The sequence below is a fragment of the Haemaphysalis longicornis genome, unplaced genomic scaffold, assembly GCF_048455015.1.
Source record: "Haemaphysalis longicornis isolate Haplotype H1 unplaced genomic scaffold, Haemaphysalis longicornis Haplotype H1 scaffold_5, whole genome shotgun sequence".
Lineage (NCBI taxonomy): Eukaryota > Metazoa > Arthropoda > Arachnida > Ixodida > Ixodidae > Haemaphysalis > Haemaphysalis longicornis.
In genome coordinates this window covers 192071893-192132840 of record NW_027526385.1, presented here as the reverse complement: position 1 = coordinate 192132840, position 60948 = coordinate 192071893, and the positions used below count along the sequence as shown (strand labels likewise).

General features: G+C 46.9%; 1 long non-coding RNA gene and 1 pseudogene across 3 annotated transcripts; both read right to left on the bottom strand.

Moving 5' to 3' along the window:
- Positions 1–1661: 1661 nt before the first annotated feature.
- On the bottom strand, positions 1662–38536 carry LOC144139575 (uncharacterized). Of its 3 annotated transcripts, none has more exons than XR_013316277.1 (5): positions 38428–38536; positions 37998–38039; positions 10823–10878; positions 7533–7604; positions 1662–2066 (listed from the first exon to the last, which is right to left on the bottom strand). It is a non-coding gene; the product is annotated as an uncharacterized LOC144139575 (long non-coding RNA). The 3 variants fall into 3 exon arrangements; XR_013316276.1 differs by having other exon boundaries at positions 7533–7587; XR_013316278.1 differs by lacking the exon at positions 7533–7604.
- Positions 38537–45134: 6598 nt separating this feature from the next.
- Positions 45135–50495, bottom strand: LOC144139574 (uncharacterized; annotated as a pseudogene).
- Positions 50496–60948: the final 10453 nt, after the last annotated feature.

Here is a 60948-nt window from a genome sequence, read left to right as displayed (position 1 = left end):
CACTCTGTGGAAAAACACAACAATGCGCTTCAAACGACAACTGATTTTCAGAAACCAACTATTTACGCTACCTCCGTGTGTTATTCAACAAATCAACTATTTGGCAACATTTTTGTATGTTCAAAATACTTGCATTCCTTGAGTGAAGACGGATGACATCGAATCAGGGGTTTCCCCAGGCATCGAATCAAGGGGGGGTGTCTCAATGGCTCGGGGGGGGGGGGGTTCATAAACTAGAAAAGCTGTTTTTTTATCCCACTAGTTAAATAATAGACGTCTGTTAACCAAACGCTCATCTCCGTGATGTACGTTTTTTATTTTCTATATATATATATATATTGTCACGAAGCCAAGGACGACGCAGTTGTCTTGAAGGAGAAACAAGTTTATTGGAGCGAACTTGTGCTCCCCTAACAACTCAAAAGAATACAGAGGCGGCGAAGCAGCGGTCAACAAAGTGACTTGCGTCGGCGAGCGTCGCAGAAATCGAATACCCCGGCATCTGCTCTGCCAGCTTTTTATCTTTCGGCGCGCGTGGTTCTCGAACCGTCGATTCGCATCGAGAACATTGTAGGTCCAAGAAGATTATTCCGGGCCGTTCACGTTAGATCGGAATGCTCTCCCTATCAGAACAGATAACACATGTGGCACAGAAAGAAAGAATGGAACACGCGCTTTCCTTGGCACAGAGATAACACAGACCGGCGCAGCCGGGCGGTAAAAGCAAAACACAAATAAACAAACCCGATGCATAGTTCGCGGCAATATACACCTGAGAGGCGGTGCTTTCTATTCAATCTAAGAAAAAAACAAATGTAGAGAAATTCATTTTTTACCATGAAAGGTCCGTATTCAGTTTTTTTTAATTTCTCGCCATTTATCAGGCTACTGTCATGAATAGCAGACGGGCAGCCCGCGCTTGCGCAGATTGATACTGAAAAAGGTCCATACAAGGACTGACAAGAGTGAAATTTGGGGATTCAAGGGAAGGGGGGGTGTCCAGAAAAACTAGGGGGGGTCAACACACCCCCTGGGGGGGTGTAGGGAGATCACTGCATCGAATGGCCAAAGAGGAACGCTGATCGTTGGTATAAACCGGAGGAACGGCACTATCCAGCACTTTATGGAATAGACGGTAGTTGGCACCACTTGTTCCATATTCTGCCAGCCATGTGTAGATTCCGTCTAAGTCTCGGCGTAGCAGCTACCAATTTTTTGTTCTGCTTGCGCGGCTTATAATCGGTTTCATGCTAAATCGCGACAACCGGTCATATGAACTGATATGCTCAAGTAAATATTTGGGTCCACAATTTAGTCGACATTTCTGATAGGCATGAAGTGGGTGTCTGCGCTTTTCTAGTGTTTTCGCCTTTCCGTCCATTACTACAAAAAAGTAAATTCGTAAATGAGTCACGCCATTCACGTTCTGGTTATGTGGCATATTTTATTAACTTAATCATCATAGTTTGAAGACGAAGGACATATGTTCTGCAGTTTTAAAGTTTATTCAACATTAGGCTTGCGCAAAGACCATCGTATATGTTGATTGAAATATAACAGTAGAGAACCTCTGCACGACCGTGTATGACAAAATGATTCCTGCACATGATCCAAAGTCCCTGAGAAAAAATTCAGCGTGGGTAAAGAAAAAGCAATGTGCATTTGTTTTTACGCATTCATGTTTATTTCATTAGGACGTGCTACAAAATGTACGCACGATGCGTATCGTTTCACTTTTCCCCACTTATTACATTTTTTATATTTTCAGAGTAAGAATCTACCCTCTAGACGAGCGGAATCTTTACGTCTTGCGTTTGATTTGCTTCAGTACCCAGGGGTTTAACATTTTCTGCGAGTTTGCATCCTTTATTGTCGGTGGTGTCAATTATTTCTGTGGTGTTGGTCTCCTCTGATTCATCTACATCATTCCTGCTGTGTTCATTAGGCCTTTCTGGAAGCCAACATTTCACAAAGCGGTGCGTGGGTACGCATCTCCTTCTTTTGCAGAATCCAACCAAGCATTTATACTTCTCGTATATTTTCATCCTCCGAACTCTAGTCAATGGCTATAAATAAAGAAAACAATTGCAGCCGTTCATAATATGTAGTTGAAAATACATCAGCAAAAAGACATGGCTACTGGTGATACAAAGGTGTACGCCACTTGGTTTTTACTAGAAATTTCGGAATGATATATTTTGGAGTTACAACAAAATATATTTCGATCAGTCATTTCCGCACTGTGAGGAGTACGTTTTGGAACGGTGGAATCAAAAATAAATTCATTGGCCTGCCAGAAGATGGCTGATAAAAATGTCCAATAGAAATAATATCAAGGATATTTTTTCGATCAGCCATTTTCATCAGCCGTTCTCTTGCAGGCCTATAAATTTGTTCGTGATGCCGTTAAATACTTCGGAGATAAAACAAAATAAATGCCGATCGGTGATTTCCATCCTGTAAAGACTGCGTTTGAAAAGGTGGCATCGAGGACAAATTTAGAGCCCTGCAGGTCGAAGGCTTATGAAAAGATTATCTAAAAATGGCCGTATGTCTCCAGCTTTCGTTTCGAATGTAGACGAAATACGACAGCCGACTGGAGTGCCTGCTATGTAACGCCTCCCTTCTCTTTCCCGCTCAACAATAATGCAGTTCGTCGCCCGTTTAGTAACTCTCAAAATAACACCCGAGAGGTTTTCTCAAGTACACCTAAATTTACCGCTTTCTACTGCTCCATGGCCGGTGCCTCGATGCCACAGCTGCCTTACGCGGAAACGCGTGTGGTTTGAGGCACCAGACTACAATGCTTATACAACCACGCAGCCCGTTATTAGAGAGTTTTAGCATAGTGTGCTCCGTCCGCTAACGCTACGGCGGTGGGTAGCCATGCGCGACTGGGGAGAGCAAATTCGTCACGTTGGGGTGGATTACTTCGGTGCGGCCTGCCTTCGCCATGACCGCTCTTTCCCTCCGCTGAGGGGCAACCTCCTCGCACTCCTCGCGCGCGCATGCGCAGTCCGGTCCCGCTACCCGCTAACCTTAGCGTAGCGTACGGGAGCCGCTATGCTAAAACTCTCTAATAGAGAGTTTTAGCATAGCGGCTCCCGTACGCTACGGTAAGATTAGCGGGTAGCGGGACCGGACTGCGCATGCGCGCGCGGGGAGTGCGAGGAGGTTGCCCCTCAGCGGAGGGAAAGAGCGGGCATGGCGAAGGCAGGCCGCGCGGAACTAATCCACCCCACCGTGACGAATTTGCTCTCCCCAGTCGCGCCCCGCTACCCGCCGCCGTAGCGTTAGCGGACGGAGCACGCTATGCTAAAACTCTCTAATATTAGAGAGTTTTAGCATAGCGGCTCCCGTACGCTACGCTAAGGTTAGCGGGTAGCGGGACCGGACTGCGCATGCGCGCACGGGGAGTGCGAGGAGGTTGCCCCTCAGCGGAGGGAAAGAGCGGGCATGGCGAAGGCAGGCCGCGCGGAACTAATCCACCCCACCGTGACGAATTTGCTCTCCCCAGTCGCGCCCCGCTACCCGCCGCCGTAGCGTTAGCGGACGGAGCACGCTATGCTAAAACTCTCTATTAGAGAGTTAGCGTTAGCGGACGGAGCACGCTATCGTCCGCTAACGCTACGGCGGCGGGTAGCGGGGCGCGACTGGGGAGAGCAAATTCGTCACGGTGGGGTGGATTACTTCGGTGCGGCCTGCCTTGGCCATGCCCGCTCTTTCCCTCCGCTGAGGGGCAACCTCCTCGCACTCCCCGCGCGCGCATACGCAGTCCGGTCCCGCTACCCGCTAACCTTAGCGTAGCGTACGGGAGCCGCTATGCTAAAACTCTCTATTGAATCGTGCATTTCAGCGGCGATCTTTCACGCGGAGGGGGTGGTTCGGCCACCTCGGGACACAACCCGTCAACTGGCCACAAAATTTTGGTCCTTTTTCTGAGCTGGCAAAACCGAGTCGGTTGCGCGTGCTCTGCTGTGTCTGCCCCACAGCATGGGGGGCTTTAACTTACCATGCCTCAAATCGATGTAAAGTGTTCTAAGGTTGCGCGGTGTGTGAGAGCTCGTAGATGATGGTGAGTACCCGGGGCAGGCTCTGCTACGTTACTTCTTGGGTAGTGCCTGCTCGTTGTGTTATGATGAGCCGCTTACTACATCCGTGCAGCCACCGGCTTTCCACAGGTACGTTACTAAACGACTTAAGGGCTTTCAGCTGAGCAACCCAGATTTGGACATCTGGCCTTATCTGCAACTGACGTGGGCGAGAATTTGGCTATTGGGCAGTTGGCTGACCGGCAAAAAGAGAAGTCCCGCGGGGCGCGCTGGCAACAGTTAACGTCAGCATCGCTATTTGCCGACATTTGATATTTGGGGTGGCTGCGGGGCTGAAGAGCCTTGCCGACGTGTACCGCCTTGCCGTATTTGGTGTGGTTCGCTCTGTCCGGTGCCCGCAGTGCGAACGCACTGATACTGTAGGGCATGCTCTTTTTGTGTGTCGGGTGGCGGCAACTTCTTGGGTTCTACTCAGCAAGATGTTTGAGCATAGGTTGGGAGCCGACACCAAATCGAGAGATCCGTTAATTGCCTTTCTGCTGTGTGTGGGTGCTTTTGTTGTTTGGCACCAGCGAGGTGCAACCGCCTTGCAGGCACGACCTGAGCGTGCCATGTACCCGCTGTTGCGCGTTCGTAGAATGACCATAGAGCACCTGCAGCATGAGCTGGTGGCGTTGCGGAAAGAATCTTTCATCCTGCTTTGGTCGACTCGCTTCATCATGGTCGCCAATAACATCATTTATTGGCGTATAGTGCCTTATTAGTAAGGTGTAACACTTTTGTGTTGTCTGGGAAGGGAGTTGGACGTTCGAAGGCCAAGGCGCTGTTTAGGCTGATTGGCTGAGCATGCTTCTATATACGGATATAGAAAAAAGTACAGAGTATAACTGATGTGTGTAAACGTTTCCGGTTTTTATGTTGATTCCCACGCGTGAACTCTGGTGTGTGGACGTTGTGCCGTGGTCATTTATCTAAAGAGCCTTCGGTGCTCCGGACCTTGTATTTTTGTGAACTTGTGTGATGTTCACTTGGTTTTCTCTGTAGCACATTGCGTATATCCTGTGCCCTGTCGATACGTGTGGTGGCTAACTACAGCGGGTCCTAGGTGTAACTAGTTCTAATGAATTATCTTTTCAACAGTGAGACCAAAAAACATGCAGACAAACCCAAATGCCTGCGTTTAGGTAGCCTTAGAAAGACTACCATCTTTAAAAATAGCCTTCATATTTTTTGTGTGTCAAGATTCATCAGAAAGTAGTGAGCGTGCTTTAAATATGATTCATGTATTCTGCTGTATCTGTCTCCTCATCACTGATTCCGAGGATTTTTATTACCTGTCTTTTTTGTTTAAAGAGCAAAACACAACACAGAGGGTAAATGCCGATATAATCAGTGCAGGTCAGCGTGCCAGGCTGTCTCACGACTACGTTTTAGTAATGTAAACACAAATACACCGGAGTAGAGTGGTATGAACCAAGGGAGTGCGGAAAGAAGCAATTCCGAGTAGCAAAGTAGCCAGGTCAGATATATATGTGAAATTATAGCTTTTACGGGAATAAATTGGTTGCTGTTAGCACAGAACCGGGTCGATTGGAAATCAATGGGAGAGGCCTTTGGTCTGCTGCAGGCGTAGACAGCCTGGTGATGACAGCGTTAGGAAAGAATAGTAACATGCGGGACATGAAGGTTTTGGTTACGGCAGTTTATCACTTTCGTATCATTTTTGCCGAAGATTGACTAGCTTTGTATTCTTTGGTGGCGAAGAAAAGGGGCAAGCGCTGCTGGAAGGCCTCACAAATAACGAATGCGGAATATCTTTGAGTACATTTAAGATAAGGAAGGGTATGGTCGCCCTTCGAGAGTAGCGTGAACTTGCACGTTGAATTGGTGTCATAACTACCCCCCCCCCCCCTGCTCAACACTGGATCAAAAATGTTGCCCGGTAGCACACGAAAATGTGCTTGATAATTTTAATGAACATTGTTAGTACGACCTCGTAGGAGCTTTCACCCAATGACTCAGGCCAGAGGACATTTTGTGAGTTACTATATCTCTGATTACTAGGTGCGATTTGTAACAACCGGGACCGATTACTAGAACTGAGTCCAGGCAAGCTTCTTAAATATTTTGTTATCGCGAATGCACGATCGACACAGCGGACTTAGTTACGGTGAATAAAATAATCTTGAATTAATATGGTGCGTAAAGAGTTAGCTTAAAAATGGAGTGAAAGTATGCTCAGACACAAACATTCAGTTGAGAAAGTTGCGCAATAATAAAAGTGTGGGCTGCTTATTGGTCGATGATACGAGTGCTAAAAAGGAATAAAACAATAAAAATGATTTCGGGTCTACGTAAAGTTCGAGCAAAAATACGCCATTAACATCTTAGAACGTAGCAAATACAGCTGAGCTCGTTGGCAAGGTTGTAATTGTGGACATTGCTATATGTACAGCGACAGAACACGCATGATACGTGCATGGACGATGCTTTAATGCTTATTCAGAAAAAACAACAAAAATAAATACAAATATACCTAGCCATGCGGTGTTCCTCTAAACATCAATAAATAACCTTGTTCGTTTTGCCATTCTTACAGGCTCACAGCTTCCAAACCAGCCATCTGCCCCTTTTTTAGGCGACATGTGTGAAAATATTTGTCGTGTGTAATTATCACCACAGTTTTTTCTGAGCAAACCTTGACTACATTTTTGTTTTTTCACCCATTGTTATCACGTCCGTTTTACAGAACAATGGGGCGCTTTTCTACTCCGAGAAAACCAGGAAGAAGCAACTTAGCGCCCTGCTTTTCAATACGTATGATGTTAGAAAATACATCATTCAGCCAGTCGACACTCCACAGCGGAGAATTTAAATGTTTCTTTTTTGAGTTAAAGAACAGTTTTATACCGACACGGTCATCAGTCAACCAGATACGTCGTCGAACTATGCCGCAATGCAACGCGGTAATGGGCAAAGGCCACCCATTTTATGTGTGTTGGACCACGAATTAAAATTGTGTGTTTAAGCTGTCAGTGGAAAAGGCCAGCGCGAAAAGGTAGTCGGTTGTAGATGTGCGAGGTCATTTGGCTTCGGCACGTGCAAGCCTCTATATCGTTTTTTTTAAATTTACTTGATAGTCGCCACCTAGACCATCCATTATCCGATGTCCTCGAATTTTAAGGTATATCGAAACCGCAACTGAGGTTGTCACACGCAAACGAATCCCAAATAATATATAAAGGGCTCGTGGCATTTACGAATATCTAAAGAGGACCTGTTATTTTTTTTCCAGAAGTTTTGAAATCAGAACTTTTAATTATGCTGGCGGATGGTTTCTTTGGCAGTGACTTTGTTTTTAGTGAAAAAAAATTTCGGAAAAAATTTTCACAAATTGAAATGGTTTTAAACACAAACCCCTAGAGGGGTACCGAACAATAACATAGAGAGAAAAAGAAAGAACAAATAAATTTTGCTTACCCTTACGCAGAATACAGAATTTTCCATATGATACTTTTCCTTTCCACATCTCATTCTGCATTTATACACAGCCTGAATAAAAACACATCATCGTAGTCGTCATCATCAATGCAGTTATTTCCTGTGCACGAGAACCGCCTCTCTAAATCACGCGTAAACCCTCCTATCTATCATTCCTCGTCCATTCCTTGGACCCAAAATGTCTTCACTCATCCTACCAGTACATTTGCGGCCACCCCGTTCTCCTTATCCCGTCTCTCGGTAGCCAGTCGGTTACCCAAGGGGGCACTGCACTCGTGGTGACTGCCTCGTATTACACGGCCGCACTTGCTGGTCGCGTAATGCACGCTACCTGTCACACCCCTTTTATTACGCGCTACATAGCTCGCCCGTCGTTACTGCATTTCTTACACAGCGAGCCCTATAGCTTCTTCTCAACATTTCAAATAGCGTATAAACCCTCCGGGCTCTCACCGTGATCGAGGACGAACGTTTTTTGTCCCTAAATTTTACCCTTAACATGATTTGTTTTATGGCCCCGCGAGCGCAAATAATATTGCTTGCAGTTTATTAAGGTGTGAAGTGCCATCCTTTAAGAAATCGCCAGCAGCACGCATTGGTAGCAGGCAAGTATTTTTAGTAACGTGGGCGGCCAACTGGTTTTTCAATGGGGCTTGGCAAGTTAAACCCAGCCAGTACAATTCTACGTTAGATTTCTTGCTCCTAATGGCCTCATGCTGAATGCAGATTTATTCTTCGAGATGTTTTAGCATTTTGCCCCTTAAAAAGAAAAGTGTGAAGTTAACAAGTGTATGTATATTATATTTATTCTTGTTATTTAGATTTCTGACTACTGGCATAGAAGCATTTTGGCAGGTTTTGTCCGCATTCACTAAGAAAAGCTGTGATACTGCAAACGTAAATTGACTTAGGTATCCAACAGGTATTCCAACTCTTGCCGACATGGAGTATTTCTTATTGATGGGTAGCTCCTCTGCATTAGTATCATTGCCAGACATCCCTTATATACGTCCTTCAGACGTGGTACAACGCTCATTTTTCTAGGTTTTCATTGATATCACTACTACGCTCTTCTAAATTCACTTGAACACTACTTCGTAGGGTCAACATGCGACGTAACTTTACTGCTTTGCATATTCCGCGTGCTTTTTACGCCTTGATTGATGACACGTGTGATGAATGGCCGGCCGCCCAACAATGAAATACGAAATCTGGCAGACATTGCTTTCTCCAAATTCACAATGAAGGCTGGCTGTTTAAAATGTAACACCACTGGATGCAACGAAAGCATGCTGTTTTGGTGCTATGGGGACCTTTTTTTAAACGTAACAAATGAGAACAAACCATGTGATCTAGATTTTAGAAAAGAACGATTTGTTAATATTTGCTCAAGTATTATGACCCCGTCTGTTCTGCATTGCAGTATAAAAAAGGAATTGCCCGGGTACAAAATGCATCTTTGTGACTTTTTGTAAAGATATACCTTTTGTGAAAACACGCAACCGCTAAACATAAATATTTTAAGAAACATTAGGAATGCTGTATGGTAATAAACGTTTGTACAAATTCTTCGCTGTTTCGATCCTTGTTTATTTATTCGGAGTTCGGCGAAAGATACACGAACTCCTAATACAAATACTGTGAAGTATTGCCTTACAGCACACCCTAAACAAAATGCGCACACACCTTTTTAAATGCGCTCTGCCTGATCGTCATGCTTATGTAGCGTATATAGGCCCTGTTAAATTTGGTTAATTTTCTAAGGCTTGTATAAATTTTAGCCAACCCTATATTTGGTAGCGTTTGATTGCAGCATAGATTTTTAAAAGTCGGTAAGTCACGATTTTGCAAATACTAGAAAACAGGATTATAGCCTACATGTTTCCCAAAGGGCTAAAAGAGAATCTTGAAAGGTCATCAAGGGGGGTATATTTTATTTGTCTAAATCTACGTAACTCTGGTATAATTACTACAATGGTGCCTTGGTAGTACCATCCGAAAGTTTAGGCATGGGTATTACAAACCTACCCCAGTAGAAGTGGCGAAAACGATGTTTTTCTAATGACACAGACACTGTTTAAATAGACAACTACGTCCTAAATGGGATGTTTCATAAAGGTACAAATAATAGCGCTGGTACTTTTCTTCTCCCGATATTTTCCACGTTTGAATAGAGTAAACATTGCGCAGCTGCTGGTGCTTAAACTTAACATTACTTAGTACTCTAGTGTAACTTAACCTCAGTATGTACCGTGAGGCTGTTGCTGAAAGCAAATTCGGACACGTATTCTGCAAAACGAGTGCAGAAAAACAGGGATTCCCCCTCTGGTTGGATGTAGTTCTTGCAGCGTGGTCGACCTACCTGTAATTCTCTTCGTTTCTCACTATTTTTTACCTGGCGGACATGCACTGCAATATCCACAGCTTTGCATTCTTACAAAAGTGTGTTTTTGTAAAACATTCAGAAAATATTATCTGACGTGTAGTTCTTGCGGATTCATAATATCCATAAAGTGTCGTGGCGTGCTTTGGTCATAGCTTCTGCGTTTAATAATACGCACCGGCCATCGTCTGTGTCAACAAAAATCTTTGTGTGCGTTAGCAAGGGGCAAAGAAAAAGATCAGGTAATGTTATTTTGGTTAGCTAGACACACAATATTTTACCGTGAAAATGACATTTAAGAAAATAAGTTCTCTGAATGTCAACAAATCTTGCAACATTTTACCACAAGAATTCTTTAACAAGTGAATTGATGCTTGAAATATTGAATGCAGTACACAATTTACGGCGTCTGTAGTGTTTCTGGTCCCCGTCCCGGAAAGAGTGCTTGTGTGTGCCAAAACTTCCCCAAACGCATACTTTCTACGTAAAATAAATGAAAGAAACGACTGATGGATTTCCTAATACTAACATTCTCAAGGCTTGCGCGACAAATTCTGCTCATTTTGCTTTATCGCATATTTCTCGCCTCTAGAAGCACACACTCGCAATGCTTCTTCTTACTGTTATTCAGACGATTTGGAATAAAATAGTGCATAGGGAGGATTTATCTGAAGTAAAGTTTTCAGTACCGTTAGTCTCGACAGCTTGACCTACATTGCCCCCCAAAAAAACTGGTGCTCTCCAATATAATACGCAGCTTACTTGAGACCACAACTTCTCTGCTACCCATACTTTAAAAGCTGAAAAAATAAGGCTTCGCCGGCCTTGCTTCCCATAAAAATACCTCCTCTAAACAAGCGCTACCCTTGCAGAATTTTATACGCACCGGACCCTCTTCAGTCATCAGTACATCGAAGCATGTCTTCCTGCGAAGGATAATATCTGAAATTTAGAGGCAATGCACGTTATGAATGTATGGCCAGTACATGTCATAGCATATTTTGGGCAAAGTGTTTGCTCGAGCACTAAAAGAAACGTAGAGTGCGGTAACCATGGCAATGAAGAAAGCGCACAAGGGCAGCCAGGACTGGCCATGAACTCGTGTAATTGCGCTGACACACACAAGCAGGCAAAAAACACTGCAACCACGAAGAAGGCTAAAGTAACAGATTAAGGCGGCATTCCGAAATGAACATGGCTCATTCAGACAACGCACAGGCCGGCGTCACAGTGCCCCTTCACATCACATTTCGAGCGTCGGTAACCGCCGCCGGAAAACTAGCTGGTGCGGCTAATGAAGGTGAGGCCGCAGCACAATCATAGCGTAGTATGCCTCTTAGCGGACAGTCTCAATCGGAACTACCTTCGCCTGTATATATAGTAAAAAACATAGTTGAAGTATTGGTAGATGACACCGGAACAATGGCTTTGATTGATACCGGAGCAACAGTGTGTGTCATGAGTTTAGCTTTCAAAGCCCACATTGGCAGTAAAGTGATGCTTAGCTGGAACCGAATGATGACTTTTCGGGGTGTTGGTTTTGAGTGCCTGTGCCCTCTTGGGGATTGCTCAGTGAATGCTTAGTTTGGCGGCCACACTTTCGGAGCGCAATATGCAGTGCTTCTGCGATCTACGCATGATGTCATTTTTGGTCTGTAATTCTTGAAGCAGTGCGGGGCAATCGTTGACTGTCGCAACGGAGAAATGCACGTGGACGGCACCATGCTACCTTCCCTTGTGAAATGCTCTTCTTGCATTAAACATGCCTTCTGCGTATAGGGTGATACCAATCATACCAGCGAGGTCGGCCGCATTTGTTTCTGTTCTTTGCCCTGGAGTTGGCGTAGGTGGCTTTGAATGATTGGTCGAACCAGTTGCTCTGAATTGTGCCAAGAAAGACATTCTGATGCCACGGTCAGTTGTTTCGGTTGTGCACGAACATACCGTGTTGTGGACAGTTCCCTACTCTGTTGAGCTCGCCGTGATTCCCCGGGGCCTGAAGCTTGCCAAATTCTCCGAAAACGCGTCTTCTTCAGGGGTGGTTTTGACAGAAACCTTAGATTCTCCTTCTAATAATATCCCGATGAACCCTGCCAAGTTAGCGATTATGGTTAAATGAATCCCTTGACCCAGAAAAACGTCGCGCATTAGTAGAAGTGCTTAGCGGTAGTCAAGAGTGTTTGATTTCTCCCGCCAACATCAACGCTCGCCTGTACCGAAAGCATGAACCCACCATTTAATTAACACTGGAACAGCCCTGCCCATGCGGCAAAATCTTATCGCGTATCTTCTTCCGAGCGACGAGTCATTAACGAACAAGTCCACGAGATGTTGCAGATTGGCGTGGTTAGAGAATGCTCAAGTCCTTGGGCCGTGCCGGAGGTTTTGGTCAAAAAGAAAGATGGCTAATGGCGCTTCTGCGTTGACTACCGGTGCCATAACAAAATTAACAGGAAGGATGTATATCCACTGCCCCGGATAGATGATGCAATAGACTGTCTTCATTCGGCTTCATAGTTCTCCACATTTGATTTACGATCAGGCAACTGGCGAATTCCAGTGCACCCCGACGATAAAGAAAAGACCGCCTTTGTCACACCCTATTGACTTTTCGAAATAAATGTAATGCCTTTGGGACTTTGTAACGCCCCTGCCACGTTTGATTGCTTTATGGACACTGTCTTTCGTGGACTTAAATGGGAAGTGTGTATGTCTACCTTGATGATATCGTGATTTTTGGTAGCACATTTCAAGAGTACAACGCTCGCTTGGCCACTATTTTCGACTGTTTGGACAAGGCTTATTTCATCCTAAACTCGAAGAAATGCCGATTTGGCGAAAGGCGAACACTTGTACTCGGGCTCGTTGTCGATAAAGAGGTCGTCCAACCAGATCCGCAAAAATTCCAGCCGTCAGCCGCTTTAAAAATCGTGCTCTGTTAAGGAACTTTGCAGCTTTTTGGGACTATGCTCCCAGTTTCGCCATTTTAATCCCGGATTTGCCGACATCCCCTACGCTTTCACATGCCTTCTACAGAAGAACGTCCCATTCAAATGAAGCTCCGACTGTGACATCACTTTTCGCCACCTGAAGCATATCCTAAAGTCGGAGCCGGTGATTCGTCACTTGAATCCCGAAGCACCAACGGAAGTGCACACCGATGCCAGTGATTTTGAACTGGGGGCAGCCATTGTTCAACGTCACAGTGACGGCGAGCATGCTATTGCTTATGCGAGCCGAACACCCAGTAAGCCAGAGCGGAACTACACAGTCACGGAACAAGAGTGTCCTGCGGTCGTTTTCGCCACGCAACGATTTCGCTCTTACCTCTATGGACATTCCTTCACAAGCTTCACAGACCACCATTCTCTTTGCCGGCTCATCAGCCTTTGAGATCTGTGTGGGCGACTGGCGCGCTGGGCTCTCCAACTACAGGAATAGGCTTTCACGGTGTCGTACAAGAGGGGCCACAAGCATGCCGATGCCGGCTGACGTTTTCGGCTGCCATTACAATCAACGGGCTCAGATGCTGACAAATTTGATGAGTGCCTCGCTTTGGTGTCGACGGCGTTCCCCGATATAGCTGTGTTCAAATGAGAACAACGCAAGAACAGGAGTTTGGACCGCCTTGTCGAGCCCTACTAGCCGTTTCTGCCTCCACAATGACTTGCTTTTCAAAGGGAACTATTTCGCCGTCGGTTATCGCATTCTTCTTGTGGTACCACAAAGCCTTGGCAACGCTGTTCTGAACACTATGCACGATGACGTAATTTAAGGCCACATGGGGCTCACGACAACTCTTCACCGCAGCCAACAGCGCTTTTCTTGGCCGAACATGCGCAAAACTAGTGCGCGCAATGTGGGTTCTTGCACCAAATGTCAACGCTACAAACCTCCTACCACTGTCCCTGCAGGCCGACTTTAGTCTGTGGACCAGGCATATCGTCCTTCTTAAAAAGTGTGCATAGACTTGTTGGGTCTTTTCCCGCGCTCATCACAGGGAAACCGCTGGAATATTGTATCCGTGGATTACTTATCGCGCTACGCTGAGACGGCCTCTCTACACTCTGCAACTGCGACATAAATCTCGCTCTTCTTGCTAGGGCACATATTGCTACGCCAGGGGCCCCCGAAAGTCCTAATCAGTGCCCGTGGGTGCCAATTCACTGCGACGGTAGTTGAAGAGCTTCTTCGCCTTTGTGCCATGCAATTTCCCCACTCTGCACCATAATACCTGCGACCAACGGTCTGACAAAACGAACCAACCGAACATTCACGACCATGCTATCGATGTACGTCGCTTCGGACCACATAAACGTGAACGAGCTGTTGCCATTCATTAAATACGGATACGACATTGCGAAGCATGACATCACTGGTTAGACCACATTTTTCATTCTTTACCCCCGTCAACCTAGTCGCTGCCTAGACATCATGCTTCCTTTCTCTCTGCTTGACGAACCCTCGTTGGTGAGGACGCTCTGCCTAGCTGAAGATGCCCGTCGACTTGTTTTCCTGCGAACTCTCGCGTCGCAACAGCGCTACAAGAAGCCATTTGACAGTCGCCGACATGATGTTACCTTTGTGTGGCTATGGACGCCCTTTCAAAAGCGTGGGCTATCTGAGAAGCTTCTTTCGTATTACGTCGCCCCGCTTGTTGTGCTGGAGCGTCTCGGTTATGTTGCGCATGTTATTTCACGCTTAACTTCAAGTAGCCGACAATCCAAAATGACACGTGTTGCGTGTTGCCCGCCTAAAAGGTTGCCAAGAACGCAGTGTAAGTTGACTTGCCCAGGGGGCTTCGTCTGGGACCGGGGAAATGTTACGCCAATATTACACGCCAGGCGTTAATACCATGCCTGCATTAGCACCGTAGTTGGAGAAGGAAGTGAACGAGGTTGAGGCTCGGCTAGACATCGATTCCCTGGGAACCGCTTTACCATTTCTGTGTCGCTGGAAAATACCCTGTGGCCCCATAGCAAATAAATCCCTCTCATTACAATAGAACTCTTTAGATGCGAAGCATTTCATGGTCGGGGCTATGTCCCTCCCTTGTTTTTGTTGTTGGGCAATCTACAGTCCCCCCCCCCCCGCCCCCATGCGCATGCTCGGCTTGCTGAACGCCCGGTGGTGTCTTACCATTTAATTGCTCCTGAATCGACAGTATTGCCACGAGAAGAGCAGGTTTCCTTGTCCTCCTCACAGGCGTATAAACCAGGTGTGCAGACGCGCCGCGCGCTTCTCCACTGCGCATGCGCGTCTCTCCTCAATTCCCCTGGTGTGACCACGCGCTGCGCGCTACTCCACTGCGCATGCTCGTCTCTACTCCATCTCCTCCTCACAGCCGTATCAACAGCAGTATAAACCAGGTGTGCACACGCCGAACGCGCTACTTCACTGCGCATGCGCGTCTCTCCTCCATACTCCTGCGGTGCACACGCGCTGCGCGCTACTCCACTGCGCATGCTCGTCTCTACTCCATCTCCTCCTCACAGCCGTATCAACAGCAGTATAAACCAGGTGTGCACACGCCGAACGCGCTACTTCACTGCGCATGCGCGTCTCTCCTCCATACTCCTGCGGTGCACACGCGCTGCGCGCTACTCCACTGCGCATGCGCGTCTCTCCATTATCCTCCTACCAGCCGTATAAACCAGGTGTGCACACGCGCTACGCGCCGTTTGGTCAGCTTCCGACCCCTGTCTTCGCCGGTTCTGCAACGCTGCTGCTAGGATGAGTGCAGGTGTCAACGCCAGTGCCAACATCCCCGTTACGTGAGTGCTGACGCAAGTTCAGCCAACAGCATCAGCCCCAACATCTGGAACCGCTACTGAAACATCGACTGACGTTATACTTCATGGACCACAAGGAGGTCATCATCATCATCATCATCATCATCATCATCATCACCAGCCTGTCTACGCCCACTGCAGGGCAAAGGCCTCTCCCATTATTCTCCAATTACCTCGGTCCTGTGCCAACTGTGACCAATTTATCCCCGCAAACTTCTTGATCTCATCTGCCCATCTAACTTTCTGCCGCCCCCTGAAGTCATACTCAAGGCGAAACGAAACACCACAACTAGACGTTATCTACATTCCCTAATTAAAGACATTCATACCACCCTTCCCATGCGTATCCTTATTGTAATACGACATACCAACTATACTCACACTACATACTTCAACTCTACTTTCACAACAACCAACCCCCACTGCTGCTTCGCATCCTCCTCAGGGTTTCCCCCACGGTAACATGGCCAATTTTTTTAAATGCAGAGCATTTCAGTAACTCACGATGTCACCCGCATTGGCGTCCGTAGTCCGCGTCCGCATCGCTCCCCCTACACTATATAAAAAAATAATACTTGCCGCCGCCAGGTTTCGATCCTACGACTCTGCGGGCGGAACGCAAGGTGCACGGTACTCTACCAACTGAGCCACAAAGCATACACAGAACGGAAGGTTACGAACGTGCCGTATATCCTTGACACATTCAACCGTCGGCCAGAGGTGCGCCCTCTCCCCCGCGTCCTCCTCGCCTTCTCTCCGCTCGCAACGCCCTCTCTCGCCGCGTTCGGTTCGGGCGCACAACAGGTGGGGACGTGCGCAACACCCTCTCTCGCCGCGTTAGGTTCGCGCGCAAGAACAGGTGGTGCGCTCGCATCGCGCTCTCTCGCCGCGGTCGGTTCGCGCTTAAACCACATATGTCGTTCGCGCGCGCTGCGGTCGCTAACATCTGTGGCGTGATCGTGACGTCAGCATCACGCGTTCGCGTGGTGGCGATTTCGGCGCTATAACACTGTCTCGCGAGGGGCATTGGATTGGATTCGATTGAATTGGCTTAGATTGGCTTGGATTTGGATTGGATTGGATTAAAGTGGATTGTGTTGGATTGTGTTGCGTCATAGCCGCGCCACGTTGCGTCATAGCCGCTCCATGTTGCGTCATAGCCGCGGCAGGGGGTTCACGGCACGTTTCACCATCGACTTCATCGACAATGTCTACGCTGGAAGACAACCATTACAACAACAACAACCAATACGTAATCCATACGACTTGCAGGTGCGCCCCCCCCCCCCCCCCCCGCAGAAATGCTCTGCATTTGATCGTGCCCCTCGCGAGGGGGATGTTTTTTTTCAAGTACTGTATGTCTTACAGCCTGAAGAAAATATCCACACGAACTTTGTGAGCCTCCCAAACATCCCCAAGCCTCCTAATAAGGCGTTCGTGACGCTTCAGAATAATTAACGCGTTGGGCAGAGAAAAAACATTCATCCGATACAAGTCAACTACAATGAAAGAAATAGAAGACAGGCGTTTTAACCCAGCGCTTTCCATTGGGCGAACAGGAGCACTTCTAACTGCACTCAAAGTACTCTCGCGAGCTCTGGCGTCTTCCAGTGGTCGGGCAGGAGCAGGGGTGTTGTGTTTTCATTGGTTGATGAGGAGCATTTTTTTCACAGGGTAATGTTTGCCGTGCTCCGAGAGATATTGTTTGATAAATATATTTCAATAAATAAATTAGCCATACACCAACCACGCTTCGGAGTTACATTTCTCGTCGATGTAAAAGCTTACACAAAAAGGTGGCGCCATTGCTACACAACACCTAATCTGGGTCTTACAAACAATGGGGCAAACGTGTTAGCGCAACGGTTTCAGTTTGCGTTCCCTTTCCCATTGCAGGATAATAGTGCCTGCTTTTGTGAAGGGACGCAAGCCATGCATATAGAAATTCTGCGCAAACATTTTGGTGCGAAAACTTCTGCGCATACAGAACATCCACAGGCTCTCTTGGTGTTTGGTATATCACAACTGCCGCCGTTCCCCTGACTCAAGAGGCTATCCGATTCCGAAGCTAATATATCCTTAGGAAAGCCAGCATGAAACAAACGCGCAACTGACAGCTCAAATCTTTGGGAGATTTTGTCCAGTGAAGACTTCTTTGGGGCTACCGTGAGCACAACTAACGCCAATGCAACTTTACATTGTCTTCCAATAAATGAAACAATAAACCAAATTCCTGGTTCATATGCCGCGCACTTCGGTGGTAATTCCTAGTAACAAATTGTCTTTCCGCGTTTTGTCTTTCTACGCTTTCGTGCTTATTTCAGAATATCATTAAATGTCTGAGATTAAAGGAGTAGTGACACACAATTTCAAAGCTGAGATAACTATGTAAAATGCTTCCTTTTTACCAGGAGGTATCTCCTGGCAAATTGCAACTGTAGCCGTTCAGTATACCATACTTTAAATCCTTTTTAATCTCTGCCCGCACGATAAAGCACAGAGCGGGCGAGCATGGCATGATCTGATACTTGCCCCAAACGGCCGACAACGGCCGGCGCGTTGGCTGCGTTACGCGCATGCTGCTACACCGTGTGCACATGTCATGGTTTTGGGCATGGCATCATGATTTTCGGGCACGCGGCGATGGTGAAGACCTCGGCCGGTCTGGGCGAGCGCGTGCGCTCGCGCGCACGTCGAAACCGCAGTGGTGCAACAAGAATAGTGACGTCAGGTGCTACTTCCTGCCATGGCGGCCGCTCGGCGTTTGTTTTGTCGAAACCAAAACTGATATAAAAATAATGACGCGATAAATCATTTTTTACGCTACGACCGACCGCCTAATATGCCATTCTAGGATTAGTAGGCTAATAGGCACCCATCAACGAGAAAAAAACGTAACACAAAAATTTCATGTCAGTAGTCCTTTAAAGGAATCAAAGGAAATATTTGGCCTGCATAACAGCACAGATGTTGGCTATAAAGGTGATTTACTTTCGATTACGCCTTAAATGTTGTGCCAAAATACTAACGTCCAAAGCCTGTCGCAAACAACACAAGGGAAGCCTATATTCGGCCATAAGAAAGCCCTTTGAAGCTTTGTTGACAAACATTCTCAAAGACTCGCTCATTGCTATAAACAATACACCAAAACTACAAACAAACTCTATAAATGGCAGATGTCCGCTTGACGTGATTTCGCACTACAATATAACACTGGAACGGTGACAGCTAGGAGACTGCGTTATTTCTTCATTACAAGCAATATGCACGAGTGGAGGTTATAATGAACTCCATGTGGGCCCAGACACATGGATACACAATCCGTCACTTCATCTTTTACTTTTGTTGGTCTTTCTGCATGTGCTGTGTGCTACATTCGAGAAACAATTAAGGGTTGAGAATTTAACAGGGGCTGCTGAGGGGTTCGTAATGCTCCCTGCGTGGGTGTATTGTGTAATGGCGGGAATTCCAGCAAATTACAACGTGAAATTTTTTTTTTTGGTTTGCACCCCGGAAATTGGGGCTGACATTTTTCTCTAATAATAAGCGCGGTTCAGCTATTTGCATTGTGGTAACCCAAAATGAGAAGTAGCGGTTGATACATATTTTATAGGCAGTTTGAACACTCACTGTGAATTGTCCATCTATAAAGCAAAACCTTCCCACAATATTGATATGGGCGAGATTGTAAACAATTGGATTGGCGTCTCTGAATGAACGCGGACTGAGCGCTGATGTTAACAGCAAATCGGCCTGGCGTTCCCTAATCGAAAGAATAAGTGTCGTAGAACTTCTCCAATCCAGCAGACCGAATCCTGTTCCCGCTTACTTAATTTTGCAGTGTTCCAGTGCTGTCATCATCTACTGGAATATTTTGTAACTTCTTTGCGTTTGAAATATTGGGATGAGGCCATGAGCACTTTTTGAATTTTATGCCAAAATAATTTTTAAAAAGCGTATTATTTGCTTTTCAAAAAACCAAGCAGCTATGTATTTTAGTTAAGAGCCGTGAGCATATCACTCATGTATTGATGTTTTGCCTCAAGAACGTCTAAAGTTTTCTCTTTGCACGACAAGATTGACAAGTATGAACAATCTCCAGAATAAATGGTTCAGAAGTGTTTTGCCTGTAAAAACGTCTAGTTCAAGAATTCTTTACTTGCTAGTTCCTTTACGTGCGCGTGGTCCTTTCCCCCCATCTCCACATCACTGTGCCCGCGCTAACACTCCCCATCAGATGATAGCATCGACCGAGAGCAGCTTGACTGTTGATATATGGGACTACCAAGTGAGAAAGTACGCGGTAAAAACTTTGCTTGGGTTCTGGGAATATCCGAGTGAAACGCTTGTTGGTATTTCAGTAATAAATAACCGTGGAATAATGACTTTATGTCTTAGTAAAGGAAGAAAAGAAAAAGGACAGGAAAGGCTCAATTGGTGAAACAAATAAATGAAATTAAGTTGATTAAACAGAAACTCGACGCGAGGTGCCTGATGTAGAGTTAATTCGCAAGGTGAAACCATGTGATCATGGGATGTTGAGTAGCCTCATCTTTCTAGATGATGAGGAATAAACTTAATTCGAGTAGAGGTGCTGATCTGTCTAGAAATAAAACAACTTTTATACGGTCCCGAATGAACCTACTCGTCCACTATGCATGAGGTTATGGTTGCTCCATGGCTTCCCTTATCAGCGGTCGGGGCACTGCGCGACGCGTTAGCACCTGATCGCGGAAGTCGTGGCCACAGCTTGTTTTGTTAATTTTCTTTGTGTTTTTTTGCTAATGCAGGCACTGCATTTGTATTATAACGCTGCCCTTCACTAAGACAGCGCGTTCGGAATTTCAAGCCGTCAGAGTGGGAAAGGGGAAATTATATTCTCGCCAATGTTTGACCATCTTATTAGTTTTTGATATAAAAGTGGTATTCGTTCGCGCACATAGCCGTCAGAAAGGTGTAAAAAGTTCTTTCACCAATTCGCCTTGACAAACCCTTTACGGCGGAAATCTCCAATGTAGATTAATAAATGTGACGCATCTCTTGCTCTGAGGCATGTCCCTCCTGCGTCGGCGTAATCCGGCGTCCGCACGCCTGCTGCGCATGCGCGACTCTCCTCCCGTCTTCTCTCCGACAGCTCTGCGCGCAACGCTCTCACTCCGTCTCATTATCATAAACAACAGCTGTGTGCGCGCGCTTCGCTCGCTTTGCTCCGCTCCCGTCGGGCAAGTGGCGCATGCGCGACTCTCCTCCATTGTCTCCTCTCCTTGAGGCGCTGTGAATATAAAGCGGGAATCGCGCTGAGGCGGTTCAGTCAGCGCTCGCTGTCGTTCGACTTCGCGTCACTTTACTTGACGACTACATGCTTGACTTGATTCTTCCGATGAAGACGTGATGGAAGCGACGTTCCCTTCAGCGAGTGGTGTGGCACAATCCAATACCAGCGTCACTCCAAACGAACCCCCCGGATGCGTCGCATCACACCAGGGTTCCCTCGCAGGAAGATGGTTGTAATTTTATGGCATGTTTAAAGCTTAGCCAATATAGGTGAGACAAGTTTATATATCATATCCTCAACATAAAAACCACTTTGAAATGATCATTTTAAGGCGCATTGGAAAGCCACCTTTTTATGGTGAAATATTCTTAAAATATTTCACCGCAATGTAGGTTAAGCATGTACAGGTTTTTGAATGGCCTCCTGAAGTGTTAGATTCTAGAGGATGAAATTTTGGGAGTACATTTCGAACACGTCTTACATCAGCAGTATGGCTGTATTTTTAAATTCCAACATAGGTAGGTCAATGGCACCTTGATATTTTTCATACAATACTGTTTATACCTCAGAGCAATTCACACACTTCAGTTGTTTTTGCTGGTATGGGTGCCCCGTTTCAATACTCTGAAGCTTCTTAACGCAGTTTTTCTAAACAAAGCTAAAATGGTTTCTGTATTGGGAGTGAAATACTTGTTCCTACGTATTCTACAAGTGATCTAGCATTTGTATACGCAGATTTTATAAATGTTTCTCATGAGAATGCCCTGAGTTTCCTTAATTTGTTCAATGAAAGAAAGAAAATGTTATGGGGGATTTTTGAAAATACAGCCCTCGCAAAGGGAAGATGTCTAACAATATATATCTCAAACTCGAAAGGAATGCTGCACCTAGAGAACTAGCATTTCCGTTCTACAGTGTTGATGTGGAGAATGAGCTCAAATAGGCATTTTTATTCAGTGCAAAAGTAAAGAAGTGAAATCAGTAGGTCTTATATTTTCTTTGCCTGAAATATTGTAAAAAGGGTCAGCTGACCTGCGTATGAACTGACGCACCTGTTCGTGTTTTGATGAATATAGTACCATGAATATAATGGAACGTTATAAATTGTACTTTTCTGGCACCTTCTGTTGGGAGACGGTGTGATTACCTCACGCTGTTCCTGAATCTGTTGCTGTGTTTTTTTTTTACTATCGCGAAAGCAACCCAACTCACATTATTCAGAGTCATCTTGGTACTTCTTTGCTCTCGAGTAATCTAACAAACACTATGGTCTTCAAAGCTACCGCTAAGGTATGAGCGTGGCTGCGCTTTGAAGCCACTGACGAACGACGCCAAATATGATTTACAGGGGCGGCGCTCAAACGTGCGCAACAAAACTAAACACGAGGCCGTGTGATTTGGTCAGTTAGCATTGCTTTCTAGTTATTAGCCTCCTTTTCTGTCTCGCTCATACCTTTGCGCTTTTTTTCTTCACCTAAACAGTGGTGTGATGATTAAGGGTGTAGCGTAAATGTCTCTAAGAAACAAAACAGGATATCTTGTAATCACAATCTAAACATGTCCAAAAAACAAAACAGCGTAGTTTGTGATCTGAGATTGGGTAATATTTTGAAATTGGTGCTTCAGCCACGTCCCACTCCCGCACCTCCAGCTTTTCTGTCCCCTCAATGCTGACTTGAAACTAACACGTTCGGTCTAAATGGGAAGAAGAATCAGAGCGCTAGTTTGTACTTTGGGATTTAAAATATTTTAAAAATATTATGTACATCTCCTTTTGATTCACACCCTACCCCTCCAGCTTGGCACTTACATGGCAAGAATGGACCCAGAAGGAACCGGGGGAGGAAACGCAATACAATAAATAATAAATTGGTCTTGAGAACTTCATTGAAAGAGCAACAAACCCATACTTCTGTTCGTCAATAATCTCACACCCGCCCTTCCATCCTCGCAACTCAAAGAATAAATAAGTGTGGGTTCGTTAAATTTTATCGACAACTTCCCTTGTTTACAAAACTCACTTGCCATATGTTAGGACCGTGCGTGATGTTTTCTGTTAGCACCACAACAATACAACCACGCTAGTTGTGATTTAATTCTGAGTAATATTTATCCCCGACCCCTAGATAACACGCTTTATTCGTATCAAGTGGGGTCAGCGTATAAGGGGCCCGCATTTGCTCAAAGATACTTCCCACAAATCACAGGGGTTAGGGATTTTATATAACTACTCTCTTCAGGGAAGCCCATTAATTGAAAGCAGGCAGGAATTCTGAGTTGGCTATTATCCTGTGTTGGAGTAAATATATATCCAAACTCAGAAATAAATCAATTTGGTACCTCGGCATAAGCATTTGGTACCTCGGCATCGCCGGCTACTACCTACCATTTAATCTTCGCATGTCCGAAGTTGTTCACAATGTTGTTCACAAATCGTTGTTCACAAGTTGTTCAGAAGTTGTTCACAAATCGCGGTCCTTGCAGAGGGACCGCGATTTGGGCGAGCTGGTATTGGTTGAACATCGTCGTACAATGGCGTAAAAACAGACATTAGGGAAAGAAAATGTATCCCTCTCGGGTTCTTTCAATGGTGTCCGTTTTTACGCTGTTCGAAAATTTTCACTGCCTTGTACGTCTAAGAACATCAGTGCGCCAATCCATCAAGTCCTAGTAACACAGAGAAGAAAATGACGCGAAGGAAACAGGTTCGGCTATACTAACTAGAGGATACAATGGCCATCTAGCAGATATACAGAAGGTGGTGGCACTGAAGCCAAGCGTCGTGACACTACATAAAATAAGAGAGAGCCGTATACTATCTCGGAACACTTACTTGAATTTCATTGGCTGTGATGTATGCTGCAATTAAATGTGACCCATCTATTTCAACAGCAGCCGTAAAATCTCTTTGCCTACGGCATTTTTCTAAAGATACCGGGGAAGAGACCCAATCCGTACTGTCTTTTCGTACTATTGCATTGCTATTCTTTCCTTTAACAAGAAGGCAATTAGCTGGCCCATTCCAATCAGTTCTCTGTGTTTTCTCGGCAGTTATATTGAACGCTCTCAGCTTTACTTTTCAATAAGAATGTTTTTCAGAGACATAACTCCTCGCAAGTATTTAAAGTGTGAGTTATATGTAAATCACACTTAGAAGCTGTATTTCAGATGTGATTCCGTCGTAAACATAACGATATTACAGACAGAATATTGTTATTTTCACAATCATGCATTCTTGTAGTGTCGCTTTCGCTACTGTCCCTTAACATGGAGTAAAACTAAGATATTTGCAACAATTCAAAATTGTACCCGCAATATTGGCTCAGTGGCTCAGTTGCTCAGTGGCTCAGTTGCACTGCTCAGCACGAGGTCACGGGTTTGACTCCCGGCCACGGTGGCCGCTTTTTTGATCGAGGCGAAAAGCAAAAGCGGCCGTGTGTGCGACATTTCGGCGCACGTTAAAGATCCCCAAGTGGTCAAAATAATTCAGGAGCCCTCCACTACGGCGAGCCTCATCGCCTGCGTTGCGTCGGTGCGTTAAAAACAACAACCAGTTAAATCAAACTTTTAAAATCCTGAAGCCTGGCTAAAAGTGTGGGCCACATCTATTATACAGTCACCCTTTGTTTTTCCTTTTAATTCAACATTCGTGCTAACTTCTTGAGGAAAAATTACTTCTCTGATTTTTGAACACACAATCTTTGCATCTCTGGAGAGTTCGTCGCTTTGCGAATATTCAAAGAATAGGCGGAGTTTTTTGTACAGTAAAAGATTTTTACCCACAATAATACCAATCTGGGGACTTCATTTGTCATTGATTTTATCACATAGTTTTATCTCTATAAAACTGTTGCAACTCAGTCTTCTTAAACAAGCAATACCTCCTGCAGTTTGCAAAAAAAAGTGTTTAGGTGTTTTATTTATTTGCGCCCGCGACTTTTTATACATAATCATTAGAGAAACAATATTTCCTACTCCCTTGGGACAAGGGTGTAGGTCCTCATGGCAATTGTATATATTCTTTAAAATTGCTTAGGTTTTCCCGATTTTATTTTGTATTGAATTAAATTTTTATGCGGGGTAACGATGGCATTACGTAAATTCAGAATGCGGTGCTGTACTGGTATTTCTCAGTAAGCGATCAGCAGTCCATGAGATTCCGTCAATAAGATGAGGTCATAATCATTCAGGGATACCCCAGAAATTAGCCATTTTTTTAGAACAACTATATTAAATATTATTTGAGGACATTGAGGCCAATAGTAGACTCAAGGGAAATTCATGTGAATAGACAGCAAATAATGAGTGATGCAATCGTAACTGCTCAGCGAATCTGAAAATTCACACGTGTTCTTAATGAATTCTGCAAAGCTTGGTTAGGTCAAATTTTTTCACATTTGGCTGAAGGTACCGAAAGCTTTGGGCGAGTCGTGCGCTTGAATACAGTTGGATATTCTCTGTAACAAATCTGGGTAACGACTCTTCGGAGCCGCCAAAGGTATTTATGTGTGCAAAGAAGCGTATCAAGCACACCTGTACGGCGAGAGGAAACATGAGTAGTTTGTTTATAACTCACTTTCTTATGTCCCACAGGAGAGGGCTGGTGCAATTTTTGTTTAAATTTTATAGCATTTTAGTGGTATCCTGAGATTTTGGATTGTCTGCATGTTTATTCATTATTAGGCATTCTGCAATTTATTGCATTTTGCGTGATCAGACGATAACTGTCTTAAGTACTTCACGCAACTCTACCGTACAAGGCGTACGTCCTGTCCGGGGACTTGTCTAAGCTATCTCGCGGATAAAACCGTAGACACTACGACCAAACCTTACGCTTTATAACGTTAAAAGCGCTGTTACGTAGACTGGAATATACTCCTTATATATGTTGGAAAGGTATTTTAGTATCCTTTTGTCACTAGCATAATGTGGAAAGAAGGCTTTGCCCATAACGTGCAGTACACGTGTTTCGTCAATAAAGCATCATTGATATTAGCGTGCAAACCGGTGCGCCCAATAAGCCCCGTCGGTCAGACGCCAATAAACGTAGGACGCGACCTGACAGGCATCCGCAGTTTCCTCACTAAATCAGGGTGGATAGTGCTTCAGTGTAGGTCACCTCGGGCTCTGGGAAAGGGGTAAAGGACGGGGAGTATGTATGAAATAACCACTCGCCAAAGGTGAGTGTAAGTTCGGAAGAGTCAGTAGCAGTTGCAACGGTGCGGCAACGCTGCAGTTGCTTCGGACTTGGATGCCTGCACATCTTGGCAAGCGGCCCGCATGGTACTCCCTGTAAACTGGTCTACCTGGTCTTCTAACGAAGAGCTACTTCGCAAACCTACAGCCACTCCACTAACCGTCAACGCCACAGGCTCCCCGCTAACAATGCTGGATCATCTACGCGTAGTTTCCGTCGCTTCGCAGTTGAACAAGCGGACGGAGAATGCTTTACCGCTGCTCTGCACCCAATTCCTCCGCGTAACGTGTATGCTTTCCTGAGTGCTAAAGCAACCATGCAGACTGAGTGTGTTTGACATAGTTCGATTGCTCCCCGCCTTTCATATGTTTACGTTCTACCAAAGGATGTGCATTCTAACGGATCTATCATAAAGGTGAAAGGGAGGCCTAATTAGTTTGGTATATCCATTATTTAGTTATATCAACTATATAGTTTACGGCACTGTAGTCTCAGTTGGGTGCACAACGTTTCAGGCTCCAAAGATGGAAACCGCCTGGTGGCGCACTGTGAGCACGCATGCGACGGGAATTGAATAGAAGACTAATTTGCTAGCATCAAACGAACACTGCCTATTTTATTGTCTCCTAGACATATCTGGAGAAGAGTCTATGATGCTGCTTCGTTTTGCAGTGAAATCAAGACTTTCTTTTCAACGTGGCCACCTCGTGGATACCGTTTTCGCTGTCGCTGTAGGCGTCGAAGAAACTATGTATAAGGTCAACCGCATCCAGTGCCTGCGACGACGTTGCCATGTCGGACGTGTTTGCATGTAAGACACGGCACGGCACGGCGTCTTCGCCGTCGCTTGCATCGGGCTGTGCGGTGACCTGTGCGGCATCTGCGAGAATAGCAGCGTCGGCCGAGTCTTCCCAAGTGAGCGCCTAGTCACCCACTTTGAGGGGAACTACCTTCCGTCACTTCTCACTGACCTCGCGAGGCCCGCACGCTGGCTGAGCGAGGCGGATGGCTTGCGTGGCGTGATTGTGCATGGCCAGGAGGTAGATGCGAGAGTTGTAAAACTGCTGCGCTGAACGAGTGTTGAACGCCGTGTTATACTTCACGCACCATGGTATGGTAATTGTTTGGAAGGGGATGAGAATGGTTTAGTTCAATGTATCCATTGACAGGTCCATTTTTCTTTGTTACAACTATGTTTCAAATGCGCGGTTTTCAATGAATATTTTCAAAGAATTTCATTCACTTCGTTCTATACATTATTTCGTTAAATATCGGTACTATATAACGAGCTTTCAGTGTATTTCAAAAAGAACCACAACATAAGCGAATTGATCCGTATAAACACCAATGCCGTGGAAGCAGAGCAATCTTCGGTGACCGAAAAGCACCGCGCGCCGAACCATCACCGAGCGTTCGGTTCTTGCTCCTCCTGCGTCCGTTAGGCTAGTTACCGTTCGACGTTTGTGGCGCGTACCCACAAAACAGGGGTTGCCCATAACCACATAACCGGCTATCTCCAATCGGTCGGTGAGGTGTAACGTGAAGGAAGAAGAACCCGTGAAAACATCTTCGCTTCCGCTTGTTACAGCACATTCGAAACTCCAGCTGCCGTTTCATTTTCCCAGCCATTTCTGCGCAAAACCTAGAAAATAGCATGTACCCTTTAGGCTTCGGTGTTGGGTCACAAATAAACTACCAAAAATGATGGTGCTGCGCCCTGTAACCAAGGCATGTCCCCTTGTCCGACGACATTTAGGGAAAATCCCCAGGGTGGCGCAAGTTGTAGCCGCACGGCTGCATTGAGGTGGATGTCAAACGTTCCTTCTCATCTCTCCCTATGCGGACCCCAGGTTTTTCCTTTTCTACAGACACTGGGATACTTGGTACTCTTGTTACTACAGTCCTTCGCGCAGACATCTGTAGTGTTACCATGACATTGCTTGCAGTCTTTCTTTTTCGTATCATGTGCACCCCAGAAAGAAAGCTGACCGCCAGATGCCCACACTTGCCATATTTCTGCTCGTTCACCCGCATCTCTAATTGTAAGCAATCCCCCGCACGGGGCACCTTGAGTAATCTTGGTGACGGTGAGTGGCGACACCACGTACCCCGAGCCCCCCATACTTAAGGTGTCACCTACCGTGGCTAGAAGTTGAAAGGTGAAGGGTTAGAAGCCGTGAACGGTGGCCCTCGGAGCCTTGGTCAAGCTCCGGCCGATGGGCTCCCTGCCTGTCTACCAGGCAGGGAGCTCCGGGACCTCTTTGACTACCAGGGTGTGGTCAAAGGAGAAAGTACCCCCGTCTTCCTGCTTTCCAGTGTATCATATGGCATTTTCCAACCCCCCCTCCCCCCCCCCAGACGTGATCGGCCCCCGAAAAGGGGCCGCACCGATGTTTCCTTTCCACTACTTCCTGACTTGAGTCCTCCGAAACCGAACAACTATCCTCGCTTCATCGTGATGGAATCTGTTAACAAATCAAAACCTCTTGTTTCACAGTCGGTATTTCTCATTTCAAAGTTTCTGGACGGTATTGTTGCAGGGTCGTATAAGGCCAAAAAACATCGAACCGGTGAAATTCTTGTCGAGGTCAGTAGCCAGGATCAGGCCAAAAAACTTCTTGCTCAAACCAGCATCGCCGATCAGCCAATCCGACTCACGCCTCACCGCAGCCTAAACAGCTCCCAGGGCATGAGTTCCGACTATGACGTAATGAATGATACTGAAGCCGACTTGCTGGAGGGCCTTCGTGGCCAGGGCGTAACAGCGGTCAGGCGAATCACTATACGAAGAGATGATAAACACATACCAACAAAGCACCTCATCCTAACCTTTGACAGGTCGAGCCTTCCGGAATATATCAATGCAGGTTTCGTGCGATGTCCAGTCCGGCCTTACATCCCGAATCCGCGGCGCTGTTTCAAGTGCCAACGGTTCGGACACGGCCCGAACTCCGGTCGCGGCCGACATACCTGCGCGAAATGCGCCCAGCACGACCACGCGTCCGAAAATTGTAACGTGCAACAGTCTCTTTGCATAAACTGCCAGGGTCCACACGCGGCCTACTCCAGGAAATGTGAAAAATTTCAACTTGAAAAGAAAATCATAAACATCAGGGTAACCGAAAACATCACCTTCTCAGAGCGCGGAACAGGATCGCCTCCTTCCCTCTGGGCAGGTACGCCGACGCAGCTCGCCGGGGTGGTGGAGCGGCGTCTTGTTTCGGCGGGGACCCAGTACCGAGAGTCAGACTTGGTCCCGCTCCCGCCCTCCCCCCCCCCCCTGGGTTGCCTCTTGCAGCCCAACCCGCCTCCGCACCGCTCGCTGGGCCAGCAGCGGCTGTGGTGGCATCCACGTCCGGTGGGAGTGATGCTGCATCCTCCCCTTCCGCTCCACCGTCCCAAACCACACGCGACGGCACGGAGATGGAGACGGAGGCAGTCGCAGCGAGCCCCTCCCCCTCCTTACTGCCTGTGCCATCTATGGTGCTCCCCACGCCTTCGGCACTGGCAGCGCAGGCAAAGAACACCCGAAAGGGTACCACTTCAAGGGGCCCAGTCCGCTGGGCACCCCCTTGCCATCAGATGATGACACGGACGTCCACCCCTTCCGGCTTTCATCGCAGCGGAAGGAACGGGCTGCGACGTCCAGGTCAGTAGAGAAGGCCAGAAAGCCCCTCCCAAGAGTCCAAGCCCCGAAAGACCCTACATAAATAATCACACTCCAGTAGCTCTAACACATCATAATGGGAAGAGAAAACATAGTTCAATGGACCTGCAGAGGCGTTCTGAATAATCTTGAGGACGTGCATGAGATTCTGTATGCCAACCAGCCATGTTTAATGTGTGTCCAGGAAACACATCTGAATTCCAAACATACAAATTTCTTGAATAGTTACCTGGTATACAGGAAAGACAGGGCTGGCAGCACACACTCTTTTGGCGGTGTGGCCATAATCGCCCGCAAATCCTTAGCATGCCACCCTGTCACCTTGAACACCGTCCTTGAGGCTCTAGCCGTCCGCACGATTATTTTTAATAGGTTGATAACGGTATGCTCCATCTACATCGCTCCTGATCTTGCATTTCTGAGCTCTGACTTTGAGGCGCTGGTCGACCAGCTTCCTAAACCGTACATCTTAACAGGCGACTTCAATGCACACAATTCTCTTTGGGGCTCTTCTCGAACGGATGCCCGAGGTCGCCTGATAGAGAAGTTTTTAACATCCTCTGGAGCATGCCTTTTCAACAAGAAACAGCCTACATACCATAACACAGGACACAATACATACTCAAATCTTGACTTGGCTATTGGTTCGGCAATTCTCTTTCCATGTCTAGAGTAGGGAGTGGGCACTCACCCATACGGCAGTGACCACTTCCCCACTTCACTAACACATATAGGTAAAGGCCCAAGCTGTTCATCTTCCCATAATAGGTTCAATGAAGCACGAGCTAACTGGAACACATTTACAGAGACATCGAAACTACACCACACATCGATAGGACACCTACACGTTGAAGAAGCAACCCAACTCCTAACGGCGCACATCCTTGACGCCGCCGAAAAGTCCATTCCCCACGCCTCTGGTGTTCCGCGCAACCAGAGGAGGCCGTGGTGGAATCAGGACTGTAGGTGGGCGCGAGAGGCCCTGAACAAGGCGTGGGGTATCCTTCGACGGTACCCCACGTCGGGCAACCTTGTTTTGTTCAAACGGGCCAAGGCGTTTGGAAAACGTGTGCGCCGTGAGGCAAAACGAGAGAGTTGGCGCACCTTCCTTACATCTATTAACTCACACACAGACACACACAAAGTCTGGACACGAATACGAAAACTAAAAGGACAACAGACACACAGCCTGTCCCTGGTTAGTACAACAGGGGACACACTGGAAGACCAGGCTAACACACTTGCACAACACTTTGAACACGTTTCCAGCTCTGCACAGTACACAAACACTTTCCTGAGACATAAAACCGCTTGTGAAAAGAAGTCCTTACATGATAATAACAGGTCAAAATCTGGTTACAACTCTGAATTTACTCTCTCTGAGCTGAAGGCTGCCCTGAGCACATGTAAACCTGCAGCTCCAGGCGCAGATCAGATTACATACACAATGATACAACACCTACACCGAGATACTCTTGAAACACTCCTGAACTTATACAACAACATATGGCTTTCGGGGCACATTCCGAAATCTTGGAGGGAGGCTATTGTAGTGGCGTTCCTGAAGGAGGGTAAGGACCCGTCTTCTCCCGCCAGTTACCGACCCATCGCCCTCACAAGCTGCCTGTGCAAGCTCCTCGAGAAGATGATTAACATGATACTCGTGTACTTCCTAGAATACAATGGTCTTCTCGAGAGCTGCCAGGCCGGCTTCAGGGTGGGGCGATCCACAAACGACCAACTCGTCGCCCTTGAGTCGTATATAAATGGTGCCTTTAGCCACAAACAGTTTTGTGCTACGGTCTTTTTTGATCTTGAAAAAGCCTACGACACTGCTTGGCGATACGGGATACTTAGCGACCTTAAATTATTCGGTGTTTCGGGCAATCTGTTCAGCACTCTTTATAGCTACCTGTCAGTACGAACCTTTCGTGTAATAGTTGGTACTGCGCTTTCAAATGTTTTTGTGCAGGAAAATGGTGTGCCTCAAGCTGGCGTTTTGAGTTGTACGTTGTTCATAGTCAAGATGAACTCACTTCGAAAGGTGTTGCCAGGAACCATTTCCTGTACAGTGTATGTAGATGATGTCCAAATATCTTTTAAGTCGTGTAATATGTCAATTTGCGAACGCCAAGTCCAGCTTGGTGTTAATAAGCTAGCTGGCTGGGCTGATCAGAACGGTTTTAAGCTAAACCCAGTTAAGAGCACTTGTGTTGTGTTCTCCAAAAGGCGTGGGATCAGGCCAGATCCAGACATCAAACTGAATGGTGTCTCGATTCCGCTCAAAAAAGAACACAAGTTCCTAGGTATAATCCTTGATAAAAAACTTTCATTTATCCTTCATATCAAACAACTAAACAAAAATGTATTAAAACACTGAATATTCTAAAGGTCTTGTCGCATCACTCGTACTGTGCTGGCAAACAACTTCTGCCGCGAGTGTTTACCAGCCTGGTAGGCTCGAGGTTAGACTATGGGAGTGTTTTGTATGGTTCAGGAAGGGAAACTGCTTTGAAAATGCTCGACCCAGTGCAGCACTTGGGCCTTCGACTTGCGTCTGGTGCTTTCCGGACTAGCCCCGTGCAAAGTCTGTACGTCGAGTGTGACAGATGGCGCCTAGGGTACCAACGCGAGTATGTCGATTTGCTCTATGCTTTTAAAGTTTCATCAATGTCTCACCATCCCATTAAGTCTATAATGAGCGATACATCTACATCCCAACTGTTTTTAAATCGTCCATCTATTTCTGCGCCTTTCTCTCTCAGGGCGAGGGAGAAAGCCTCTGAACTTTCTGTCTCGTTTTTAGACACTTTTACAACATCTCTCATTGATTCTATAGCCCCATGGCATCTTCGCCCTGTATTGTGTGATTTGTCGTTTATGCAATTTAAGAAAAACACGGTGCCCACAACTGCCGTTTTGCAGCATTTCATGTATCTCCAGGCGAAATATGGGGCAACAGAATTTTTTACTGATGCTTCAAAAACATCCATTGCGGTGTCATGTGCTGAACACGGACCCAATTTCAGTGCTTGTAAAACCATAAATTTGAATTAAGCATTTTTACAGTGGAGGCATATGGTATACTCCTTGTTTTAAATCACATCAATGAACATAATATCGCAAACTCCATCATTTTCACGGATTCACTAAGCGTCGTGCGTACATTATCATCCCAAAGGTCTTCCAAAAAATACATTGACAATCTAGTTTTTATATCTTTGATGTCGGCGTATGCGTCAGGTCTGAATGTTACCATCTGCTGGGTTCCAGGCCACACTGGCATCGCGGGCAATAAGTTTGCTGATGAAACGGCCGCTGCTGCTGCACTGAGAAACACTCTAGACATAGCAACAGTACCGTACACTGACATGAAGCCAGTCATCAGTCAACACATACGTAAAACATGGCAAACACACTGGAGTGAACAGTCAGACAACAAGCTACATGTAATAAAGCCACACTTGGGACGATACACAACTGATTCACACAACAGACACACCGAAGTGACCCTAGCAAGGTTACGGATAGGCCATACACAAGCAACACACTCGCACTTGCTCACTGGATGTCCAAGACCCATGTGCAGCAGGTGTGGAGAGGGCCTATCCGTAATCCACGTACTCATCCAATGCAAGGCACTTGACACAACACGACGCAAACACTTCCCACAACTATACAGACAACACGTTCAGTTTCACCCATTGTACTTTCTAGGAGACGAGCCCATGTTTTCCACCAAGCTTGTTTTTAAGTTTCTCACCGATGTCAATTTTTTACATCTCATCTCTTATCATGCATCATGACAAACTGACCCTTTACACCAGTCATCTTTATTAGCTTGTTTTAGTTTGTGTATGTTTACTGAAACCCTCTACTTTTACTTTCACATCGCTGTCATGAAATCACTTTTGTTTGGCGCTCTTTGCCCTTAGCTGGCCTTGCGCCATTAAAATCCAGATATCATCAATTGTAAGCAATCGCCTTCACTGAGGTATCACCGGCCACTGTGAGGGCGTCCCTGGTCTGATCGCACACTCCCTAGCACGTTGCACTGAGCCCTCCGTCGACCATGAGTGGAACATTGCACGGGCTATTTCCTTTCTCCCCGGCATATTTTCCCCTTCGAAGTCGATTGCTTTTCGAATACCTGAGAACAGAATCGACGTCTGTAGGGACATACGGCGGCCTGTCACCGATTTCTTTTCAAATACCTTACTGATTGCAGCTCCTTCTTCTTCCACTACTCTTACCAGCTTTAGGTGAGACGCGGCTGTTGTGTAGATTCTTAGCCGCACTGCTAATATTTCTGGTAATAAAGGCACGCACATGTGGCCAGGAGAACTTCTATAGCGGAACACTTCTGATGATGCCAAACATCCCGGATCTTGAAAACCTTGTTATAGGAATTTTCTCTACTACCGACTTTCCCGATGGTTCTGCTATACATCCTACTCCGATCCAGCGCTAAAGGAGTAGGTTGTGTACAAGAAACTACGAGTATATGTATGTCTTACTCTGAATAAGTAGCCCCTACACAATCAATCTTCCTACACGCAGAGTGTGTTTCTCTGGACGCACTCCCACAAATCCTCCCTGTGTATCACTGGCTCTAGATAACTCCCTCTTCCCCTATCTGCGAAAGAACACTCCCAAACTTGGCGCGGCGGGTAACCTGCGCATCCGTGCACAATTAGTTGCAACTATCAGACCTGCTAAACTGGCACCAGTGCCAAATAATTGCTGGACTGAACGCCGAACGCTCACTTGGGATCCTTCTATATTACCTAATAAAGAAACGTGCATAGCACCGTCATTGGGCAAAAGTCAATTGTTATTGCAAGACGTAAGTACATTTGGATACTTAAAGTTTTGCATTGGCAGATCCATAAACGTATGACAAGTATTGCGATCCGAAGGGTAGCGTAGGTATAAATTTTTGGAGTTCCAGTTTTTGTTAATAAAGGGACAAAACCGGACGACGTGCATTTACTTTTGGTTTAGAATGCAATCCTATATAACTCCCTCCTTGTATGCCGCATCTACTACCTGAGTACAGACATTTTTGCTGTAGTTTACTCAAACTCACGAATGAGCAGAGATGAGTGAGTACGGACCCAGGCAAAAACAAGTGCGATGGCGAGTGAGTGCAGACCCAGAAAAAAGGTGAGCCCGATGTCAACTGAGTACAGTAGGTGAGTAATGTGTTCATAAATATACACTCACAAGCGGGTAAAAGCTTGTGAATTTTATTAGGCACTCAAGTAGCGACGAGCGTGCACGCGTCCTGCCATTTGCAAACGCCCATTGAAGGAAAGTAAATCTTGGCGTTAAGGACGAAAGCTGCGCCTGTCTCTATTCGTTCTTCCGCGGGGTTCCTGCATTGTGAAACCACTCGTCACAAGTTGCCATGTTGTAAGCCCGGGCAAACATGGGTCGTTTCGCTCCAGTTTATTATTCAAATTGCCCAAAAGAATTTGCCTGCGAGGCCGCCAGCATGCACAGAGCACGCTAAAGCCACTCGATCTCGGACTTCAGGAAGGGAAATCAGAAAAACTTAGGCTCTTTCAGTTAAGCAAAACGGCGAAACGCTAACCAGGAGAAACATGGGTTAAAGGGTAGACGCGCTCACTGGTTCTCTTGATCTGGCTTAATCGATTCCACTGAACCAGTGCACCTGGTGAATGCGAGCGGTTGAGAGAACAAATAAGTAGAATCAGCTTGGAATAGATGTAAATGCAAACACAGCTTGAGCATAATAGAGTACAAGCGAGTACGAGATGACGTAAAATTGAGGACAGATTAAGTACGAGCACTAGTGAGTACAGGTTGAGTACAACTACGAGTGAGAATTGATTGAGTACAAGTGCTAATGAGTACATAACTAGTATGAGTGCAAAAAAGCACAGGTACGTTGAGTATGAGTCAGTAAAGACTGCGTACGAAGGAGTGGAGGTAAAGTACGAGCACACTGGAGGACAAATAAGATTGAGCACAGTGAGTGCGATAACATGTGAGTGCGTCATGAATGAGCACCACTGATTTTGAGTAGAGACGAGCTTTTTGAGTACGAGTTTGAGTGAGTGCTGCACGAAATAAAAAAAGTGTGATTGAGTTTGAGTTAGCTGTTTGTGTTTTTCCAACCTACGGTCCCAATTCACATGAAGTACATGACTGCTATGAATGTTTCTGTACTTTTACTCTTACGATCTTTGTTCTTTAAAAATAAATCTGTTCCATTACGCGAGCAATAGGGTACTAGTATCGAGGTGTATAAATAATTTTATCATGCTTAAAGGGGCACTGACACAAAAATTTTGCATCTTGTTTTTTTTTTTTGTTGCGATAAGTAGCTAGTGACCTACTTATAACCTGTAGAAACCTCATTTGCTTCAGCGTGCGACGGTTGTTTAATTAGAGGCATTTTCAATGCGGCCAGTCGCAGTTTCGGTTTCAGCGAGTGCCGCGAAACGATAGATTTTGTGGATTTTGTGTGAACAAAGCTGACCACGTGACCGTCGGAGGGATGTCACAGAGCAGAGCCGCCGTAGCACTGTCGAATCCGCATCGACGGCAGTTTTTGCGAATGCCCCCACGTACTCATCTCGTGAGGCGCTTAATTAAAAAGTGACTGTGGATGTGACGCAGGCGCTGCGAGTGCAAATGCTACCGCGGCTAAAGAACGACGCGCGACGCTCGAGACGGTGGGTGGCAAGACGCGCGCTTGGAGCAGCCGGCCGGTCTGCCTACAGGTCCACCTACAGATGTGTTCGGCTCAGCACTGCGGCGGATATTCGAGTGCCGCTCTCGTAAGCGGTGCAGATGACAATTTTTAATGCACCCCGCCATCGCATCATTAACTCCTTTCTCACGGAAGCCACCATGGTCGGGACTTGGGGACAATTTCGTGCAGCGGTAACAAGCTATCACTCGAGCTACCTGCGCCGGCCTGGGCCACTTCGCTGCCGTGGCCGCCGCCTGCACAGCGACCGTGCGGCTAGCTCAGTGAGCTTTTCGTGCCTCCGGCGCGTTTTCGCATCCAATGGTAATAAACAGCAATAGAAACAGAGTGCCTGGAATCGCTGTAGAACTTTGGTCGCGGCCAGCTGCCCGATTAGCTGACGAAATCGCGGCGCCTCCGCCGCCAACGATCGGGTTGTTCGTTCTCGAGAGCAGAAGCTCCGCCCTCCGGCCCTCCGATTGGAGCGGCGAGCCGCGCGAGCCGGCGCAAAACGCCGGTAGTGCGGAAGCGGCAAACACAAACTCGTGACGTGTTTGGATGTTGTTTATTTACAATTGCGCGTGGCCCTCTGCTGGCTGCTCGGTTGCGTTTCGCACACTTCAAAACTGATTTTAAATATGTTCTAGGCTGTATTCGCCGCTGATATTTTGCAGATGATGTATGTGTGTTCCCACTAATCTATCTCCGAAGTTATCTCGCCTTGAAAATTTTGTGTCAGTGCCCCTTTAAGTCTGCGTTAAGACGATGCAGAACAAGCAGAGAATTTTTTCTATATCAATGACGCAAACCAGAAAATTCAACACACCAAAAGTTGACAAGTTTCAGAACATTAGAGTAGGAGAGCTTCTGTAGAATAAATAATAATTTATACCGGAGAAGCTCTCCTACTTTGTGGAAATAGGGGCTTTTCTTGTAATTTTACTGCGGTTGCCTATGCCCATTGTGCGATTTATAATGCAGTTTTTTTTTTCTGACAAATATGAACGTTTACCCAGCGTACAGCTGTGCGTATCCCTCGAGTAGAAAGTGTTTTTTAACGCATCAAGGCACACGCGCTTTTTACTAATGTCACTGTAATATTTTTTTCTGTTTTCTGATTTTAGTGTGAGTTTTGAGTATTTTTTTTCTGCTCCTGTGTGGGGCGAAAAAGTGTTCTTGGGAGTATGGTTGTAGCATATAGAATTCTGGAACCACCCCAAAAGCGCATTAGATAATTCAACCTCTGTTAGAATCCCCAGAGAAAACAGTTTTACGAAACCTCTCATAGAAATAAGAATTGCAGTGCATTTATTGGGTTAGTTTTAAAGCGCAAATTTTATTAAAAGTTTGAATATATGCTTTAACCTTGCACAGCTCACCTGATACATATTGAAGACAAAAACACTTACCTGTAAGTTTTATTGCTTTATCTATAATCAAAGAGTTCGCAGCTGAAACGAAGATAAAAATCTTTTCAACGGCGCTCATCTAACAATTGCATTAAACACTGCCCAGAAAAAACGTTTTCTGGTTAAACGATTTAGAAACCTAATTCATGCGTAGCTTAGTGCAAGCATAGTCGTTCAAGTTGCGACAAAAGTTTGGTGTGCTCCATAAGTAATTTAAACTTTTCAGTATGCCGTCCCAAACATGTCACATCGTTTATCACTGCAGTACCACCAGGTGATTTGATCACGTCAAATCATATAGAATGCATTTTAATTGTTTTTGTTTCGTTCTGTAATAAAAAGGCCGCTTGGTGATTGGCTCTGTATATTGAGCAGTTGGCTGCATAACCTTAGAAAGTTTCAAAGACAACTATAATATGCAATAACTTACCAATTACTAGCACAGTCGCGAGCACAACCCAGTAAGAACCCATATTTTATGTTCTGCATTTTAGGAGTGCAGACGAACGAAGAAGGCATTGCCGCAGCTTTTACTTGTTCGAAGCCTTTGTTCCAGCTTCCAAAAGCACGGCTTTTATTTTTTTGTTTTCAGAGAAGAAACAATGGACGTGAGCAAATGCTTTTCTACTGTAGCTCTCGATGAACAGGTGTTTCTAAGAAACTTCCACAACTCCCACAATATTTGGTTGCCGTATTCTTGTTAGAATGTCCTCTTTTCCTATGTTCTTCCGTTCTTGATAGCAATATAGAATCCCAACATGTGTAAGAACCATTACAATTTTTGTTCTGTCTGTACTTTTGTTTTCATTATATCTACTCCAATTTTTTTGCTGTTTGAAATGACATTAGGCTAGCGTGGCTTTGGAACACATTAGTTTTGACACCCTCGTTGTAGGTACAATGTCGCACACAGGTTGCAGCATATTATAGAAAAGAATGTCTAGAGACAATTTTATGCTAATAATGGGAGTCCCAGAGAGATGTTACCAAAAGAAGCGTTTCACAAGTACCTACTGCTGTGAAATATATTGCCGCGAACCATGTATGGGTTTGTTTATTTCTTGTTTTTATATACTGCCGGGCCACGCCCGGCTGTGTAATCTGCGTCCCAAACGAAGCGCGTCTTCTATTCTTTAATTTTATGCCACACGGGCTATCATATTCACATTAGCAGACTATTCCGCACTAACGTCACTAGCCCAGAATAATAATCTGTGATCTACAGTGTTCTGAATGTGAATCGATGGTTCCAGAAACACTTGCGCCGAAAGATGAAAAAGCCTGCAGAGCACACGCCGCGCCATTCAATCACCGACGCTCGCTTGCGTACGTCACTTTGCTGACTGCTGCTTCACGGCCCGTGTATTATTTGAGTTGTTAGGGGAGCACAAGTTTTCTCCAATAAACTTGTTTTTCTTGAAGACAACTGCGCTGTCTTTGGCAACGTGACTTCTGGTGAGGTGCGGGGTGCATGCACCCTCAACACTCTTCAAGTCGCCAAGCAAGCCCAACTCGTTCCAGCCGCCGACAGCAAGGCTTAGAGCCGGAGTTTGGACTACTGCCAGATAAATTGAAGGCGGAAGACGTCACGACCGTTTTCATGAACAACCAATTCACGATGACCGAGGCTTCAAGCCATCCTGTAGTCTGCAGCAACCCCGGGAACCACCATCATTTCATGGATCACCCACGGAAGATCCTGATGATGGTTGCAGAAAGTGGAACATGTTCGGATCTGTAACAGGTGGGATGACGAAGAAATGTTTCGGCATGTCTTCTTCTGTTTAGAGTATGCAGCTTTAACTTGGTTTGACAACCATTAAAGCTGTTTGACTGATTGGATTCTCTTCCAGAGCGAGTTCCTTAAAACATTCGCCACCGTCGTGCGAAAGGAACGAGCCGCACACTTGCTGGAAACGCGCACCCAACATCACAACCAAGGGGTAGTTATCTTTGTTGAGGAGATGAAGATGTTTTTTCGACGTGCGGATCCGGAGATGACACAAGGAAAGAAACTAAGCTTTCTCATCGAAGGTGTAAAGCAGGAGCTTTTTCCTTGCCTCGTCCGCAACCCTCCGAAGACGGTGGCCGAATTTGCGTCTGAGGCGGCCGCGATGGAGAAGACGCTGGAAGTTCGAACGAGGCAGTACGATCACCGGGTTAACGCGCTGGTTTTCGAGACGATCGGTGCTAGGGCTACAAGCTCCGGCACACTGCGCGAGACAATCCGAGCAGTGGTCAGGTAGGAGCTTCGGAAGCTTTTTCCAGCGACGTCGTCATCTCAAGTGGCTTGCCTGACTGACGTCATCGGCGAAGAGGCTCAGCACGCTTTGGGCCCTTCTATGCCATCCGAGGCACTCCGCGAGCCACAGGCGATGACCTACTCCCCGGCTGTTCGTCGACCCCGCCCTGCTCCAACCCGTCCCCAAGAAGCTCCACCATACCACCAACCACTCGCGCCGCCCTACCCACTCTCACCGCCGTCCACCGTACCATCGTCCAGAGCCCAAAACGAGCTGCCGAGAAAGATTGACGTTTGGCTAACCGCCGATAATAGTCCGCTCTGCTACCACTGCGGAGAGGCCGATCACATCTATCGTCGTTGCCCATACAAGAGAATCGGACTGCGTGGTTTCTCTGTCGACGCACCTCGCCCTCTCCCTGGGCAACGACCACGTGAGATCGACAACTACCTATCGCAAACCAGACGTGGCACAGCCTGTTTCAACCGTTCGCCGTCGCCGTACCCATACCAATCGCCGTTCCGCCATAGCAATGATTACTTCTCACTGACTTCTGACTTCCGGCGTCACCTCCCATCCTGGCGTGGGAGGTGGAGACGATGCACACGGACCCCAGAGTAATCAGCGGTCAAGCTGCACAGGCCGCATGGCAAAGAAACCCGCTCCATACTACTCCGCGTGCGGCTCGATTTCTGCAACGCGGTAGCCCGCTGAACAGACAAGGCCGCCGGTCGTCGTCCACTTGTGCTCACTGCAGAGAACCCGAGATCCTGGAGCACCTGCTCTGCTCCTGCCGCCAGCACGATGCCCGGCGAGTAGAGCTTCGGGGCGCAATCCAGCGTCTCGAGCTGCCCAACCACACCCGGATGGCCCTGCTTTTTCCGACGGGCCCCAGCTCCATTCGGCGGGAAGCATTCCGACTTGTCCTGGCCTTCCTCGAAGAGACGAAGCTCATACAACGGCTAGAGCCCAATGCCTGCCGGCCAACATTATGCACTCCTCATCATTTCCTTTCTCTCCCTCTTTCTATGTGACCCTTTGTTCTCAACTATCCCCTTTCATTTCCCCTATCTTCTTCCCCCGGACTGGGTTGTATGCTTGGAAACTTACAAATGAGCTCAAAATATCACTAGTTCACTTCCTTTCCACTTTCGGTATCAATAAAGCAAACAATCACATTTTCTAATGATCGTGCTATCTCAGCATGTCCTTGGCATACAAGCCACCAAACAGAAATAGATCACAAAGAGGGAAAGACACTATCGCATCACTTGCTGGGGTGTCGTTGCTAAAAAAGCCGAAGGTTTGCAACACTTTCCAACTTCTTCAAACAATGAGGTGGAAAGGGTTTGCGTTGTACTCTTCTAATAGCTCCCACACAGTTTGGCCGAAGAAGTCTCGGTGCGGCTTCATATCAACATCATCAACATCAACGTTATGCAACTATATATTACTATGTGCTATGCAGGCCAGCCCCAGGAAATGATCATAGAGAATTCTGTCAATCATTTACGATGGTCAGTAACGTGGTTTCATGGCTATTCAACGGGAAATCCTTTTCTGGTGTCTTCTGCAAAACGTTGCAAAGGAACACCTCGTTTTAACAGTATCTTAACGCGTGCTCTACTGCCATGGTATCTTACACAGCAAACAGCCAGAGCCCCAAGAAGCACACAAACCTTTTTCCATCAGCGAAGCTTCAGAGAGTAACACTCCCTCGTGTTACATCAAAACATTTGACATAAGGCGCCGATGGTATTTTGTTCACACGCTGATATGCAACTTGCCCTTCCCTTGCACTGTATATGGAGCTGTACGCAGGTATTGACGAAGCTGTGTCAAGCAGGACTCCACACGGATCCTTTGATGCAGGATCACCACGTAATTGAAAGGAAAACGTTAAAACAACAAAAAATTGTTGGAGCCAAGAGTGCCACCGTCAAGAAAACAACAGCTAAGAATACCTTCGTGCAAAACTCGACCCCGGCGTGCATGACGCATGCTGCCCACATCACGCATAAAAACAAGCTGTTCTCTACATGACGCAGAAAACGGTGCGCAGAGTAAGACACCCTCAGCAAACTTGTAGAAAAAGTTCGTTTGACTCGTCGGCTCCCATAAGGACGCAAAAATAGGCCACAAACACTCTCTGCAATTTTGGCACGTTATACAAGCAAGGAATGCGAAATCCGCACCACATACCAGGGCTCTGAAAAAAGGAACAAATTACGCATACTTACGCACAGAAACACGGACAGAAGCTGTCCGCGCCACTCTCCTTCATTTCGAGTTTCGGTGGCTGGCCTCCTCCTGAAAGGGTATCTGCTCTAACAGTTTTCGAGTGGGACGCCTAAATATTTCACTGGCGTGTATACAAGCATATATTACGAATGTACCGGGCTTTCACAACCAGCTGCCGTGACACCAGTTGAGATAGCCATCCGAGTTGACGGAAATACCGGCGTAAAGGCAGAACCTTAAAGGAACACTTATAATTTTGTGGACGACACTCGTGCCATAAAAAAAAACAGTGTTGCCTGCTTAAGCGAGTAGGCAACTTTAAAGCACCTCTTAAAACTCCGCGGATATGCTATATCCATGGTAAGGTAAGGACGAGCACCCATTTTAATAAATATGCAAAAACAGCAACAAGGAGAGCGAGCTTCCTTGACGTATCCAGCAATTTATCTTACTTGCGACGAAGAGCACTTCTGCAAGAAGTACTCCTCGTCGGGGGGCGCATCAATCTTCACATTACGATTTTCTAACCGAGTTCTCCAGAGACTGTATATGCCAAGCAAAATAGAAAGGTTTTGAAACATGTCACCAAGAAACACAAACAATTGCCGTGTAAAAAAATATTAGTGACAAAGGGCTTTTTGAGTGTGCCCTGCATGATGTCCCAGAAAAACACAGGGCTGCTGAAGTCCAAGAAGGCATAAGGAATAGTATCAGGGTACCCAAATAATCTTCAATAAACAGATCGGAGAAAAATGCCGAAATCATTTAGCGACAATGCTACAGGGAGCGGTAGAAAATGTGTTTCAAAAAATGTAGTTTTAATATCTGAAGAGCCACACGCCTAATTCTAGAGAGAACATCATGGCCGTTGCGATTTTGTAGGTGTCTTTATATTGTGTGAGATAAATGTTGAACCTAAATGATGTGATTGTGGAGTGTTCTACTTACAGTGCCTCAATCTTATCAAGGCAAAATGACAAAAACATTTTAAAACTCTTGATCACCACTTCAAGATTGGGTTCGGTCATCGGAAACAGGTGTACAACAGTGACTTGGCATGACGGAAGCCCCTACAATAAACACACCTGCATACACGTGCGCAAAAAAATAAGACGCTATTATAGGAACGTGCAGATGGCATAGACCACAGCCAACTGCTGTAACAGGCCAAACGTTCCTCTGCATGGCTTAGTGTGTTGAAGATCAAATATATGTCGCATTGCCTCGATGAAACCTTCAATATTGGTGCGTGTACATGCAAAGGCCTGCTTTAAGTACCATAGATCTACTGCCAAAAACGTTGCCGGTGATGGCACTGTGACATCGGTCATTGCCACCGTTGCCACCGTCCGTATGATTCCCGGTGCGAGCAATGCCATCGTTCATGGTGACGCACCCAAGCTGACCTGGAAGCGCCTGCAATGCTGCTGTGTCACGTACGCGGGCGGAGGGATCAATGACCCGCTCAACCTCCTTTGGTCTGCAATGCGTCATTCCTTTTCTCCACGCGACCAGTGGAAGGTAGAGTAAGGCATCAAAGCAAGTTTCCGGTCTTTTCTTCTCCCCCCGACGCCAAGCTAGTTCGCCGAATGATGCCGCCATAAGAGTTATCCCATTACGCACTCCTGCATTCTGATCCGAGAACGAGACATTGAAGAACGCCGTATCCTGCATCTTTCACCAACACGGACCAGCCGGCCTGCAGCATCTTTCTGGGTTCACCTCATCAGCCTGTCAGAGTACGCGTTTCCTGACACGAGAGCTCCAGCCTTCCTGTCCGGAAGCGATAATGCGACTTCCGTTCTCCTCGGTAGAAGAGCGAAGGATCTCTCCTCCACGGCCCCGAAACCAGACACCCATGTTAACACGCATGATCAAGAAGCCGGACGAGCGCCGACGCTTCCGTGTCCTCTGGACCGGCAAGGGAGCGGCATCGTTTAAACCCTCATTATTAAACACAATTTTTATCAGTTAGTACGGGTTTATATGTGTCTGTTTACCTCTCAACTCTGCGCGTACCCACCCCCCAAAAAACCGTGAACCCACCCATTAACATTTCGCAACAGCACAAAAAGTATTGGCGTTGCAGACTGAAAGTATTGTGAAGCTTTAACATGGTAAGTTATATGAGCTTGGTCCCTTTGCCCTTCAATGAGCTTAAGCCCTCTACTGACACACCAAGGTACCTTCCTGGTAACAAGTACCAGAAAAATCTCCATAAGAATTCGCATTCTTTCCCATAATCTGAACCACATGCAGTGGTTAGTAAAGTGGTTACAATCTGCTCCCAACACTGCGTAATTTACAGGAGCCGGTAAAAATTTCATGGTGTAGGAACGAAATGTTTTTCGTTCCCTTTTTTGTTTCGTTCCCCAGCAAAAAGTTCCGTTCCGTTTCTGTTCCGGAACGAAAAAAACGGTCCCTAACGGTTCATAACGGTTTTTTAATAATGTTTATAAAATCAGCCGTAAAAGAACACTTATTAAAATTTTAAAATAATAATTGATATATTATTAATTAGGAACTTTATAATTGGGTGTTTACGTCGAAAAACTACGATATGATTAAGAGGTACTCTGCAAGAAACTTTGAAGCAAGGTAACAACCAAAACTTAGTATTTATTTTTCCTGATATTGGAATCCCGCATTATCTTTAAGGGAGTGAGCACGACTTCAGAAGCAGCAGATCATCGCATGTACTCTCCGACAAGCAAGACCGCTGATCCGACCAAACTGATTACAGTGCCGAAAATGCCCTCTCCACACTGACGTGTGCAGCTGGCACACCAAAGGGCCACTTGTGCTAACATGTATTGGCCGCGAGGCCCACCACTGGAGAGGCCGGCGCTGCGATCGTTTTGACGTCACTTGTAGGATCACCGTTCCTATCTTGCTGCGAAGTTGGCTCGCAGCGCGTGACTCTTCGCTTAGGAAGCGCGTTTTAAAAGTATTTTTGTGTTAATTTCCTTCGTTTTAAGTTAATTCTCAGTGCGTCAAGCGCAGTTCGACCTCATGGGGACTTTATAACCGTATCAACTTTGGTAGATTATCCGCTAACACCATGAGCGTGGTGGTGTATTACGTATGCGACCGAAGCGTACGTAAGCAGCGGCTTGTTTCCCCGAACACCGATGCGGACTACGACGATCGCCGAGTGAATTTTCTAGATTTCCCTTGTTTGCAAGAAATGTATAAAGCAGGAAATCGTGAAGCGTTAACTGCTCGCAGAAGCACACGCACCCGCCGCGCCTGCCCGCACGGCCGGCGGTGCGGCTCGAAACGACGCAGGTCGCGGCAGCAACAACTTGTCGCCGGTTTTTAAGATCACACAAGTCATGGAAAAGAAGTTCCAGATTGGTGAAAGCGGATGTTAGTGTGAAGAAAAATTCTGATAGGTAGTGTCATCAGCTGTGGTTTTGAAAGCAATGCTCAAATATCTGCCGCGATTTACGCCGACCCGCCGCGGAGGTCGGTCCCGGCAGCACCGGCCCGATCACACACGCTGCGGCGAGCGGCCGAAGGATGGCTATGCTTGCGCGCAAGAATCAGCTGAGGCCGTGCAGGTATCTTGATCGTCGATCGCTTAAACGGAAATCACCGCGCTTACAGAGTTCCCAGCGCGGTGAAACGTTCTGTTACTCTCATTCGCATCTCTAACGGCGATGAAATATCTGCTGCGACGCCAAGCCTGAAGTTCCCAACATACGTTTACTTGCATCGATGAAGCCGGCTGCGCGCTGTTGGAGAAGGCCCTCCCGTCGCGCACGCTCGTGTTGCGTTTGGGTTCCTCTTAACTTCTTGGGGGGCCCCCAACGCTCGGTTCTCCTATTCTAAATCTCCCCATTACCCGAAATCATTAACGACGTGTTTCGCCTCGTACGCAGCCTCGCCTTCTGTGAGCAGTCGTGAGTTTCGAAATTGATGCTTGAGAAAGGCCGGCTCACTGTAAACATACAAAACACGCTGCAATTATAAATAACCACGCCGAGCACCTAATGAAAACTAAATAAAGCCTTGTCCAAACCCGCTCGAAGGCGTTAAAAACTCGCGTTCATACCGTTCATGCATTGCGGACAAGTTTTCGCGAAAAGTAAACATCAGCCGTGCAGAGTACAGATTACGGCAGTGATCGTTAATCAAATCAGGGCATGCCTATAAAAACATCGTAGGGGACATAGGCACTGATTAGGCCAAACTGCAGACCATAAAATACTTTCAAACATGTGCGGCCAAGCAATATGATCACCGTTCTCGCGTAGTCATTCATTTACCAGGCAATACGAGTAGTTCGCGCACTGAGATCATAAGTGAGCGAGGCGTTTCCGTCGCTGTTACAAGGTGTTTCCTTGCACACACATGTCCCGTCACAAGTATTTCATAATTAATTTACAGCGTACATTTCTCGGCATCAGTTGCATCGTCCTTGGCGTGGCTGCGTACGTAAGAGCTGTGGGTCGCGATGGTAGCAACTACCTAAGCGTGGCGGTGTCGCCGAGAACAGGCGAGTCGCTGATTGCTTGCCCGAATTATTTGGTTTACAGACCACGTTTTTGGTAATTCGCATCAAATCCACAAGGAGGAGGGCGAGACGGTGGCCACAACAAAAAACACGTTTCCGCATACGCACGGGAAATGTGTTGTAGCAGACGACAACACGAATCGGCGTCCTACAAGTGACCTCACTCGTAGGGGGCGCCACGGTATGTCCTCGAGGCCAATAGCTCCGGTTGCCGCTCTTTGCGCTCTTCCAAAATTTTCAAAATATTTTTGCTTCTTGGAAGGCGTGGCTCTTTGTCCAGCATTTCTAGCAAAACTGCCATGTCCGCTAACCCTGGCTCACTTGTTAAACGCGATTCAGTGCCAGCCTCGGCTTCCTTCGTTTTCAAAAACGCTTCGAGGGCGTCGTCCGGTTATTCAGAAGTGGGTGCAGCGGTGCTCTCTGAAATATAGCTGCTACATTGCTTCTGGTGAAGGCCTGTGAAGGCTGCGATTCGCTTCCACGTTTTGCACAGATGCATCCTCGGTTCATATTTTTGATCGGCTGTCAGAAGAAGGCGATGGCGTTGGTACATGTACTATTATGAGCAATATGAAAGGGAACACAGGAACGCGTGGAAAACACCCTCAGACCCAGCTATCAGTGATACGCAGCGGGTGCCGTCGGAAACAAAGTGGAAAGGGAGATGCTGTTCTAACAACTGTTCCCATTCCCGCCGTGCGTCTTATCGGCTTCCGGACGATACTTTATCATCGGTGAAATGACGTAAGTTGCTGCTTTTTAGAAATCCCAGCGTGGTGGGAGTGCCAACACTTAGCTGAAGAGCGTCTTCCTTTCCCCCTCTGTTTTTCACAGCGCCATCCGCGTATCGCTCCGAGTCTGTTTCGAGGCTGTTTGCCACGCGTTCCTGTGTTCCCTTTCATATTGCTCGTAATAGTACTATTACGAGCAATATGAAAGGGAACACAGGAACGCGCCAAAAACACCCTCAGACCCGTAAGTGATACGCAGCGGCCGCCGTCGGAAACAAAGTGGTAAGGGGGATGCTGTTCTAACAACTGTTCCCATTCCCGCCGTACGTCTTATCAGCTGTCGGATGATACTATATTATCGGCGAAATGACGTAAGTTGCTGCTTTGTAGAAATGCCAGCGTGGTGGGCGTGCCAACAGTTAGTGGAATAGCGCCCTCCTTTCCCCCTTTGGTTTTCACAGCGCCATCATCGTATCACTCCAAGTCTGTTTCGAGGCTGTTTGCCACGCGTTCCTGTGTTCCCTTTCATATTGCTCATAATAGTACAATGCAGCACAAAAAATATTTACACGTCATACATTTCGTTCTAGTTCCTTCATGGACTGAACCAGGGCCCATGCCAGTGGCGACAGTATCGCTGATGTCTTCGTGGAACACGTGCGCCAGGCACCATAGAAATCTCCGATTGTCAGTTGTTTTGTCTGAAGCACCTTCATTGCTTCTTGTGCTGGTTCAAGGGATTGCTCATCACTTCTACTTTTGCCCACATGCTGTAAGTCCAACTTGTGGTGTCTTCGCGCGAAAGGAATTCTTGATCAGAGTCCTTCACTTCAACAAACCTGGTCAACATGCTCCATATCGACATCCAGCTTGTCAGGAAATGAATAACAGGCTTCCTTAGCCCTAGCTTTCTTATGAAGCCAATTGCACTTTGCACTCGTAGTTTCTTCACCAGTGCACGACATTGTGCAACGAGGGTGTTTGAACCGGAGTCCTTAAGAGCATCGCCGACTGCCAGTTGCAGCGTGTGCTTAGCACACCTGACGCCTAACTGAAAATCGGCGGCATGAAAACCAAGGCACTCGGCGTCTTCTGAACCATGCAAAAGAGAGCCGCAATAACCAAATTATGGGTAGCCGCTATCGTCCTCCTCGTCTGAACTAGAAGCGTCGGGTTCATCGTCTGTTTCTCTGAAAACCCGAGCAGCCTTTAGCATGTTTGCACCGTTGTCAGTTGTGACACTGTACACACGGGTGACACTGACGTCGTAGCGAGACAGAGTGTTTTTCACATGTGATGTCAAATGCTCAGTAGTGTGCCTATTGCAAAGCTCCTTCATGGAACGTGGTTAAAAAATTAGTTTTGCATTTTTCGCATACTGTGCGTCGATGCCAAGCAGAGCCCTGTCAAGTCGCGACACGCTGTAGATTTTTAAAGAAAACATCCGATTTTTTAGCGACTGCGAAATTTCTTCTCACTTGCTTTTTGCTTGTTCCTGGACCCTGTTCGTTACAGCCTCTGCGGTGATTGCACGCTTAGCATTGAGCGCTTTTAGGACAGGATCGATTATTTTCCGAAAGCCGGAGTTATCAATTAGCCAAAATGGCCGACCGTTTCTTGTGAGTAGTTCAACGCAGCTATTCATGATGCTGTCGTCTGTTATTTCTGGCAAAGCACACATTAAAGAAATGGGTTTAAACATGTTCTGCATATCCACTTGTCCCGCATCATAGGCAATGAAAAAGCAGATGAGGCTCCCAAGAGAGGATTACGACTGCGGAACGTGAGGAAAATTTTCTTCACAAAGCACGATGCCTCGAGACTAGCAAAAGAGCTGTTTTCAGGGAAAGAAGCATCTTCTGTTTTCTCCCGGAAAACCAGCACCCATTCCTGCATCATGTCGACCCAACTTTGGCACTGAGGTTACCGGAGTGACTTCCACATCGGCTAGAGACTTTGCTCCATCGCTTACGTCGCAAGGTGGCGCTAACACATACCTACTGCTATCGCCTTGGCCTAACCTCGAACCACTATTGTGACAACTGCGGTTCACCAGAAACCGTCGAGCATATTTTACTGGAGTTCCCTACATACTGACAAGCAAGGAACAACCTCGCACAGAAGATCGAGTGCGTCAAACACAGTTCCTTTACTTTAAAAGCACTTCGGGGACCATGGCCATCTCCCTCCTCTAAGCGTGAAGTGCTAACCGCATTGTTTGAATACCTCAATGACATCGTCGTCACTGAGCTGATATAGGACAAGACCATCCTTGCTCTGTACAACCGTCCATAGACTTTTCACGTGTCGCACTGACGGTCCCCAACGCACACGCTACCTCCTTTTTTTACTCCTTTTATTTTATTCTTTCTTCTCTCCCTTCCGCCTTTCTTCCTATTGCAACTTTATTCCCTCCTCGCGTACCCCGCAGAGTAGCATGTCGGCGTTAACATGCCGGCAAACCTCTCTGCTTTCCTCTAATAAAGAGCTTTCTCTCTCTCTCTCTCTCTCTCTCTCTTGCCCCGCACTTTGCCGCAGGAGAACCTTCCGTCTCGTCCGACACAACACGCTTTGTAGAGTGGGCTTTGTCGGCCTGAATGTTGTCGTAACTTTCCTTGTGGCGTCGCTGCAAATAACTCTCGTGGTTCCCACCATGGTCACCCGACCCAACCTGCTGGCAGTCCTCAATCTGGCAGGTCGATGTCTTTGAGACGCTGTAATACTTGAAATACCGTCGAGCGCGATCTGTTCTGTCGTGTCCCATCTGAACTAGCTGTAAAGGTTGTTACAAGGCACTTGGGAGGTGGCCGAACATCAGCAATGTTCGTTTGGAGTCAGTCGTAACAACGTCGGTAACTAAACACACTGCAGGAATGTCACGCCTCCTCTTTGCATGTTCCTCCGAACAGGAGAAACTAAATAAATACGGCAGGCATTAGTGGTGAATGGAAAAAAGTAGTTCGCCTGCTAGTGTGTGGTTGAAGCTATATGGTGGAAAATAAACTCGCTCGCGCATGTGGAGTAACTATTTTGTGAGCTGTGAATGCTGCAGACACCAATCCACCGCACTGTTGACAAGGCAAATGATACTGCCGGAATTCAATATGATGGTGCTAGGGGGCGATAGAGGGGGCGACAGAGGGCGATAACGTTGCCTTGACCGTGCATTTCTTGGGACTATGCAGACATTTCCCGTGAACGGAGAACAATTAAAATATTTTTGTTTCACAACGGAACGAAATAATATAGAACGTTTTAGTTCCGTTCGAGTTCAAGTCAAAAATACCGTTTTTTTTTTCGTTTTTCGTTTTCGTTTCCTTTCGACACACTGGTAAAAATTAAACATTTCGCTTCAGGATAAGGACGAGTTAAAAAGCAGTGATCACGATTTTTGAACATGTTACAAATTTTCCCGGCAGAGTAGTCTTTTGTAAATAAAGCTTTAAAAAACAGATGTACCAATGCCACGCGGCACTGCTCTGGCCTATAAAATATACCGTGAAGTGCGGTGGCCGGAAGAGATGTTTACGTTTGCCAACCTAAATACACAGTCCCAGGTTAAACTGCAAACCATGAATCTTGAGTGTGCAATTAAATTGTTTACTTTTACGAGCGTGTTACCACGGGAACACACAACCATGTGCCGTGGATTTAATACGTTGGCGTACGGAAAAAAATTCCGGGCCCTTTCCATTAACGTGATACATGGAAAGTAGCGAAGCATGCCGTAAATAAGTTTATTTTAGGCGCTTAGGCGCTGTAGCCTGTAGAGATGAAATTGTTCGGGAGTAGAGAAATACAGCCACGCTTGAAGTACAAAGAATTATAGCGCAAGGGTATAAAAATAAATGTACTCATGTGTTCTTTTAAGACGCCATAGGCTCTATCGGCAGGCATTGGAAAACGAGTGTCGCGGTTTTTAGCACAGTGACTATGATTATGACCGAGAACGCCGACAGCCCGAGCCCCTAAGGGGCTTCGCCCCTAAAATACAAAGGAATAAACGCCGGCTCAAGGCGCCCGGCATGACCTTAGCAAGCTGCGTAGGTGGAGCCAAGCCTCTCCTAGGTATGACGAAATCGCCCGCGCCACCACTGCTCCCCCTTCGTGAACACTCGATGCAGCATTTTTGGCCTGAGCTCTCACCTGCTCTGGTCCCAGGCAGTTATTGTGCATTCGCACCTGATGTGGGAATCACAGAACCACTCGTGCAACATACGCTCAGTTCGCAAAGGCGGTAGCCACCGATTTTAGCGCGTGCTTACACGGTCCACTTTGGTAGAGTTGTGAGAGTGTGCGAACAAAACGAGCCACATCTGCCAGTCAATGCGAACTTTCAGTCTGAGTTTCGGAAATCAATGTAAGTTGCAACAGTCGGGTTGGCGAAAAGGGGAGAGGGTCCGCCAGATCTGATGTTTATTTTGCGCCATGCACCAGTAGTGCAAGCTGTGCCCATATGTTTAGGAGGTGTCGGCTGGGTGTACAAATAAAACCGAGCACTGCGACAGAGGGAGAAGGCATTACCGTGAATAAGCCAAATAATGTACCAGCCGTATGTACAAGGACTGACTGTTATTTACTGCGATAGACGCTGTTCAAGTGCATGCTGCAAAAGGGGCGACATACTAATTTTTCAGTCATCCTACTGGTAGAATTCTTCTCGGAGAATGAAGCATATTTAAGAAATGTGTGGCCGACTTGGATGCAAGTGACTCTGATTAGGGTAAACCAATTCAAGGTTTGTGACCGCGCATCGCATAGTGTCGCGGATTGAAATACGTGGTTGTTGACATGTGTAAGCGACTCTACGGGTGAACATGCGGGAAGTTCTGAAGGAGTCGAGGACTGGGTTTCACAAGCAAGCATACAAACCTTACGATGATAATGATGATGATTATGATGACAAAAACGTCATCGTCGTCGTTCTCCCATGCTTCATAGCAGTGACGCACAAGGTGCTTGTAAAAGCGTTGCTTCGACATCACCGTTGCCTTGTGGAGCGGGCGTTGAAGAACACGTGGCATTTAGCGTTAGCTCTGAGAGAAGCATTGTACCGGTGCCAGCGAAAACATGGGGTTCTCAAGGTTATTTCTGTTGTGTCCTTGATAAAAAGGGTTTCATTCTCACAATGTGCACCCCGTCCGAGAGCAGTTGATGTGTTCTAGGTGATGTGCAGAGATCTCGAATGACGGCGTAGGTTACGTCACTGAGTCGCCGCAGAACCCGGTAGGTACCTGATAAACCTTTGGGTAATTTTCTAACAAGCCTCGACGTTTATTTGGTGCCCATACCCATACTTGCCCTGAGGTTCGAAAGCTGGATGAAAACGGGGAGCGTTGAACTATGCAAAATTGTGCCGCTGCTGTAGCGTGGTGTGGTAATAAGCTAGCCGGCTTCAGCGCTTCAGCGCTTCAGCGAACCGCTCCGCCCGTGGGGAACAGCTCGTCAGTGGAATATGGTGGCGGTCAGCGCAGAGTAGTTGTGCAATGCTTGCTGTCGTTCTGCTGCGATGCTGCTAGCAAATCGTAGAGAACCACAACGATTTTTTTTTCAGATCGGGAAATCTTGAGCGGGGAGGTGACCTTTACGAGGCATGCCATGTGCGTGATTTCCGTCCATACTCAGTAAATACGGATAACATATGACTCTCGATGTGTAAGGCTGGATGTCAAGCTGGAAGTGCAGGTCCGTTCCTTCGCGCAAATGTTTCATGCTTGCATGCAATTTGGCGTATGGGGGAATATATTGCAGCTAAAGGCTCCTACAAAGCCGGTGTGTGTAGTCAATCCAGGAATGCTGCGGCGCTGGCCTTTGGCGGTCGATGACGAAGCGGCGTCGTGCTAAAGCGAAAGACAAACTTAGGGGGTGCTTTCTGAGACTAACCATAAAATAGAAATTGTGATGGTCGACGCTTCGTTACTTCATAAATAGGTTAAAAAGTTTTCTAAGTTCACAGAAATACGCCTAATACAGTGACCGGGAAGCGTTTACGGAATAAATTCCGCATGATAATAGAACGTTATCGCTTGCCGTGGAAAAGCATTGGTTTACAAAAATTGCATTGATTGCTGGCTAGTTGGTAATGGCTTTTCAAAGAACAATTCCTGCGTGGCGGAAGGACGAGAAAGAGGAGGGGAGAAAACCTGTACTCTGTTTCACAACTGAATGCTGCGGTCGAGTTTTACAATCTGCCAACTACGCTTAAAAATTTATCTTCTCCCCCATCTAAAGAAGATGATGGTTTATGGCCAAACTTTCTCGAATGCGTTTCCTTGGTTGCCTTCATGATGGAAACTTTCACTTGTTGAGCTTTGAATTTTGCCAGCTTGATGTTGGTTGTTTTGATCGCAGCGAATTTGTCTTTGACCCTTTCCATTTTATTTCGCACGAAGAAAGCTCCTCGTTCAGCCATCATGGTCGTTTAACCTAGGGCTGGATGATTTTGCTGTTTAATTGTGCACTCCATGAACCCTCTCCTAATCGAAACCTTCCGGCGTGTCGGAAATGCCTCTGTGCGGGAGGACTCGGGCTGATGCATGCACCCCTATTTGATGCAACTAGCCGCGTGTTTTTGGTTTCTTCACAAGGCATTACACGATTTTTAGGTACTCGGCTAAGAGTATTTCAGCATTGAAAACAACAGGCTGAATTTAACACTGCCACATTCATTAACTATAGGTTCCTGCCTTTATTCCACGCACATGAGAAAATGAGAAGGGAACGTAGCTTGGAGTGTTGGGTGGTTGGGTAAGTTTGGCTTTTGATAAAATGACCACTAAAATCGTTGGAGTTCCGCGTCAGCTATAAGACTCCCAAGCTCTCTTTCAAGAAAACAGAAGGCACTAAGCTCACCGTTGCAGAAAAAACTGCAAACTGCCGCGACATTTTCATTGCCGCACGATAATCGCTCTCGTACGTAAGTGCCTTTCTCTTCAAAGCATACCTATCGGGGTATTCAAGCGTAAGGCTGGCGTAAAAACGGCAGTCATTGAAACCAGTAAAGATAATTAAAATGGTAAAAAAGAATACAAACATAAATAGTATTATTCCTACTCAGATCGCGCAGAGCACGGCGCAAAGCACTGCAAAAAGCGCTCATGTCAATGTAGCCCATTTCAAATCTTAAAATCGTTCAATAAGTTTACGCAACTGTTTGTGCACTGAAGAAGAAATGAATATTTGTAATGGTAGTTTTATTCATACTCAGAACAGGTGGAGCCAAGCGCAGATCACTGCACAAAGCGCCATGTCATTGTAGGCCATACCCAACTTTAGAAGCGCCCGAAAACTTTACGTAACCGTTATTGCACATGAACACCCGACACATCTCTCTAGACTTCGTTTAACCGGACATATAGGCTCACAACATCACCACAACGTTCAAAGCACCGAAACAAACACGGCAAAAACAATGGGAGGCTGCGTAGTCGAATCCACAGTCTCAGTCCACTAACGACGGGAGTGCCTACTGGTGGCCCCACCCGTCCAGCTGCCCGGTCCCCTTTCTATAATATTGAGGCAGCATTCTATTCAGGGCGGTTGTTATACCGCGTCCGTAGATAAGTGCGACCGGGGTCATGCGCCGTATTTTTTGCGGGGAAGTGTTGTAGGTGAAAGTTACGTCGAGAAGACTTTCTTCCTAGATGTGTTCGAAATCAACATACATTTACCGGCAATGACCTTGTTCAATTGTTCGGTGAGGTTATTGGTTTGTGGATGATAAATTTTAGATTGTCGGTGGGACGTATATGTTGGTACGTTATGGCGTCAAAAGGTTCCGCGTTAAGTGCAGTTCCTCGCATTGGAGTCTTCCCGAAGAACAACGTTTTTGGTAGAAACAGTGGCCAGGTATTCCGCTGTGCAACGTCTAAGCGCTTTCGTTTCTGTGCACAGCGTTAAATATTTCATGGTGACAACTTTCTACTTGCTCTCAGCGTAAGAATTAAGTGGACCTAAAGAGGCGATCCCGATTTGCACAAATGGTCTTTTCGAGACCTCAACTGGTTGCACTAAGCAAACTTGTCGGCCCTGCGGAGTCTTGCATCGCTGATATTCACGGGATGTCCATATGTATTTCGCCGCACTGGCAGGAAGGTTCGGTCAGTAATATTTCCGCTTTACCCTGCTCGTCAGGGGGGCGTGCCCGCGGTGGCCAGCGTCTGGGTCGTCGTCGGACGCCCGTAGTACGTGAGCCTGCGTACGCGCGAGGACTAGAAGGTGGTAGTCTCTTCCACATGGGGCGAAGTTTTGCTTGTGCAGGTTGTTGCTCCGGCTGGAGAAAAGGATTCAGCCCACCGGCGAGTGCTTTATGCGCACTGATTATCCTGCTTTTAAGATAATTCAAAAGTAGGCGCAGCTCATCGTCCGCCCTCTGTTCTTTAATCAAGATGGTGGCGTTCCTTGCTTCGAGGAAGGCCGCGCCGTTGTTCTGTTTAGTGTTCCTACCTCAACCGGTGCTTGTGAGAGGCAGTCAGTGACATAGTGTCGTCTCCCCGTCTTGTAAATGACCGTCAGGTCAAACTACCAAATTTGAAGGCTTCCGCGAGCACGTATTCCTGATGGGAGTTTGAGATTGGCCATCCAACACAGGAAGGAATTGTCGCCCAATAATTGAAATGGGCAGCCGTAGAGATAAGGGCAAAATTTCCATGACCACCCATGCAACGGAGAGACACAATGTTTCCTTCGCCCAATAGCTGGCCTCCATGCGAGAGATGGTTCGGCTTGCTTACGCGACGACTCTGTCCACGCCATATTGGGACTAGCTCCGAGACCGACGTTGCTTGCGTCTTTAAGCACTTTGGCCAAGGCGCCGTGGTCCAAGTGCGCCAGTACAGGCAGCCCTAGTAAGCAACGTTTATGTTCTTCAGAAAAATTTCGATGCTGATCCTTTCACTTGAACGCAACGCCATCACTGGTGAGGGAGAATATAGAGGCCTTGATATTCAGAAACATAGCTATAAGACGATGGAAATACGACCAAGGACCTAGAAAACGTACGGCTGCTTTTTTCCGCAGATGGAAGAAACTTGCTCACCACTGCTATCTTCTTCGGATCAGGGTTGATTACGGCGTAGCCTAAAATACTGCAAAAGAAACGCAGGCCCTGGTATCCGAAAGGGCATTTGGTAGCTTTTAGGATCACGTCAAGAGATCGAATCGCGTGAGGAACGAATGTTATTCGGCGAAAATTTTCCGGTTAGGTAGGTGGCAACACGATGTTGTCGTCAAGAGACACTAACGCTGGACGCAAGGTACACAAGGTACAGAAGGTACGCTGATACGCTGGGCAAACGAGAAAATATTTTTATATGTAGCTGGCGCTGAACACAAATCACAAGAGAGAACCTTAAACACATAGAGACCGTCAGGTCTTACGAATACGGTCTTCAAGCAGTCGCGTTCATGTGCCTCGATTTGCCCGTACGCGCTATAAAATTCTCGACAAAATGCAATGGGCATGGCGAAGCTTCTTGAAGGAATGGTCTATTCGCGGCTACACGGCAACACGGGTACACAAAATAGTAAAGTACCGGCCTTCGATCTCACTAAAAAAAGGTGTGACGCCCATAGGCTGTAAGGTGGCTGGATGACTTTGTCTCGCTACATCATCTCCACTTTCCTCTGAAATGGGTAACGTTTCTTGGTAGATACATGGTGAGAGTTTTGCCAGAGGGGTATCACGACGTCGTCAGTGCTGTTTCATGCTTCGTCAGTCATGCTTGCCGCACAGAAAACGAGGAGAAGATGCAGTCGTTGAAGGTCAAGAGCTACCCATGAAGTGCTTCATGCGGGCGGCAACCTTGGGTTGACGTCCGCAATCGGATCTGCACCACTATTCCCAGTCTGTGTGCCTGCTATCTCAAAAACATTCTTCATTGCCCAAAGTTTACTCGAAATCATCAAAAATGGTGGCGTATTTTGAGACATGGCGGCATTTGCTGCAGAAACTCCTTAGAACAATACCGCATAGGCGTTGGGGGGGGGGGGGGAGGGTGTGCAACAGGCGCCAGGCAACGGCGATGCTGTGATCCAGCAAAAGGGTGCCGATAGGTTCGGCGATTGTATGAACAGTACAGCCAACATCCCATTGACGAAACCATCAGACAGGATAGCGGCGGTACGTTACATGATCGCCGATAACACGAAGCGACACATGACATACTGCCTGTTCTGGGGAGGACGGCTCACTGAGAATGTAATAGAACGTTCGCCTACGTTGACGATGCTATATTTGTTTCAAATGAGGCGCTTGCAATACTCCCTAGAGACATCAAAATTTCTAACAAATTTTTAGTCGCCCTTGCCAATTGTAACGGTACGTTTCCTCTGTAGCGTCATCTGGTGACCTCCAGCTGACCTAGTCTGAAAGCCAAACCATGGTGTCTTTGCTTGCCTCAGCCGATTAGCCGGTACTGTTTACCGTTAGAGCCGGTACTGGCTCTACCCACCCGCAGCCACAGCCAAGCAGGAGTTTGCTTCCTTGTGGGACTTCGCTCTCGCTACTGGCGTTCATCTGAGAATGTAAAGTTTACCCGAATTGACACCACCCTCCTAACCCGCCCCCACATAGGCCGAGTCGCCATCCTTGTGTCAATAACGTTTCATTCATTCATTCATTCATTCATTCATTCATTCATTCATTCATTCATTCATTCATTCATTTTTCAACCTTACGGCGTTGAGAAAGCTGGCAACAAACTTCATGATGACGTTAATACTTGCTACTTAAACTGCAACAGGTATTTCTCGTGAATTGAACTCTCGCTCAATCTAAGTCATCCCTACGTCACTGTGCTGTCAAGCCTGACACTTTCCTGCGGTTTTTTAGTTTAGTTGGGGCCCCTTCGCGTTAGAGTAACTACTTTTCCTTATTCGGTGTTTTCACAGTCGACGTTTTTAACCTTTCTTTTGTCTGCTGGGATCGTTAACTGCAAAAGTCCGCTCCGAGAAGTGACGAGGAAGAAAATCACATGCGAAAAGGTGTACGATATTGCGGCGAGAAGCCTATGGGCCCACTAGCACGTACTGGGAGTACGCGACTCTCAAAAAACGCTTCCCGTGATCCGAATCGAACCTGGGTCATTCGCGTTGTGAAATCACCGTCCGTCCGATTGCGCAATCATGGCATTGGGAGCGCGAAGTATTACCTTTGACATCGTAGTACGGGTATTGGCCTTGGAGTTTGAGGTTGGTGCAGTAGACTTTGACTTGATACTTCAGGAGTTTGGATTTCAGACTTAACGAAGGTAGATTGCGGGCTTTGGTTTATCTGAGTATGCATGAAGAAAGCTCTGCTTTGTAACCATCTATTCAAGTCAAAGCTAGTAAAAACCACCAGCTGCAAAATTTTCTCTCTTCGCTTTTCAATCGCGAAGGTGGCTGATTTGTTTCCTCCATTATATGTTAAGGGGCTAACTGAGGCCGAAAGCTTTGCTTTTTTCTGTACCGAGAAGGTCAGTGTTACGGCACACGCGACCGGTTTGTCCTACAAGCTTACTGGAGCTCAACTACACCTCAAAACGAGCGCTATCCCAGCGTGTCGTCATCGGTAGAACCATTGTTGTTCTTTTTTTTGTTGTCATGTTAGCACATGCCCATTTTAGGTTATTCACCCGAAGCCGGTGCATAACGCGATACTGTGCCCGCACCACAAACTTTACAAAAGTGTTAATCGAAAACGCTAAAGTTCATGAGCATTGTGCGCCGGTGACACATGACCATGATGGCACGCAGTGGAACAAGTACACGCCATCTGCGACGATCACGGATTTTAGGTATCCGCCGCGCTGACGTACTGGTAATGCATTGTGCTTCTGACCAACAGTACAGCGGGTGTGAGCTCGTCGAGGTGGGTACATTTTTCTTAGAGGCAAAAAGCGAAAATTCAAATATTTTGATATTTTGTTTCAGGTACATATCCCCAAATGCTTAACATTTTTACAGAGCTCTCCTTTAGGGCGCGCATTATAGCCCCAGTGTGTCTTCGGCGGGTGAAACGCCATTTTCAATTTCTACTTTAGTGAGGCATTGCCGTGTGGCAGTGTGCGTGCTGACTGTAGCGAAAGAGGACCAGCGTCTGGCTTCCGATACGGTGGTGGAGTCGATTCGCGAGGCAGTGCGCACCCCCGATCTTCCTCTTCCTTTCTTCTACTCCCCCTACCATTCCCTCCGGCCGGCGCATCTTTCTTTATTAACATACCCCCGTACCATTAAGCGAGTCCATTTTCTCCACGAATCGCGTTTTTGTTGCCGGATCCAGCAAAATTTTTTTCTAATTGTAGCAGAGCTCCTGAAATGTTGCAGAAATGAGAGCTGCGTCGCAAACGACATGGTCGCAACAGGGCCGCAGGGACACCTCCACAGCGGGAGTCGAATTGGTGATTCCAAGTTCATGGCAGGGCCGGGCAGACGCGTCCGGAGCGGAAGTCGAGTCATCGATGTGAGTTGAGGGTTGTGGAAGATCTGTATTAACGTCGCCGAAGTGAAACTTGTGTCTGTGACGCCAGCGTCCATCTGAGGCCACTGAGACATCTTCAAAGCAGAAGTCTTATCGGCGAAGCTAGAGTCAAGGCAGGGTCGCGGAGCTGTTTCCGAGACTATAGTCGCGTCAGCGACGGCGAGGCCGGTGCAGTGTTCTTGAGACTTCCGCCTAACGGCGATCGCAGAGACACCAGGTTTGGGTGGTCGCAGGAGCCACTCTTCCGGGCTGAACCCCTTAGGGTCTTCCTTGACATTGTTGTAAGGCGCAGCGCCCTCTTTGTCGTCATGTTCCTGTTTTACTACCCACGCACCAGTCATTTCCCGAACGGGCGGCACGTCACCCCGGACCAATGTCCGCAAGGCCTACTCGGGAAGCGAGCAAATAGTCGACGTTGCGATGCGGGTGGTAAACAGTGCCGCCTGAGGTTGAAGGACGGGGCTTGCGGAAGAGTCTTGGCTCGCGGAGAAGCGTACACGCGTTCGCAGGGCGCAGATGCGCTCGTCGAAATCGATCGCTTCCAAAACGTCAGCATCAAATTCTTCATCCTTCAGATTCTCCTGAACTTGAGCGTCGAGTAGGTGAAGTCTCACCTGGTCATGCAGGATGAGGTCGAGGAGATTTTGTCTATCAAGGGCCGTTGCTGCCTGGCTCCGTAGCAGGGCGTCGAGGACTGTCATGGTCCCGGAGACGGTCGCTCACAGGACATCTCGGCGAATACGAAGAGCGTCCATGG